Source organism: Elgaria multicarinata, chromosome 4 (assembly GCF_023053635.1).
Source record: "Elgaria multicarinata webbii isolate HBS135686 ecotype San Diego chromosome 4, rElgMul1.1.pri, whole genome shotgun sequence".
In the NCBI taxonomy this organism is placed as follows: Eukaryota; Metazoa; Chordata; class Lepidosauria; order Squamata; family Anguidae; genus Elgaria; species Elgaria multicarinata.
This window is the reverse complement of record NC_086174.1, coordinates 35,955,243-36,027,331: the sequence shown is the minus strand read 5'-3', so window position 1 is coordinate 36,027,331 and position 72,089 is coordinate 35,955,243. Positions and strand designations below refer to the sequence as shown.

The 72,089-nt window shown below is 42.9% G+C and overlaps 1 protein-coding gene across 1 annotated transcript; it reads right to left on the bottom strand.

Moving 5' to 3' along the window:
- Positions 1–22,662: 22,662 nt before the first annotated feature.
- LYPLAL1 (lysophospholipase like 1) lies at positions 22,663–55,428 on the bottom strand. Its single transcript, XM_063125581.1, has 5 exons — positions 55,328–55,428; positions 49,233–49,332; positions 34,925–35,094; positions 26,484–26,599; positions 22,663–23,050 (listed from the first exon to the last, which is right to left on the bottom strand). Exons 1-5 carry the CDS (start codon positions 55,419–55,421, stop codon positions 22,826–22,828), a joined length of 705 nt encoding a protein of 234 aa, XP_062981651.1. The 5' UTR covers positions 55,422–55,428; the 3' UTR covers positions 22,663–22,825.
- Between the last annotated feature and the right edge of the window lie 16,661 nt (positions 55,429–72,089).

Genomic DNA, 72,089 nt, shown 5'->3' with positions numbered 1-72,089 from the left:
ATGCTAGTACTTTATTGCTCAATATCATACTTTGCCAGCTTTTCCACAGGCTCCCAGAAAAGCTGGGCAACAGGCCAACCTGGAGTCTATTGGACTCCCCCCTACTAGCCACTCTAGCCTGTCCACTGACTTGCTGGACTTACCTGAGGCCTTCACGCATGCCAGCAAACCACATGGCCTCCTCTCTATGCTCCCCCTCCCAGCCACTCCCCTGCTTCCTCTCAAGTGCTCCCCCCACTCACCTGCCCACTGACCCACAGGACTTACCTGAAGCCTCTGTGAGATCTGCTTCAGCAATGATACATTTCAATACTGCCATTACCCCTGCTCCCAGCTGTGTTTATATATCCTGTTGCTTAGCAACACAATGTTCTTCTCATAGTTCAGAACCTCCAGCATTCAGAGTTCTTCTCATAGCTTGGAACCTCCAGTGTGTCATAGCTCAGAACCTCCAGCATACAAATTTTTCTCATTGCCTTAGCCATGCATTGCCTTAGCGCATATATAATGCATCAACCAATCTCTAGATTGTCTTGTTTTAAATTATATTTACTTAGGATAGCTGAAAGACTGAATCAAAAGATACATTGGCCATTAGTAATTGTTTGGCGCTAATTCATAATGCAATACAGATCTCTTCTATCTATGGCAGTGTTCACCTTTTCCATAAGCCTGTCAGGGCCCAAGATTTACAAGCTAATGAGCTTGAAATGACGATATGTAGTTGATGCCCGCTGCCCCACACTTTGCCTTTTTGGTGTATGCAATAACTCAAACCTCACAGGGATTATGCTCTCAAGCTGTCTGAAGGCAGGTTATCTGTTGAAATACTTATTCTTTTATGGGGGTGAATCCAGAGTGCATTGTGTAATGTATAATAAAATTGGGGGGGGGGGAGAAGAAAGAGGGGAAAAGATAACACAGTAAAATAAGCTCCAATGACTTCACCATTCAGTAATGGCTCCTACCAAATAACAGCCCTGTAGTTTTATCTTTCAAAACCAAGATTGTGTTAATGCTCTAAAATTAAATCTCTTGTGAAGTTATCTGGAATTTCTCAACAAGTTTAAAAGGGGGATTATTTTTTCATCCAAGGTCATGCCTCAAGAATTTGTAGGAATTCCGCCTGGAAAGTAATAATCAGTGGAAACTGGCAGTCAAAGCTAATTTATACTACTCTTCCAGATAAAAATTCCTTCCGTCTTAGACCTGCATTTAAAAAAGAAAGAAAGAAAGAAAGAGATTATTATCACTCTTGAGAGAATACATCAGTGAAGAAGAAATTTTTTTTGGAAAGGAATGACTTAAGAGAAGTCTTTGTTGCATCTGTAGCATTTTTTTTTTAAATCAGCCTTTTGGAAATGCTTGAGTAATGAACAGAAGGGGAATGGTAAGAAGTGTGTATGTGAGAGGGGCAACGAGAAGCAGATCAACCACAAGGTTACAGAGTAAGTCTCACCGACCAACTTAAGGCCATGAAGTCATGCATTTAATTGTGCGTGTCTGTGTGCTGAAAGTTGGTCTGTCTTGCTACCTAGATGTTAAAATTACCCACAGTTCAAAGCATGCATGGCTCAGTTGCTTTTCCACATGGAGCTGGTTTACAAATCAAGGTAGCATCATCATCAAGGGATGTCCATACATGACTATACTACAGTATATTTGACTGTTTATACCTGAATAGTGCTGTATGAGAAATTCATTTCAGTTTGTGGTCAATGCCCTTCAACTTATGAAAAATAAAAGCATGCCACACAGGAAATATCAAGCCATAAATGATGTACAGAGAAGAAGAAATGCAAAAGAATATCGCGTGCAGAAGTAAAATGTGAAACATGTAATGATTCTGGAGAAAATACAATTGTAATCATGAATCACAAAGCAGTATGATTGTGACATGCAAAGATTACACCATACAACAGTTTAACTTTTGCTGAGGACTATTGGAAAACAATATTATGAAAACGGTATTGGAACTTCAAATGGAATAGCTAAGGCATACAAAAATCATGGTAGGCCAAACTAGCAGCAATTTCAATTGTTACTTAGCTCCCACCCACCAGTCTAGATGAGTTAAATGCAATTCCTAAAGCTTCCAATTATATAACAGTGGAGTCCAAGCTTTTAGGGAAAAGAAAAGAGAAAAGAAAAAGGAAATTAATAGCTACCCACTCGAGGCAGAGATTTGAGAAGACATACATAGGACTGAATTGTTCGTTATAAAAATTGCCCATCTTAGTAGAAGCACGGTCCCTTCTCTCTTCTATGATTCTGCCTGCTATGACAATGGTGCTTCATAAGTGAGCTCAGAGTCTTCATATTGAGAACCTGGACCCAACATTGTCATATTTTGTTTTTGGAGCACTCACAAGTAAAGATTGCAAAAAGTGAGTGGAAAATTGAGGCACGCCCGGGGAACCCACCTCCCTCCCCATGAAATTCAGAAGTGAATGCAGAATCCAGCAACCGCAGCATCAAAGATCAGGTTCCAATGCTCAGCAGTCCTGATGTGATCACTTACAGAGTGGGGGTGGCCAGCAAGCTTGTGAGAGGTGGAGATTGCATGGAGGAACTGGCTGTATGACTCAGTCCCTTCATACTGGCCCTTAGAATCATAGAATAGTAGAGTTGGAAGGAAGGGGCCTATAAGGCCATTGAGTCCAACCCCTTGCTCAGTGCAGGAATTCACCTTAAAGCATCCCTGACAGATGGTTGTCCAGCTGCCTTTTGAATGCCTCTAGGGTGGGAGAGCCCACAAGCTCCCTAGGTAACTGGTTCCATTGTCGTACTGCTCTAACAGTCAAGAAGTTTTTCCTGATGTCCAGCCGGAATCTGGATTCCTGTAACTTGAGCCCGTTATTCCATGTACTGCACTCTGGGATGATCAAGAAGAGATCCTGGCCCTCCTCTGTGTGACAACCTTTTAAGTATTTGAAGAGTGCTATCATGTCTCCCCTCAATCTTCTCTTCTCCAGGCTAAACATGCCCAGTTCTTTCACTCTCTCTTCATAGGGTTTTGTTTCCAGACCCCTGATCATCCTGGTTGCCCTCCTCTGAACGCGCTCCAGCTTGTCTGCGACCTCCTTGAATTGTGGAGCCCAGAACTGGACACAATACTCTAGATGAGGCCTAACCAGAGCCAAATAGAGAGGAACCAGTACCTCACGAGATTTGGAAGCTATACTTCTATTAATGCAGCCCAAAATAGCATTTGCTTTTCTTGCAGCCATATCACACTGTTGGCTCATATTCAGCTTGTGATCTACAACAGTTCCAAGATCCTTTTCCATCCTTGAATGGATCGATCATGATTTACAATTACAATGGCTGAGCATCTGAACAGGGCCCTGGATAGGCTAGCCACTTGTGACTCTCCAAAAATGAGGATAGAAGAGGGTACCAGTTTGCAAAAAATTTGCACAAGCTAATTTATATGTACATAGAGGCAAACTTAGAAATAATCATTATACTTTTATTTCGCTATAAAGTGGAAGTCTGTGGCCAGCTGACCTGTGTGCCTTGCTCAGCCTGCTGTCCAGAAGTTGTTGATGGGCAACTTCAAATCCCAGTTTTCCTTCTGATCGTTCTTTATCTTTAAACGTGACATGGACTGGACAACTCTTCAAGTAGAGGGCACCTTCAAAATAGAGGAGAGTCCTCTGCGTAAGAGGACACCTTATCACCCTGGCTCAGATTTCACTTAAAATATAAGCAGGCACGCTTATACACCCATATCAGCTAGGGATCTTTTTTGAGGATGGAGTGCAGCAAGTTTTCACTGGTTCGACCCCTGCAGCCCGGACTACAACCTGACATCTGGCCTGACTTGGCTCTTGTTGGGTCGGGCCAGCTGGCAGATTTTTAGCCTTTGCCCAGTGGTGGTGGCAGTGGGGTTTGGGATGGGAGCACTATGACCCCTGGTGTTCCCCTCTTACCCTCCCGCCGCCATGGAACCACCATCCCTCTTTCTCTGCTGGGGTTGGCCCTGGCAGAGACAGAGGGATGATGGTTACATTCTGTGACAGTGGTGGCAGTGCAGGAGGGGAGCCACCGGCAGGGACAGAGGGAACGTTGTGCCACACCGCTGCCACAGTGGAAGAACAGGAGAGCAGTGTTCCCATCCTGCTCTTCTGGCACACCACTGCTGCTGCCACAGCAACATCCCTGCTAGGTACAGAGGGAATGTTGCGCTGCACCATGGTGGTGGTGGAAGAGCAGGAGAGTAGTGCTCCCCTCCCACTCTTCCATTGTACCATCACCACTGTGCACAAGTGTCTCCTTCTACGTCCTGGGCACCAGGAGGGAGAAGGAGACACTTTCACATAGTGCCCTGGCAGCTGGCAACTGCAGCACTGGTTGTTCGTGCACATGTGTCTCCTCCTGCCTAATGGGGCCCCACCAGGAAGAAGGAGACACTTGTGCACAGTGACAAGCTGGGGCCCCCAGGGAACACCAGTGAGCCCAAAGGGGGCTGGACGTTCCCACGATGGCCATCCATATAATATCAACCCGCCAAAATAGTTTATGTTACAACAAGGACCAATATATCATTCGTGGGGGAAATTCATTCCCCACCCTGCTGCACCCTGAAGCTACTGCAGGAAATAGGGAATTCTGGGAGGGGTGGCAGATGATATCACCAACTCTGCTAATAAAAAAAGTCGCAGCTCTGTGTTCTTGTGAGCCCTGGTTCCACTACACCCGTGTTTATACATGTAGTTATAGACACACAGAGACACCCTCCCCCGCACACGGTATTTCACAGTGTATTTTTTCTGCAAATCCACTTTGAATACTAGGAGCTTTCAGAGAGTAGGTAAGTTTTAGGAGTGGAAACAGAAGACAAATTTGCTTCCAATTGTGAGCTCATTCCTAGATCACCACTGAGAGCAAAGGGAGGAGCGGAGTCCAAAATAAACAAGTCCAAAGATTCTCCCCCTCCTTTTTTTTTTTTTTTTTTGTTATAGGGTTCCCCACTTTGGATGAAGTCATTTCTTTAAGCTCACATCAGCAAGTTGCAAAGCTGTATTTCCCCCCAGGGTAATTTCCAGACGGTGCCGCTGGTGGATGGCACGCTGTGGTTTCGTGATGCTCACCGAAGGACGAGGGTCACCTGAATCCAGCTCCCTCAAGTAGTTCACATCCTGTAGCTATTCTGGAAAGAAAATGCCAGTCATGATGAACAATCTGCTGTATCAACGTTGTTCACTGAAGTGAGCCAGATAAGCCACTGTTAATGCCAAGACCTATAATTTGGTTGTAATTTAGGATTCGGTGACATCGGTATTAACTAATGGATGAACTATGCGCACATTCCCTGCCCCAGGCATCTCTTTAAACAATTACGGAGAAGTAAACAAAGCAGAACAGCACAACACTCTTTCCAGACAGAGGCACTTTGCTCCTTTCCAGCATCATCATTATTAAGACCACCTAACATGGCACTGTTTCTCTTGCACCTTTATTAGTCATGGAATTGCCCAGTGCTGCCCTGTCCCCACTTGATGGGAGGGGGCAAGGCTAGATTTGCTGAACATAGGACATTTGTTGATTTCATTTTTACCCTCCACGGCCCTTAGGATGGCATTTAGAGCCTTCCCCCATTTCCATCCTTACAACAATCACAGGAGGCAAGTTAGGCTGAGAACCTGTCACTGGGCCGTGGTCATGAGTGAGTTGAGCGAAACTGAGTCACCCCCAGAGCTGGCTCCAAGTTTTTGAGGGCCCTTGGACAAGACACCTTCAATGCCCCCGCCCCCCAGTGAATCTACCATCCCACCAACATTGTCACCAGCTGGCATTACTCTTCATTCTCTTTCTCACCATTCCTACCATCTGCTTGCTTGACAGGCAGAGAGGCAGTGAACAAGTAGGCTGTGGCATCTACTGCTCTTCCTGCTCACCACCACCCTTGTCTGGGCCTAAGCAAGAGGCAGAGGAACAAGCAGGTTGCCATGGTGAAGAGGTGGTGAAACTCCAGGGGGTTCTTGCCAGTGGGCCCCTGCTGGGGTGTGGTCCCCCTGGCAGTTGCCCAATCATGCCAACCCTTGGTGCAAGCACGGTCTCCCCGATCTAGTCTAACATGCTAGCAGCCGCTTGTTCTTTTCAATCCTTTTCAATTTCCTCATTTTAACTTTATTTTATCAGATTGGTATTATACTTTTAAATTATTATTATGCTGTCATTTGCAGCTGTAAAACACTTATTTTTATGTTAATTGCAGCTTTACAGCCACAAATGGTGTGAGATACACTACTGACAGCTGTAATTTTCCTGCAATAGGTTAATGGCGCTGCCTGTCATGTCTTTTCGGAAGCTGGAGAGCCATCCTGCGGGAACTCTTGCAAACACGGGTACGAGTGCAGCCGGTCAACTGGGTCTAGAGGTTGGATTCTTTGGAGTCTGCAGCAGTCTTCTCCAGAAACCCTAATCCAAGCATGAGTAGGAGTGGATCCAACTGACTGGGTGATACATTGCTGAATCCTAGCTTCAATTCCTCAACTCTATAATCAACATAGTAGCCAACACTTTCGAAGAGCTTCAGGGAGGGGGAACAGAGAGCGTCTTCAGATGGGGGGAAATCGTGTTTCCTTACTGCCATGTGCCATCGCTCTCGCTTCCTGCTTTCTTCCGCATTGGGAATGAGTTGAAATTACACAGGGAAAGAGAGCAGAAACCACGTGGACCATACAGATCAATGGGAACAGCACCCTATAGTGTGCAGGAAATAAAGGCAGGATCTACACTACTTATTTAAAATGGTTTATAACAGTATTGACAACTGTTGGGGCCCAGGACACACTCCAGAAACAGTTTTCAAACCGTTTTCAAAGTGCCATCGTCTGCTTCATGTAGATCTGGTCACAGTCTTTTTTTTTTTTTTAAAAAAAAAAACACCCAGCTTCTCTGTGGATTAATTCACATGCTAAAACCGGGAAATAGAGCAGGAGATGTACAGGAGGATCACTGCATCATCAAAATGATCTGTGAAGATCCATGGGTGACAAGTTGCAAGCATGTGATAAAACGCTCATCTGCAAAAGCTCATAATCAAGATTGTAACACCATTTAAACAATTTAAAAGGGCTCTGTAGCAGGCTTGTAGTCACTTGACTCATCTCTTGTGGGGAATCTCCAGTTTAACACACACACCCCTCCCTATGGATTGTATTCAATGTTAGTCTTACTTAGAGTAGATCCATTGAAATTAATGGGACTTATGTTAGACTAATATTAGAGCCCTGCTGAATCAGACTAAAGGTCCATTTGGTCCAGCATTCTGTTCACACAGTGGCCAACCTGCTGCCTATTTACCTATTTATGTAGGTCTATGAAGACTATGGGGTTAGTAAAAGGGTTGTATGGGTGGGTGTGCCTGTGTGAGCATACGTGGACTAATAATCTCTATATTTGTCAAGCAACGGACAAGAAAAGTAACATTTCTTGTGATGTGTATTGAGAGACGTATTTGTAAGACTACTCTGATCTGTTCTGTTTTAATGAATCCTTTGGCAAACAGGAAATCCCTGCAAGGAGAGAAATATGGGGCAATGAAACAAGGCAGTTTTTCTTCCAAACCAGACAGATGGTTGGGAAATGCCATGTACATGTTAGCAAAAACTGACAACAGAGAGTTTGGCAAACTGTTTTTTAAATGATCGGCTACTCTTTTTTGAAGTTTCCGCTGTGCTCACCAAAACTACCCCTCTGCTGTGGCAAATTAGAACTGAGATCCTTGCTGTTCATTTGAGGCTACAAAACTCCAAGTCTCAAAAAACGAAACAAAACAAAAAACAGGTTGAGCAATTAGGAATTTGTCCATATATTTATTTAAGGGCCAGCCTTTTATAGGTTTGATGCTTTTGGAGCAGCTTCCAGAAAAATGAAATGGGCAACCGTTTGTCTTGGTCACTTCACTCCTTCAGGAAACCTATCTTCAAGAAAGAAGAGACAGATGCCAATGGAAATAGAGTGGCAATTTCAAATAAAACGAGATGGAGAGAGAGAGAGAGAGAGAGAGAGAGAGAGAGATATTTCTTTTATTACCACAATTTTCAACCCTGATTTCACATTCTGTATGAGTGCTTGGATGCTTTACAATATGCAATATTTAAGTGGATTTTTTTTAAAGTGGAACATTTAAGTACGTTCCATCAACAGGAGGACTGTAGAATAAGGGCATTGCCAAGACTGTCACAGCTGCATGAGAAGCATCCTCCCCTCTTTAACTCTGCCACAACGGCTTCAGTACACATGTCCATGAAGAACAGGTTTGCTGCAGCCAGCTGGGCTGCCAAATGCAAGCCCAGCCAAACTTGAGGGCAGCTCGCTGCGTTCGGTTGGAGAAGCTGACAGGGTGACAAACTTCCTGATTTTCTGGCGCTGAGCAAAATGACTATATGCGATTTCCAAGAAGAATGTATCGACGCGGACGGAGGCCAGAATTACTTGCTGATTTAGGCACGGGCACAGATAGTTCTAGTAATGTGATGCATTCTCTTACACCTTCATTCACTTGCTCAGTCCCTGGTCATGCAATGTGAAATTGGAACAAATCATCCCATGTAAGGCTACATGGAGGCATGCATGCATGCATAGATATTATATAATAAGGTCAAAATTAAGGCTTTGTAGGAGGTCATAACTAGAGAGCTGTCTAAACGTCGTCTTTGCCCCGGAGTGGCTCTGAATCTGTGCTGCATCGGTTATATGACGTAGCTGCTGATCCGGGGCAAAGAGCTGAAGATGTGCAGCAGAAAAGTTGGGGAGTTTTCCTGCCGAAGCAAGGTCAGTGCAGCTCTTCCGCCATCTGTCCTTGCTCCGGCACTGTGCCAGGAGCGTTCCCAGGCAGAAGGAGACCTCCCATTGGTTGCTAGAAGCTGTGGGAGGGGGATGGCCCGGCAAGCCTAATAGCCACTGGAAAGCCCGTGATGCCTTCCCCACTGGGGATTATTCACCACCACCCTGCAGCAGTGATATCGTGGGTTTGGCAGCCGAGTGGAGCCAACTCGGCACCATGCAGACAGACCCTAGAACTTTGAATCGTGCCCCCAAATTCAATCTGGACCCCTTGTAAAACTTCTGTGAATGAGGCAGCGTGATTGCACAATAAAAGCCTCATCTGGAAGCAGCCTGAATGGCAACCGTCCGAACAGGGTGTAACTAGAGCGTGTGACCAGATCAGCCACTTCCACATTAAGCACATTCATCTAAGCTAAGGGCAGACAACCTAGTGGCCTCCATATGTTTTGGACTGCAACTCCCATCATTCCTGACCGTTGGCCATGCTAACTGGGGGCTTATGGTAATTGTAGTCCAAAAAGAAAAGAAAAGTGACCAGGAAAAACCCAAGACTAACAGTGTAAGAAAGATTTTGAAAAGCACTCTTTCCAGTCGCCGGTAGATGCATACAGGAGACAATCTTTTTGCCGGAAGAAACCATGTAGACGTTTCTTTCTAGCATGTAGGAATTTGCTTGTAAAACTTCTGCAATATGCCAGATTCATAAGACTTCTAATATCAATTCATTTGCATAGGCCCTGGTGGCACTGTGTCAAAATTACAAGTTAGTTTTTTTTAAAAACAACAACAACAACCGCACACTACTATATAGGCATAGGCCCCCATGGAAATATGTTTGTTTAACCTATTTTTAAAATACGTTTTATCATATGTGTTGTCTCATTTGTATTTTTAATTTACAGCTCCCTGAAGGCCTCAGATACCTCTCAGCCACTTTTAAGCCTTGCCTCATAGATGTTTTAAAAATGTTTACCTTTTTCCAAGCAATTACTTCACTTCACCTAAAAAAAGATATTGTAGAGCTGGAAAAAGTGCAGAAAAGGGCAACTAAAATGATCGAGGGGCTGGAGCAATTCCCCTCTGAGGGAAGGTTACAATGTATGGGATTGTTTATCTTAGAAAAAAAGGTAAGTAAGGGGAAATGTTATGGAGATGTATAAAATTATGCATCGTGTGGAAAAAGTGGATAGAGAGACGTTTTTCTTCTTCTCTCATAATACTAGAACCTGGGTTCATCCAATGAAGCTGATTGGTGGGAGATTCAGGACAGATAAAAGGACAGTGCGTAGAACTATGGAATTCACTTCCACAAGATATTTGGATGTCTTTAAAGGGGGATTGGACAAACTCATGAAGGGAAAGGCTATCAATGGTTACTAGTCCTGATGGCTGTATGCTACCTCCAGTTCCAGAGGCAGTATACCTATGTACACCAGTTGCTGGGGAACATGGGTAGGAAACTGCTGTTGCACTCATGTCCTGCTTGTGAGTTTCCCATGCGCAACTTGTTGGCCACTGTATGAACAGAATGCTGGACTAGATGGACCCTTGGTCTGATCCAGTGTGGCTCTTATGTTCTTATTTAAGCATTCCGGTCACTATGTTCCCCAATATGGTGAGATGTGTTGCTACATAAATTATAGTAATTATTCCCAGACGTGCATCTATACATACAAATTAGCATATGGAAATGTTACCCAAAGCCGTGTCCTCTTTTGTTCCCTTTTTTTTCCAGTGATTTCTTGTTCTTAGGTGATGCATCAGTGGCCACCCTAGCAGATGCCCATTGATGCCAACTCCAGATGCTGGTACGAGGGAGAAAGAGGAAGCTCCTCTCCTGCCTGCAAATCCCACCATCAGCTGCCTATGCCTGATGAGATGCCTGAACGTCTCACGCAGCCCACTCTTTATGGCAGACTGAAGTTTCTAAAAGAGTTCAATTTTTACTAATAACATTTTTTAAAAAACAGGGAGAGGTAAATCGTCCTAAAGCAAGCAAGAAAGATAAGCCCAGTCCTCTTCAGAAGTACATTTGAGGCCGTCCAAATTGTGTGCCCAACAGCACTTTACTATGAACCTAAACCCGCTTGAAAACACACATAAATCAAACAGGCACTACCCTATTATATACTTCTCTTTGCTGTAAAGGGGAAAAAGTGATATCACAATGAGGCTCCTGAACATGAATGAAGGGCATTGAACTGGCCCCATGTGAAACCACTTGGGCTGGTGGGCTCCACATGACATCATCGCAAAGATACAAGACAGATTTCTTGTTGATACAACCACTATTTAGTTTCAGTTTGTGAGAAGTATCCGGCCACTTTTAAGCCTTGCCTCATGGATGTTTTAAAAATGTTTACCTTTTTCCAGGCAATTACTTCATGACTTTATGTAAGAAAGATGACTTCATATTTAAGGAGTGAACATGCATTAAGTTGATTGACGTATCGGTTATAAAAACATGGATTTTAAAAAAGCCAGGACTGAAAGACGTGACCTTTGGGGAGTGACACAAAATATTATTATTAATAATAAGCGTTTCTGTAGCATTTGTCTCTTAGGAACGCAAGAAGCTGCCTTAGGCTGAGTCAGATCACTGCTCCATCTAATTCAGCATCACCTACACCAGTCTTCCCCAACCCTCCATGCTGGCTGGGGATGATGGGAGCTGTAGTCCAACACATTGGCAGGCACTCTAGGTTTGAGACAGGGACACTCTCAACTCTGCTGGAAGATGCTGAAGATTGAATTTGGGGACCAAAACACATATCCCTTTAAATGTTTGTCTAGCAGCTTCATCCTGTTCCCATTTAAGGCCTTCTTCAGAGGGGGGTAGAAAGAAGTGCCTGCAAAATATCTCTCAGCAAAAAAATTATCTCTGGTATTAATCTACTGGCAACTAAAAGAAATTATGTAGACACTTCCTTCTACCCCTGAAGAAGGCCTTAAAATAAAGGACAGGCCGAAACCAAGTGTGTGTGACAGAAGGTGGTTCCTGTTGAGAGTGAGAAAGGCATCAGAGAAAGGGAATTCTCACTGGGAAGAGGCAGGAATGCTACAAGCACCATCCTGTGCCATTTAATCTGTGTGGTGAAATAACCACCATGGCAAGTTACCACTTGGTAAACGATCAGCTGAATTCACTCACAGTCTTGCGCAAACCTGTTGATTGAATCAAATTGTCATCTTAAAGGGAAAAAATATTCCGTGGACTGGCTTTGAGGAAACTCCAAATCCAGCAACTCCTACTGGCGGGCAACGCAGGAGTTGGTAAGGAAAGTATTGCGACTTAGCTTTATTTTAGGTTCAGAAAATGGAAAAAACTTAAAACAGCTTCTTAACATACAGCAGCGCCATTCACGTTCTGCCAGCATTTCCATTATGAACCGCAACTTTCCGGAGCTTATAACTCAAGCTGTAAAAAATGGTTTTCGGATCAAATTTGAAATAAAGCCTGTCCCCGCATATTTGTTCCTTCCCAGTTTTCTCATTCTTCATTTTTTGGGGTGGGGTGGGGAGAAATGAGAAAAATTGAATAAATAAGAGAAGAGCAGCAACAAGGACAAAAGCTAGGATTTGGTGCCTGATGAGCTGTACGCTGCTCTCCTTGCTTTGAATGGCCTCCCACTTATAATTTGCTTCTGAAAGATGTTACAATTTTATTTCTAGAGTGCCTACCTCAAGCAAAATGAAACAGGCCCTGGCCTCAGGCTGACAATCGAAAAGCCTAGACATACAAGAAATGAAGTTTGAGATGGAAGAGTACATGTTGGAAATCAGCCAGGATAGAGGTTGTCACACAGGGTTATCACACAGAGGAGGGCCAGGATCTCTTCTTGATAATCCCAGAGTTCAGGACACGGAATAATGGGCTCAAATTACAGGAAGCCCGATTCCAGCTGGACATCAGGAAAAACTTCTTGACTGTTAGAGCAGTACGACAATGGAACCAGTTACCTAGGGAAGTTGTGGGCTCTTCCACACTAGAGGCATTCAAGAGGCAGCTGGACAACCATCTGTCAGGGATGCTTTAGGGTGGATTCCTGCATTGAGCAGGGGGTTGGACTCGATGGCCTTGTGGGCCCCTTCCAACTCTGCTATTCTATGATTCTATGATTCTAGGAGGAAGACCTACAGAAGGCCCTACTGTAGGGACAAAGCTATGTGCTAGTTGACTACATACAGAAATATTGTATGTATATTGTATAGGCCCCTTCCTACTCTACTATTCTATCATTCTATGAGTCTATGAGTGAATAGTCCCTTCAGAGCTTCATGAAGGCCTAATCTGCACGAAGCAGGATATAGCACTATGAAAGTGGTATGAAAGTGGTATATGGTATGTATCAATGGGCCCCAACAGTTGTCAGTGCACTTCAATACCACTATAAAGCAGTAGCGTGGCTCCTGCCTCCATATACCACTTTCATACCACTTTCATAGTGCAATATCCTGCTTGGTGTAGATCTGGCCATGGTCATTCCATGAAGCTGATTGGTGGGAGATCCAGGACAAATAAAAGGAAGTACTTCTTCACACAGTGCATAGTTAAATTATGGAACTCACTACCACAAGATGTAGTGATGGCCACCAACCTGGATGGCTTTAAAAGGGGGTTAGATAAATTCCTGGAGGCAAAGGCTATCAATGGCTACTAGCCCTGATGGTTGTGTGCTGTCTCCAGTATTTGAGACAGTAAGCCTGTGTGCACCAGTTGCTGGGGAACATGGGTGGAAGGATGCTGTTGCACCATGTCCTGCTTGTTCATCCCTGGCCGATGGCTGGTTGGCCACTGTGTGAACAGAGTGCTGGACTAGATGGACCCTTGTCTGATCCAGCATGGCACATAATGTTCTTATGTTCTTAAGATATGAAAGGGGAGAACTGAGAAACTGCATTTTTTTCAAAATCCTGAAAGCAACATCAGAAACTCAGAGAAGATATCTGGTACCCAGAATGAGTATGGTGATGGATATCATGTCTGAAGTCAATGGCACAAGATGCAATTTCAACCTAAGAGCTGTAAAACGTTTGAAAACCTTTTTTTAAGTCAAGTGGGTGGATCTTGTTCTCTTCTACCTTGGATCTTCATATGTAATGGTTTTAGCTCTTAAAACACATCAAACGTTACGGTTAGCTCTTCATCATTTGAACAAACAACCTGAAAAATGACCAATTTCCAATGTGAAAAGTGGGAGCTGTTCATATATTTACCTACAATGACCATAACAAAGACAGTCCTGTAATCCTGAGAATATCAAACATTCTCCTCTCTCGCATGAAGAATATTAGAGATGTCAGAAGTCTGGCATTAATCAAAGACACTTTCAGAATGTTTGTTTTCACGTTAAGGAAAAACTTACCCTTCGAAGGATATCACTGGCGGCCTTCTCAACTCCTACATATTTTGCTTACAGAAGCAGTGTCCCTTAAAAGAAAGAAAAAATAAAGTGAGGAAGAGCCAAAGATGATTTCATGATGCATTTACAGAAGGTTTGCTTATTATCTTTTCTTTTCGCAATTTTGTCAGCAGAAATGTGTTTCAGGCTTTGGAAACATTCCAATATCCTCCTCCTCCTATTATCAATCCTGCTCTCTGACTAATGGAAGTAAGTCACACTAAATTATACAATACAAACAGAATACCTCTTCAAGAAATCCATACACAGTAACTGTTTGCTCTGTCTCATCATATTGCTTCATTGAAATAAACTGAAAAACTAGAGCTGTGCAACCAAGCTTTGGCTAATTAGTGGGGTTCAAGTGGGACTTGCTACAAGACATTGCAGTGTGGCGTGCTCCAGGGTTTAATGTGCCACTGGACACATTTTCTCCAGTTGGAAAAAAATAATGTGCAGTTAAAACTAGTTTTTTGTGCAATTGCATACAAAATATGGACTTTATTATTTTCTTAAATAATATAAAGGAACAGAACATTGAGATGATTACTGTTTCCTTTCAATCTTCATGACTTTATACTAATCTTAAATTATTGGGATGAATTGCTTAAGTAGACAAAACACAAAAGCATTTATTAATTCATGTACAGATCAACAGTAAATGTAGTTATACAAGAGTAACACATATCAGTACAAAGACAAAGAAGACTATATAATTGGGCCATAATTCCTGTCACTTAATTTCGCCAATCATTCTCATTTACTCTTTCCTCTTTCATATTTTTTTCCCTAGAAAAAATTTGGGAGGTGCTCACGCAGTGGGATGGGAGGCTACACTGGCTTCTTATGCAGTTGAAAATAATAATGTTTAGAATAAGCCCAGGCATGCTTAGAATAAGCCCAGGCTCTCCAGGGCTCAATGAACTGCAACCTAGCTGGATCTACACTACTGCTTTAAAGCACTTTAAAGCGCTTTATAACAGTTTTGAAAACGGTATATGGAGTGTGTCCTGGGCCCCAACAGTTGTCAAAACTATTATAAAGTGCTTTAAAGCAGTAGTGTAGATCCTGCCCTAGAGTAATAAAGGAACTGGTAGAAGAACTCTCAGAGCCACTGTCTATTCTCTTTGCAAAATCATAGAGGATAGGTGAAGTGCTTGATGACTGGAGGAGGGCTAATGTTGTCCCTATCTTCAAAAAGGAGGACCCTGGGAATTACAGACCAGTCAGTCTGACATCAATCCCTGGGAAATTTTGGGAGCAGATTATAAAGAAGTCAATCTGTAAGCACCTTGAAAACAAGGCAGTGAGTACTAGAAGCCAACATGGATTTGTCAAGAACAAATCCTGCGAGACTAATCTGATCTCATTTTTGGATCGGGTAACCTCCCTTGTGGACTGGGGGAATGCTGTGGACATAATATATTTTGTCTTCAGCAAAGCTTTTGACAAAGTGCCCCATGACATTCTGATCAGCAAACTAGCTAAAAGTGGGCTAGATCCACAGTTGGCTACAGAACTGGACTCAAAGAGTGCTTATCAATGGTACCTTCAAAACGGGGGGGGGGGGGAGGAAACGATTGGGGTACTAGTGCTCTTCGACATTTTTATTAATGACTTGGATGAGGAGGTGTAGGGAATGATCAAATTTGCAGGTAACACAAAATTTGGTGGGATAGGTAATACCCTGGAAGACAGAAACAAACTTTAAAGTGGTCTTGATAGTCTGGAGCGCTGGGCTGAAAACAAAAGAAGAAAATTTAATAGGGTAAATGCCAAGTTCTACACTAGGAAAAAGAAACCAAAGGCAGTTACAAGATGGGAGATACTTGGCTCAGCAATACGACAAGCAAGAAGGGACTTGGAATTGTTGATCACGAGCTGAATATGAGCCAACAGTGATGTGGCTGCAAAAAAGGCAAATGTTCTATCGGCTGTATTAATAGAAGTATAGCTTCTAAATCATGTGAGGTACTAGTTCCCCTCTATTGGGCACTGGTTAGGCCTCATCTTGTTCTGGGCACCACACTTCAAGACGGATGCAGACAAGCTGGAGGGGGTTGAGAAGAGGGCAACCAGGATGATCAGGAGTCTGGAAACAAAGCCCTATGAGAAGAGACTGAAAGAACTGGGCATGTTTAATCTGAAGAAGAGAAGATTGAGGGGAGACATGATAACACTCTTCAAATACTTGAGAGGTTGTCACACAGAGGGCCAGGATCTCTTCTCGATCATCCCAGAGCACAGGACACAGAATAATAGGCTAAAGTTACAGGAAGCCAGATTCCAGCTGAATATCCGGAAAAACTTCCTGACTGTTAGAGCAGTACAGCAGTGGAACCAATTACCTAGGGAGATAGTGGGCTCTCCCACACTAGAAGCTTTCAAAAGGTATGCTTTAATGTGGATTCCTACTAGGGGTGTGCACGGACCCCCCCAATCCACTTCTCTTCCAGATTTGCAACTTCTGAATCGGGTCCGCTCTGCTCCGCTCTGCCTATAGTCCGCTCCAGTTCACTGTGAACCTCCGGATCCGGATTGGAGCTCCACTTCCCCCCCCCATAGACTTGCATTGAAATCCAAAAAAGCCTACAACTTTTTTTCTGTTAATGTTAGAAACCTCAAACTTGGCACCATGATAGCTTATCCATGTATACACATGCATGCCAAGCCTCAAGCAAATCCAAGCATCCCCTGATTTTCGGGGAATTTTTGAAAATCGCACACCCCATTTTCAGACATGGGATTTACTCCAACATTTTGACAGATAAAAACTTGGAAGCATGCACCCTCACAGATGCCATCTAAATCCACATTCATGGCAAGTTTCAAGCAAATCCCTCATCCCCTGATTTTTGGAGGGGCTTTAACCTTTTAACTCACCCCAAATCAAGTCCCATGCTAGAACTCCGTCAATTTTCACATTAGAAATGTCAAATTAGGCACCATGGCACCTGATGCATGTATACACATGCATGCCAAGCCTCAAGCAAATCCAAGCCTCCCCTGATTTTTGGGGGGATTTTTGAAAATCAGACACCCCAGTATCTCAGGGTAGCTGCAGACAGCTCAATGGGCTTTATTCATGGCCATTTCAAAGGAAATCCCAACATGCCATGAATTGGGGAGTAGATAAACCTAAAGATGAATCTTCTTCCACACTTGAAAAAATTATTTGGAACTTCAAAAAGTCTAAGTGAGCGCAGGAAGGACTTATCCCCTGAGTCAAAGCAAGACACACACAAACCATCCCTGCGAGGTGGGCACAGAGGAGGAGGACAGGCAGCACTGGAAGCAAGCATGCCGGAGGCTTGTGGGGTTGAACCACAAAGCCCATCATGTAGTACAGCTCCCAGGCACCAGGCGGGCAGAGAGGCAGGCAGAGATGCCATAGATCTATGGGGGAGTCAGTCCTAGTAGATACCCCAAAACAGCACCACCAAGGCAGAGGTGGGAAGGCAGGCATGGAGCAGACATTTCTGGGGGCAGAAGGAAGTGAGCCAAGGATTGTTTCAAAGCCAGTAATGCAAACCATCCCTGTGAGGCGGGAGCAGCACAGAGAGATGCCTTTTCTTTTGCATCCCATAACTAGGAGGCTAGGCGGATAAGAGTAAAGCTTTGTGATCCTTGCTTCAGAGTTGATTGACTGCATTGTGATCACAGCCATTATTAAACAACAACAAAATAATAACGTTAATAATAGCAATACTAATCAAAATTAATAGCAATAACAACAACAACAAGGAGTTGAACCACAATGAAAGCCTGCCGGACTTCACTGAAGAGAGAGCTTGGGCTATGGGGTGTATAAATATAAAATGTAATAAATAAATAAATAAATAAATAAATAAATAAATAAATAAATAAAGGAGGGGTGGAATTAAAAGCAGCAGTGTTGCTGAATAAACAACAAGAAGAATTTTTTTAAAAAGGCTATGTCTGTCTTTTACCAGTAAGAGGAAAGTGGATGTGCCCAGGGGGAGGGGATATGCCAATTTGACTGGCCCTAAGTAATTACCAGTGTTTAAGAAGCTAGTACCTGACACTTCAACTCATGACAGGCATAGCTTCTCCACTCCAGTCTCCACTGGTTAATCTTTGGAGGGCTCTGATGACCCTCCAAGGGCAGGACAGTGTGTGCACTGGGCACGTCGACATGCCCTAGGGGACCTCATCCCCTTGCACCACATCTATTCAGTTGTTCACCAAGGTTAGGGTGGGTAGCAGTGCTGTGTTTCCTATCTGTTATTTATTTGCTTAGTATATGATTTCAGGTTGTGTTTGTGCATTTGGTGGGGCTACTGTTTAAAAAAACACTGGGAAAAGTCCGTTCAGAGACTAAGAAAGAGAAGTTTCCCAGTATCCCAAGTTACTAAGTATCCCGTTTTGCCTATTCCCCCCCTCCAACTTTGGGATTGGAGGATGCTTCATCAGGTGATCATGACTGGGAGTTGAATCTGCCTCTCAGCACTCTCAGCAAAGGTACCTCTCCCGCTTTTTTCCCCTATTTTTTAAAAAAATTATAGCAAGCAAACCACACCACGCAGAGTGCTGAAAATAGGCTCAAAATGACCCCCACCCAAGACTCTCTAAGCACACCAAGTTTCAAATAGATAGCTTGAAAAACAAAAAAGTTATCCACTAATCTTTTCCGCAATGCAATCCTATGGGCGAAAAAATCCAAAATGGCGGGCAGAGCGCTCCGCTTATGGTCGCCTCTCTTCGCCATGCTTCTCCAGCCCCCCCGATTTGCTTCTCCTCTGCCTCAGGCGGAGGATCACCCCAATTCGCTGTTGCTTCTCCGATTCTAAGCGAAGCGGATCACACCCCTAATTCCTACACTGACCAGGGAGATGGACTCAATGACCTTATAGGCCCCTTCCAACTCTACTATTTTATGATTCTTTGCTTTTGTTCAGTGTTCGAACCAGCCAGTCATAACTTCTTCCAGGATACTCCATTCCACGCACGCACGCACACACACACACACACACCATTTTTAATTCTCAACAATCAGCATTCCATATCTTAAAAACAACACTTTTTGTTTTTTTGGTATTTCTGCACACCTTGGAGTTCTCCCAGGCCTACTGAGAACTCCCTCATGTGTTTTGCCTACAGGGCTGGCATCAATGGTAGGCAGTCAGGCACCTGCCAAGTACCCACACCTTACCGGGGTGGGTGGGCACTGACAAGAACTTCCTGGAAACGCTCCTCCTTCACCAGTGCAACCTGCTTGCCTTTTGCCCTGGCTAAGACAGAAAATGCTGGTGTGAAGGAGGAGCAGTAGATGCCATCTGCCTACTTGCTCACTAGCTCTCTGTCAAGCAAGCAAGTGGTAGCAATGATGAGAAAGAGGAGGAGCAACAGCAGTTGACGTCCAAAATATCTGAGGGGGGGGCACATCAGGCTGGGGAAGGCTGGTATATAGGATAAGGAAGCCTTGATTCCCAGTCCATAATTCCCCTACATCTAGAGCAGTGGTTCCCAAAGTGGGTGGTATTGCCCCCTTGGGGGCGGTGGGATTGCATAGGGGGGCGTTAAGAGGCAAAGGGACTGCAGGGGGGCGCTGGCAGGGGGCGCTAACAGGCAAAGGGGCGGCAGGGGGGCGCTCGAGGTGGTCTCTCCAGAAGGTCCTAAAACCCAGGGACTGAGCAGGAAAGAGCGGCAAATTCAGCTGCTCTCCCTACATCGCTCCTGCTCAGGAAGGACTTCAACTCCTAGAATCCCCTCTAAATGGGAAGCACCTGCCCCAGGCTTGCCGAGGGAGGGAGGGAAAAGAGAGCGAACGCCTTTGTTTGCAGCCAGCATGGCGGGGCACACTAATTGGTGAATAAAGTATTCAATTAATTGTTAGTTTTGAATTTTATTGTTATTATCTTCCTTGGTAGGTTGTTGAAAACCACTATTCTGAATAAAGATTTTTATAGTATAGGGTAGGGGGGTGTTGGGCATGAGTTTGTGGAATCAAGGGGGCGGTGACCTGAAAAAGTTTGGGAACCACTGATCTAGAGTCTGACACTATGTCTACTTCCCCAAGCCAGCTGAACACAGCCTTTTTGCCACGGGCTTTTTACAATGTTTTCTTCAATCCACCCCTTCCTCTTTCCTTTAGCAGCCCCCTTCCTCAGCCCCACAGTCACTCTGCTTTTCTTTCTCTCACATCTTCTTCTATAGGTCTTCCTCTTCCACCATACAACATATAATTCATGGTATTCATTGCCTCAAGATGTGAGGACCGCCACCAGATGGCTTTAAAAGGAGATTAGAGGAGTTTGTGGAGGATAATGGCCCCTTTGTCACAATAGCTATATAAAACCTCCAGGTTCACCGAATTCCTGTTGCTGGGGAACAACAATAGGAGAGGGCCATTACCCTCTTATCCAGTTTGGGGCTTTCCGAGAGATACCTGGTTGGCCACTGTGAGAAGCTTAGGTGATGTTTGTTTGGATTTCAGTTTGTCAGAAGCTGGAAGGGAGGACCAGCTTTGTTCTCGGAGAGATTTCTTTGAAACTTTGGCTTGAGAAAGGATTTTTCATTTCTAGCTAAAAGAAAGAATTTTAGCAACATTAACTTTCTGTATTTATTTTCTTATATGCATGTTTTGATATTCTGAATGATCTTAAATCATTCTTTTGCAGGGCAGCTAAAGCTGATAGGTTCTTTCTTTTCCCTAAATAAATTCAATAGCTCAAAAAAGCTCCAGCATTTTTCATATGTCTCTCACATCTGCCCACAACTGCTTCATCTGGCTTCATTTTTTTTTCTGAATAGTTATTAATGGATTTGAGCATTTTTTTAAAAAATCATTTGACCGTCAGATATTTTAATAGGGGAGACTAAGTTAACTCCAGAACCTCTTCTTTAATCCCAGTTTTGTTACCAATAATTTAGACTCGATCAGCCGATTTCAGTCTCGCCAGTAATTGTTTTCTGGCTGCAGCTTCCTGTAACGACCCGTCAATTAGCCAGGCAGCATTGCAATTCAAAGCCTTAATCTATTCATGAAATGGAGCACCCCTCTTTTAAAAACACACATTTATAACAGTGTTAGATTAAAACAAACAAAACAACACCCAAACAACCAAACTCACACATTTGTTTCCAAGCAGAACAGAAACCTTTTCGGAGGCCCAGGGGAACTGAAGCCTAATTTGAAATCATTTTCATTTGCTTGCTGAATTATGTACTTTGCCAATGCCAGTGGCAGCTCCAGAAGGTATCATGAAACGGGCTGCTTAAGCCTGCTCATTTGTTTCCTTTAGATTTGCCAAACGGCCTTCAACTCTTACAGATGAAATGAATGGCTACATGATATATTGGTAAAAAAAAAAAAATGCCCCTAGAAAATGTACTTTTGAATGTTAAAAGCACATTGACTAACTACTCTTGTTATTGACGGCACTGGACTTCTGTGCTGCATTGTACTAGAGGAAATATGCCTTCAGAATTGATCACTCTGTGGCTGTAGGCAATTGGCACCCTCTCTTTCCAGTTCAGCTCATAAAGAGAAAAACTACCCAGTTAGGAAACGGTTTTCGACAACCTTCACTTACAATGAATTCACAAGTTCATTCTGGTTCTGTGCAATTTTATGTGTATTTACTTAGAAGTAAGCCCCATTGTGTTCAGTGGGGCTCCTAGTTAAGTGTGCATAGAACCACAAACGTAGAAATATAGGGTAGTATCTGTGATGTTCAGCTGCCTTATATGCTGTCAATGCAAATATCTACAAGGTTATTGTTTATATTATGCATAAAGTTCCAGGAAGTAAGTAGGCCTCAATGTACTTACAATTGGTAAAGGGGGGGGGGGGGTTGAATGCCTGAGTGCTGATTGGATGGTTGAGGGAGAGTGCTGATTGGCTGAGTGAGAGTGGGAGGAGCTGGAGAAATGTATCTATATATAGATACGTGAGAGAGAGTGAGCGCACGGTTTAGGATTCTGTGAAGAGAAGTTAGTTGAGTGAAGGTTTATGAATATATGAGAGAAGTGGGTGATTATATGAGAATAAAGATAGTTAAATACATAGACAGTAGTATTATATAGTGGAACTTATAAGAGAAGGAACTGACAGAAACCACACTTAGAACCTCGTAACCACTGAGGAACCCAATAAGCTTATGTACATGCACTTATGTACATTAATAAATTCTGATTACATTTAAGAATAACTGGTGTGGTCTGTGAAGGAGTGTTGTGTAAACCCAGCCATTGAGTTTGCGTTTCTCACAGAGCAGCCCTCTCCCTGTACTGGATCGCAAACTGCTTTTGGGAGTGAGGGTAGTTTCAAAATCAATTTGCAATACTGCAGTGTGTGTGTGTGTGTGTGTGTGTTGTGTATTCTCCATTCTCCGGGGGCTTGATAATCCTATTTTATACCATTTAGTATTGCATGATACACACAAAGGCGGCCTAAACAATCAAAGGAATACACCACATAAGATTTACAGCAATGTATATTTTCAAGAGTGTTTAATATTCTCATTTGATTATTTTTTTGGGGAAATGTGTTTCTATTAATAGGAAATGCTCATATTACAAGAGTGAAAGTAATGGAACACAGAAACTTCCCCGTGAAGTGGTATTTTTTACAGATCAAATCCATTATTAGTCATTAGTCAGGGCTCTTCTGGCAGTTTCTTCAAAATCCAAGCTTGCAGTTTTTCTAGCTCACTTTTGTTCAGTTCGTGATAAAGGTTTGGCAAACTCAGAAATGTAGTTGTTACTCCCAGGGATTTTAAGATCTTGTTGGTTTCCTCACCCCAAGAATACAAAACTAGCTCATCAGCAGTTCCGTGACACTGAAATAACTCAGGGAGTCCTCTTTCATCCTTCTTCAGTGCCTGTTGGCAGAGGAGACATATGCTGTGTTAGCAATCTTAAAACAAGTGAAAACAGAACTAGAAGAAAGCAGAAGGCCGATGTTTTACACTGGGTTCCCAATGAGATGCCTAGATTGGTGTGTGCATGTAATATCTAGCACATTTCGAAAGGAAGCCACATTTTTTAAAAAATATATATGAAATAAGCAATTACCTATTGCTTCTGACTATGCTCCAGACTTCCCCAACTTGCTGCCCTCCAGATTCCTTGGACTGCAACTCCCATAATTCCCAGCTGCTGGCTGGGAACTGTGGGAGTTGCATTCCAGTACATCTGGAGTGCACCATGGTGGGGAAAGATGGTCTATGATAATTGGCAGTACCTTTATGCAGGCACTCAAAGTCTCACACAATTAGAATTGCATGAGGGGAGAGTGGGGATGTGCTAGCTGGCTTTGCCCGCCTCCCTCTGGAAACCCCATCACCCTCCATTCATTGGAGGGTGCAAGTCTGCACTGGCTATGTATGCTCCCCCATATGATCTAGAACCTTGTACGATCAGGGTTCCAGATTGCACAGAGCAGCGGCTACATGAGTAAGCAGAGGTCTATGCTGCAGGCCTTCATCATGTGGACAGCACTGGAGCTGGGCAATGAGGACATGACAGAAGGGACAGGGGTGGCTAGCATGTCCCCCCCTCCCCTTTATTATGTGAGGCCATGGACTGAATAGGGATAATGACTCTCCAAGATCTAGGCAGATATCATTTCTAGCTCTGCCACTTCCAGATCTCTCAAGATGCCAGAAAATAACTCTGGGATTTTATGCATGCACAGCATGTGCTCTACCACTGAGCTAAGACCTTTCCCCATGTTTCTGCTGAACAAACAGGTATTCAGAAAGAATCTGGACTAAGTGGCTTTTATGAATGGAAAGACATTTTTATCCCTCTCTCATAATACCAGAATCTGGGTTCATCTGATGAAGCTGAATGGTATGGCATTCAGAACAGACCAAAGGAAGTAATTCACCACACACCACATAGTTAAAATATGAAACTCATTTCCACAGGATGTGGTGATGAACACCAACCTAGATGGCTTTAAAGGGTGGTTAGACAAATTCATGGAGGCTACACAGTGTCTACTAGTGATGATGGCCATATGCCACCTCCAGGATCAGAGGCAGCTTGCATCTGAATACCAGTTGCTAGGAAGCCCTTGTGTCCTGCTTGTCCCCAAGCAACTGGTTGGCCACTGTGGGAAACCAGGTGCTAGACTTGATAGGCCTTTGGTGTGATTCAGGACATCCTTATGTTGGCCAGTCAAGAATTATGGGACAGAATGAGGAATGGTGACAAAAGAACTAAACAGTAGATGAACTTGTGGGGTGGACCCAGGGTGGAAAACATGAGACTAGATGATATTAGATTAGAAACTTGATCTATCTTAAAGAAACGAGTCACGTAACCACAGGAGATTTTTAGAGTCATTTTGTATGTGTGCAACAAGTTGCATAATGGAACAGGATCTTTTGGTTTTTGCAAGGACACACAACACTGGATAAACCATATTTTGAAGTTTGGTGCAACCCCTGTTGTCCAAGGAGCGAAATGGTTTGCAAGAACCAGGTCCCACAGGGTAATCTCAACACACAGGGTGGAGGCTCAATTGCAGGTGCTCTTGGATGAAGCTGATTATCTGGATCCATTCATGTCTGGATTCAGGTCCGGTTTGGGGACAGAATCGGCCTTGGTCACCCTGATGGATGACAGGGGGAGTGCAACCCTATTACTTCTTCTTGATCTCTCAGTGGCTTTCGATACAGTTGACCACGGTAACCTCCTGGACCACCTTTGTGAGTTGGGAGTTGGAGGCATTGTTCTACAGTGGATTGACTCCTACTTGCGGGGTTGGTTTCAGAGAATAGCACTGGGTGACTGCAGTTCAGCCTCATGGCTGCTGAACTGCGGCGTACCAGAGGGCACCATCTTGTCCCCAAAGTTATTCACTATCTATATGAAGCTGTTGGGAGTGGTCATCAGAAGATTTGGGGCAAGGTGTCACCAGTATGCTGATGACACCCATCTCTATTTCTGTGAAACATCTGAATCGGGAGAGGCAGTGCATATCCTGAACCGGTGCCTGGATACAGTTATGGCTTGTATGAGGGCTAATAAACTGAAGCTGAGTCCTGATAAGACAAGAGACCCAGTGGGTTGGTGGTTCCCAGGTCCGGGAACTGGGGTGTTTGTGTGTTCTGGATGGGGTTGCACTTCCTCTGAAGGAGCAGATCCGTAGTTTGGGAGTGCTCTTGGAACCATCTTTGTCACTGGAGACCCAGGTGGCCTCGGTGGCCTGGAGTGCCCATTACCAACTTTGGTTGGTACATCAGGTATGTCTGTTCCTGGATAGGGATAGCCTAGCCATGGTGATTCATGCACTGGTTGCCTCACAATTAGAGTACTGTAACATGCTCTATGTGGGGCTACCATGTGTGTGGTTTGGAAGCTGCAGTTTGTGCAGAACGCAGCAACCAGGGTACTCACCGGGACACCTAACTCTTCCCATATTAAACCTGTGTTAAAAGAATTGCACAGGCTGCCTATTAACTACTGAGCCACGTATAAGGTTATGTTACTATCCTATAAAACCCTAAACAGCTTGGGACCAGGATACCTAGCAGACCACCTTCACTTATATACACCCAGACAATATTTACAATCATGAGAGGAGGACCTGCTTGTCATTCCAAAATGAACAAAATGTCGTCATGAAGAACCTCGATGGCGGGCCTTCTCTGTAGTGGCACCCACCCTCCCTCATGTGGTTTGGTAGGTAGAAAATGTAACATCCTTTAAACGCTTCCTGAAAACATATCTTCTTAGACAAACTCGTCCTGAACTATAACTTATTCTGGTTCTATACGATATTTTTTTGATATAAAGTTTTGATATAAAGTTTTGATATAAAGTTGCTATTTACTGTTTTACTCTGTACAGCCCCATGTACATTGATGGTGCTATATAAATAAATAAATAAATAAATAATAATAATAATAATAATAAAACTTGACTTTTTGTATATTATGGTTTTAATTGTAAATTGCCCTGAGAGCCTCAGCTATTGGGTAGATAAAAATATAATAAATAAATAAATAAAAATACAGCAAATAAATAAATAAAAATACAGCAAGTTTCTTTTTAATGAAACAAAATAAAATTGTGTAGAGAAAAAGTAGTGCAGCCCAAATCTACCTTAATTTAATTGAATATTGCAATTTGGTTGTCTAACATAACATCGAATTTGCTAAACTAGATTAGCTAACTAACTAACATGGCAGCTCGAGGAATAAATGATCAAATTAAAGTTCACTCGACATCAATCATGGATGCTGAACCTTGCGGGATTTTTAGAGATCAAAACACAGGGGGAAACAGGTAGCAAAACCATACCTGGTAAACAACTGAGTTCTTATTGAGGAAGCTTGACAGAGCAAACACTCCAGCCACGTCTTGGTGATACCTATAGGCTAGGTGCATCGCCATACATCCACCCATTGAAAAACCACCTATGGATATTTTTTAGAGGGAAACAAATGACAAAAGCATAGTAAGTGGAAACATTTAGACCCTTGGATGGCTTTCAGAATGGCTTAATACTTTCCAAACAAACATGGGTATGCAAGCAACACCTTTGAGAAAGCTAAAGTTTTAATCAACCTGCACAGGCTACAACCATGAACTTCCCAAATATGAACTTCCCAAATGTCAGTAGAGCCCACTCCATGCAGATTCATACCTAGGAAAAGCCAATCAATTAAAAAAAAAAAAAAGCATTCCCATCATCTTAACCCGCTTTCCTCCACTAGCTCACTAGATATTCATAACCCTTTGTTTTGCTGGAGCTCAGAGTCATAAGAATAAGCCGAACAAGTTTACTCCCTCTAGGGTTGCAATCTTATACACACTTACCTCGGAGTAAGTCCCACTGAAGTCAATGGGACTTACTTCTGAGTAGACATGTACAAAGTTGTGCTGTAAGCTTGTTTAGACCTTGGTCAAGCTTGACGCTCTTCATAGTCTAAAATGGGTAAGCTGTAGTTCCTCCTTGGGTCAAACATCTAGTGTCTTTCGCCTTCCTCTTATCTGGGGAGAGACCATAGCTCAACTGAAGAGTGCTTGCTTTGCGTACAGATTGTCCCTGGTCAAATTTGTGGAGCCTCCAGTTCAAAAATAAAAAGGAGATGAAAGGAAAGACCTCTTCCTGAGACCCCGGAGAACTGCTACCAATCAGAGCAGACAGTTTGGAAGCACAGGATGGACAATATGGACAAACAATATGGACAAACAGTATTGGCAGCTTCCTAAGTTCCTATCAGAGTTGTGATGCAGCAAAATCAATGGGACTTTAGCATACAACGAAGTGCTCCAAGAAGGCCTGCTTCAGACGTCCAACTGAAAACAGAGTTTAGGAACTGAGGTAAATCCCCATTAATTCACCCGGCCCCATCTACCCAGACTCATGTTTATTAAGGGACTGTTTGCCAACCTAGGTTAAAAATCGTGGTGGATACACTCCTAAACTTACTTCACATTCTCCGAATGGGTTTAAGAGTGAACTTGGTATCATTTTAGTTGGTGATGGTCACACATAACAGAGAAGATCTGGTGGTGGTGGTGGTCATGTTTGAGAGGGAATAGGGTCAGAGCAATTAATCAGACTTTCACTTCAAGTCTGAGACAGGTCAAAGACTTGTTTATTTTATGAAAGTATCTAGCTTTTTCTAGACTGAGCATTTTGATTGTAGGATGATGCATACTAAGATTCAGATTTTCTTTTTCCAGTCCAAGTCTTAACTTGTTTTGACTGTTCAACCCTTCCCTGTCACATCAAACTGAATTAGTAGCAGTGGTGGCAGAGCAATTTTACTTTTCCATAGTTGTTATTAATTTGAGAAGAAAGCTATTAATTATATGTGAATACTGTTAAGTAGAATGTTATGACCACTTTTATTACTACTAAAGAAGGGCAGTACAGATTGAATAGCACTGGGATTGTGAGCGACTGTTCTAGATGGAGAGAAATACATTTCAGGCCCATGCATTGTCTTCTTTTCTTCTGGGAGGATGCCACATGGGCTAGACAGTCATTATATAGGCTCAGAAAATCCTCAAACTAGAGACTGAAGGAATAGCTGAACTGTAGAAACACAGAAAGATAAGCAATTGAGCTGTTGCTTTATATATAAACCACAGTCAGCCATGGGCTGAAAGCACACTTCGTTTTTGTTTAAAGAAATGTCTTAACTGCTCACGAGCCCTCTGCTCATTTCCTTGTGCCAGTCATCAAATGATGCCATCGCCCCAAAGCTCATAAAAATACAGTGGAAAAGATTTGCCCTGTATAAATATGCATATATTCACTCCTAGTCTTTGGCATATTGCGCGTACATAAAATTAAGTACATTTTGATATTTCAGAATACAGAAGCAAAATGAGGCACATGGAAATCTCATTAATTTGCAAATCATTTAATCTCTCTTCTCTCTCTCTCTCTCTCTCTTCTTTCTGCATACACTTAGTCACTAATTGGCAAAGCAGCTTGCAATTACTCACCAGCAGTGCCTGATAATGCAGCCACCTTCTGTGAGGAGCACATTAAGCAATGTGGCTTTCAGGAGGCTCCTGCAGTTCAGGGGAAAGCCGAATGCCAAAGGCTGGTTCATTGAAAACTGGGGCAGTATCTAATGGTGTCATTTTGCAAACTCAAATTGTGCTGTCAGACCCCTGCGGAATCTTTCTTTTGTGCAAGGGCTTGTGGATTACGCTTGTGCAACCAGCTGTGCAACCGCACTTGGGCAAACTTAACTTTGGTTAGATCCTCCTACACATAGTTTGGGACCTAGTTTCCGCTAGTGCAATGTCATTTGCGTGAGTGGAGTGACACATTTGGATACTGTCCCTGGTTTTCTAGGGGGAAACCTGCAGCGTCTCCTTCAGTATGTTTACAGTCTCTAGGTCAGGGTTCCCGAGGGGACTTCCAAAACCTCTCACAAAGCTCTCCTCTCCCTGGCCTCTTCAAATTAAATTAAATTAAATTATAAACTTTGGGAAAATGTTAGGGCACTCTTCTTTCTCTTTCTAGCCTTGCTCTTTCTCTTCCCGTTAAGCCTTTGCCTTGCTATGTTCCTCTCCCTCCCAGACTTTAGCCTCGCTATTACTCTCCACCCCACTTCTTTGATTGGTCAGGCCCCCATGGCAACCATTATGTGACTAGCTATATCCTACACGGGAGCCATTTTCTGCTGATGGCCACAGCAGTTTCTCAATTCACAAATGTGCCCACAGGTCAAAAATGGTTGTGGGATCCCATGCTCTAGGTAAATATCCTAGACCAGGGGTGGAGAATGGGCTCATCTACACCAAGCAGGATATTTCACTATGAAAGTGGTATATAAAAGGCAGGAGCCACACCAAGCAGCATATAGCAGTATGAAAGCGGTATGTCTCAATGGGCCCCAACAGTTGTCACTACACTTCAATACCGCTATAAAGCAGTAGTGCGGCTCCTGCTTTTTATATACCACTTTCATAGTGGAATATCCTGTTTGGCGTAGATGAGCCCAATGTGTGGCCATCCAGATGTTGGTGCACCACAATTCCCATTAGCTGTAGCCAACACAGCCAATGGTGAGGAATGATAGGATTTATAGTCCACCAACCTCTAGAGGACCACATATTCCCCATCCCTGTTCTGGAGTGAAAGCGTTTCAAATTCCTAGACACAAAGGATTTAATTGCAGGCCAAATGTTGTGATTGCAAAGCAGCACTGTTACCACGTAAGCCTACCCTAGTCCTGTATAAGCTTGTGTTGAACATAATACGTAAAACACACAGAGTGAAGTGAGATTTTAGCCAGCTTTCAATATCTAAAGTGAAATCTAAAAAATGAAATATATATTACAATAACTTAGACCTGTGAAACACTTCACTAGATTGACAAAGAATACAATATGCAATGGTTAGACCAATGACATCATTTTAATAGCATACAGATTGATATATTCAAGGTTTTCAGATTTATCCCTTTGCCGTGGGTATAAATAGGTGCCTAGGGCAAAAACAACATGAAACGTGATGTCTTAAACTCAGCTGTGGCTGCTGAAATCCTACTGAAGTAACTAGGAATTAAGCAGCCTAATTGCATCTATAACTACAGACAGAATAGTGGCTACCATTTAAAGCAAATCAGAAGCAGTCAACACAGACTGTGTGGACCAGCTAAGCACTACAATTGTCCAAGCATCAATCATCTCAATGGGTTTAGTGCAGGAATTGATTCATCCTCGGGAAACCTTGGGCCATGTAACATTAAGGTTCATCCTGCTTTTCAATTAAATGATCCTCAAGGAGTCTGCAATAATAGACAACTCTCCCACAAACTCAAAAGCCCTCTTTCCCGTGGTCGACAGATGGGGCCAAAGTGTGCTTCCCTTCAGCTGTGTTGTCCCAGGGCAACTGCCAGATGGAGCCAAATATTCTTTCTGACAGGGGTAAGGCAATCCTGCAATTGTCCATTCTCTGCTGGATCGATGGGGCCAGGTTGGTCTCCCCATCACCAGGATGTTATTACTTAGAGGCAGAGGGTGCAACCTCCGAGTGGCCTCTTTACTCTGTCCTCATCCATCAAACAGAGAGAGGTCTGCTTCCCTTCTGCTCTCCAGTTCCCAGGGCAACTCTGAGCCTGCACTTTGTGGGCAAGTTTTTGAACAGTTATGCAACAGTGAAAATAGTCTTACTATGAATAATGGGCTGCAAGGAGGGAGAGGGAGAAGCACCCACCCACGCAACAGAGCTCCTCAAAATCTGTGAGATTAACAGTCTCTAGGAATGGTGCTCTTGCACTCATGTCCTCCCTCTGTGCTTCCTATATGCATCTGTTGGGCAACTGTGTGAACAGAATGCTGGCTGGGGAATGCTGGGAGTTGTAGGACTTATTTTCTGTCTGAACATGCATAGGATTGCACCCTTAATTGTGCACCTTTTCATCCATTTTAAAGTTGTACTTTTCTTTTCTTGTTTTTTGTATTTGTTTTATGTTGGAAAGTTACCGTGTAATCTGGTATGATCAAGGGCAGTATAAAAGTGTTTGAAAGAAAGAAGTGCCAGTAGGGGAAAAAGTGATGCAACTTTCAAAGATATTCTGTTAAACACCCAAACTGAGAAATTTCTTGCTAAAGCAGAAAAGATACAAATGGGAAAGAGGCAACAGTACTGGGGCATGTGATGCCATTGTTTTCATTAAGCTCCTTTTGTCCCTCTTTTGTTATTGACTGCTCTCTTTCTCCAAAATACACGGTATTGTACTTCTTCACCATCTTGTTCATACACAGAAGAGACTAAATACACCATTATTTCTAAGAAACACGGCAACTTTCATGTTCCTTCTCCCGTGGTCCAGTAGCTATGGAAGAAGTCTAGCAATAAACAACAGAGTGGCGGCATGTCTCATGTTATTGTAATGAAACAAGGGGTCAAAAAGCATGCATGTATTCTTTGGCATACTGTCGAGTCTACGGCTCTGTCACAGGGAGTTTATTTTCACTGGCGGCTTATAAAAGTGACTACAGGTGGCAGGAACCCATTGGCTTGGATCAGCATTTCTGTGGCATACCAAACTCGTAGAAAGAAGGAAAAAAGGGAAAATTGACCGGTAAAACTAGGAAAGAGGAAATGAGGACTTTGCTAGAGGTAGCTAAGAAAAACAAGTACTACACTGTGGGTTGTATCCAATGTTAGTGTAACTTAAGCCCCATTTGTCTCAATGGGTCTACTCTAAGTTGGATTAAAGTTGGATCATTGTGAGTTCAGCAAAGAGACAAACGCCACTTACACCTACAAGAGAGATTTATATTATTTATTTATTTGTTAGGTATTTATACTGCCCAACAGCCTAAGCTCTCTGGGCAGTTTACAATATCCAAAAGCAGTCTTCCATGTGTGCTGCTGATGTACATCTTTATGAGCTAGCTGGATGCGTCTTTTGATAGGAATACATTTCCGGGGGCCCCAGTTGTTATGAGTGATTAGCTGTTCATGATGCCATCTGGAATGCAGCCTTTAAATCGAAGGCTTGATATGAACAGGGAAGCTATTTCTCACTTTTTATGAGTAGTTGTCCATCAAGACAAGTATTGTCTGTTTTGATTGGTGTCTCAGACAGAGGTCTTTCACATCACCTGATTTATTTTAGAAAAATGATGTCATGCATTGAACCTAGGACCTTCCACATGCAACCCATATAGTTTGCCACTGAGCTATGAAATTGTTTAAAGGAAGAGAGAGATCAAGGAGAGAAAGGACCGATGTTCAGAATCTGTCAGGTGGATACGAATATGAAAAAAATGCTAATAGTTAAGCATAAGAGAAAACTTGGATGGAATGAATATTTTCAATAATACTGTGATTAAACTACTACATTGTTGGAATGATGCTTATGGACCAAGCTGAATTACAGAACATTTCTTTTTAATTATGTAAAACACACTATGTTTTAACCCAAAATGTACTAACTGCATTACTTTATTATTATTGTTTAAACTGTGCTAAATTCACCTGCACTACTTAAATAACTAAAAAGAAAGTTTTCTTTGGGCAGTCCACAGTCAGTTTGGGCATCTTCATAGAGCAAAACTGTTCCAAGCAGAAACATATTCCCCAAAAGTGACTTTCCAGACAGAAAATGTCTCTCCAGAAAAGCCTACCCCAAGATTTTGTTTTTCTAGAACACATTGCAAGGCAGATGCCTTCTTAGCTAGTCCTGTGGAAGACACCTGCTCTACTCCTTATGCCACAGGGATAGCAGGTAAAAAAGGAAAATTAGATCAAACAAACTCCGTAATTCAAACAAACTCCATCCAAGACAATGTATCCTGTAACCAAGACTACAAAGCACTAAGGAAAAGAAAACAGGGACCTTCAAAGAGTGGGGTGGGGGTGGGGATGGGGGCTAGATCCAGAAAGAAAACAGGCAAAGAGGATCCTGGCTCCATCACTGAGAATCTTGGTGGCATCTGGATATGATTTAGAAGTTCCCACATTAAACACCAATTTTCACCACCTTAGATGGTTCATTGGCATGACTGCAGCACTTCTTTCATTCCGATGTGATGAAGGTTTAGGGCTGGTTCACAGAGAACATTTTCCCCATATAGAATATGGGAGGGAGGAAACACAAAACCCAGCATACATCATCATATATGATAGTTCCACAAGTTAAGAAGCAGCTGTAGCTTCCAAGCAACAAGTATGTATAGCAAACAATGTATACATTAAACAATGTATGTATAAACAAAATGGCCAACGCAACAGGGCTTTCCTCCTATCCACGCGTCGAACATGTGGATAGGAGCGACAGCCCACGCTACTTCTAGCGCGGGCTGGCCCCTCCTTACGCCCGGATTGTCAGGTAGGTCTAGCAAGGCCCATAGTGTGTTGTGTAAAGCATGACTTAGCATGTTGTGTGATCTATTTATAACCATGGTGGCTACATAACAATGGTTTAAACATGCTCACTAAACATTTGTTGTATAAAGTTTAGCGTCCTAATCATGGTTTAGTGTGTTGTCTGAACAAGCCCAGTGAGAGAGAGAGAAAAAGGCTCATCTATAGAGCATTTGAACAGGCATAGTGTTCGTTGAAAAGCTAAACAATATTGGCCATTGTCAACTAGGATGTTTTCCTGTTCAACTCTCATCAAAATGACTGGGAGCTGTGGAAAAGGATGGCTATGGTCTTATGCCTAGCTGCAGCATAAGAAGATGACACTCCGTCACCTCAGAAAGAACTAATGGGCATTTGGTTGCTCTCTGCCCAGGCCTGTCTCCCACAATGGCCATTCCACATAGTTATTCTTTCCCAATCCGGTGACCTCCAGATGTGTTGGACTATTATGATTCCCACCATCCCCAGCTGGTGGGATTTGTAGGCCAACATCTGGAGGGCAGCAGGTTGGAGAAGCCTGCAACATTAGCATAACTATGGAATCTTAGTGGCTGAATTTGCAGGTTTTCTTGTTTGCACCCTGTTGCCTTTTTCATTTGTAACTTGCTTATTAGACTATTCTCACCGGCAGGGAATGTGTTGTTTTCTTAATCTTTGTACAGTGCCCAGGAAACTCTATGGCAGTATAGTGCAGTGAGGAGCTAGTGGTTCTTAAAGCAACTGGAAATGAGAGGGAATGCTCATTTCAGGGACAAGCCACGTCAGCAGTGCTCTCAGAAGAGAGCTCTGCTGACCTGTCCCAATCTGGAAAAGAGCATTTCTGCTCATTTCCGGGTTGCTTTAAGAACTGCTAGTTCTGGTTGTGCTAATCTTGCTGGTGCAACAGAACTAGCAGAGGAGCAAAGATAGTATAGGATACTGCCCCTGAAATACATCGTTTATAGTTTTTCAATAGCTTTCCTAGCTATTTCAATGCAGCCTTGGATAGTAGAACTAGTTTTCAAATGATAGAAAATATTGTTCCAATTATTACTCAGCTCCTTAGCCCAACAAAGATGCAAATAAAAACTATGTTAGGCAGTGTCAAGAAAGAGCTTATGCGTGCCCTGGACTGTTACCTCTGACTACTTACAAAGGCCCAAGTAGACAATTGCCTCCTCTTTACAACAGAATCCTAACGTTACAAACTCTGTTAGAATACACATTGCTACTAATTATAACAGCTGGGGGATAGCACCTAAAAGGCATTAACAGAAATGCTACCTAAGCATGAACGAGTTCTTTGGATGTTCAAAACCTCCATATCCACTCACCACATTTTCAGGCTTGGCTCAGATCACAGGATGAGCACTCTGACCAAAGTTAAATATTTTCTTCTCTTAAATCTTACCCAAGAGTATCCTGTTCTTTCTGATGCCATTTTTAACTTCGTCATCAATCAAACCCGTAAGTGCTTGACACATCGAGTCAATTGTTTCAATATGTTCTGGGCAATCGTTAGAGATCTTATATCTGTCAAACCACACATTGGACAAGGATCCTCTCATAGGTGTATACGGTCTGGAAGAGAGGTTGATGAAAAATGTGTGAGAACAAAATCATAATCATGGAAATCCCCAAGTAATTCTGTGTCTTAGGGTCTTCTGTCCACATACACGAGGGCAGTGGCACATGGTCATTGTTCAACCATGCTTAAACTACATGTGACAACAGCAGAGCTGTTTGCTTAAGCCAAAGGTGCACAACCATTTCAGTCCTGATGACTGCATCAGGTAACTGCAGAGGTGATAAGGACAGCACATGTGTCCCTGAAACCTCAGTTCTTAAACCAGCGAGGAATCCAGGCCCCTAGCCCTTCTCCCTTCCCTAATTGTCTTGCTGAAGGATCCTGACACCCCACATTCTTGTTACCTAAAACTTTACAGGGAAAAAAAAACGTTAAAAAAGGGGGTGTACTCTACGAATATGCTCTATGGTACCTGCTATAGAGGCCCCGTTCCTAGAGAATACTAAGAAGTATGCAGGAGACTTCAAGCACTGTTTCCTAGGACAGTCTGCAAACAGAGCTACAGAGCCCGTTTTAGAGTGTTTTTGCATTTTTCAGCCTGGGCTTTTTCTGGGGTGGCTGCCTGGCTGCCAGAAAGGGCTTGGGAGGCCTCCTGCAGTCTGAAGGCTGCACCCTCTGCACTCCTGGTTTATACCTGGGTCTGAGCCAGTCATTTCAAAAAGAGAGAAGACCTATTCAGGTGTTCTAACATTTAATAAAGTAAATGCGCAGAAAGGGGAGCATTCTCTCCTCTCCATATAGTTACCATCCACATATAGAGGATAATTGAACTGCTGATGTGGTGGTGGTGGGGACAGGGATAACATGCTCCCCCTTGCACATTTACTTTATTCAGTTTGAGAACACCTGAATAGGGCTTATGTGTGTGTACACACACAGCACATTTAAGATCAAAACCATACGTATATTACACTACCATGGGCATTTCCCAGGAGTAGAGTCTAGCTGCATGTACTCTGGGCACCTAGAGCGTAGAACTGTGTGTATCTCCAGCTTTTATGAAGGGTCGAGCTTTAGTTCTGGTCAGTTTGGAAGGAAGCCCACTTCATCTCAGGAAGCACCAGAAAAGTTCTAAAGGAGCCCAACTTGGCTTGGGCTTCAAACTAATCTGAGGCACATCCTCAGTCACTGTTATTACTGACATGGCAGTAATAGTGACCATTTTACTAGCATGGGCTGAACAGGGCTAACTTTAAGATCACTTAGTAAATTTGTGACAATGGGGAGATCTGAATTTGGTTCTTCTGGTTTCTACCAATACACCAGGGGTGGGCAGAAAGTATATCTCCAGATGTTTTCAAATTCAACTCCCGGCAATTCTATTGGCCATGCTAGCAGCGGCTTTTGGAAGTTGAAGTCCAAAAGGTCTGGTGATTTACCTATGGCCCATCCCTGGTCTACACTGTACAAACTGCATAAAGGAACATACTATGCAGAGGGCCACCATCACTTGGAGCATTTCCACATCCCCACCAGTGGCTCTTCATCCAATAGCAGCTAGCTGCATGGTGAACAATTTTAAATATCGCAGGTGGGGGCTGAGAACCTCAACACAGGGAAACTATTTTCAGCAACATCCCTTTGGCAACCAGAATACATGTTCCAGCTCAGTGATTTTAACAAGTCGTATTTCCCAGTGAGTGTGCTTAGGGATGTAGCTATGGGCTTATAAATTAGCACTAAGTTCCTGTCAGACCTGGGCCATGGATCACAGTTTGTGGTGACTGAGCAGCCAGGAACTAGAGGTCATGGGTCAAGCCAGAAGTCAGGACTGGAGAACAAGTGAGAACTGAAAGATGAAGCTCAGTGAGTTTTCACTGCCTTGGCTCCCTGGATTCCGTCTTGATCATCCACGAGTTGGTGCGACTTGGGGCGCAACAAGTCTGGCCAAATTGTGAATTTTTTGGGGTCCCCCCCCAAAAAAATCATTTTGTGGCAGCCACCACAAAAATGGTGGAGAAAATTCTGTAAAAGTAGCCTTTTTCAAAGCGGGTGAGAAGAAACAAACAAATCAAAAATCCTCTCAGGAAAATGTCTTCTGAGAAACTCTGGCTTAGTTCTACCTCATACACTTGAAAACAGACCTTTCTTTCTATGCAACTGAAGCTATTCCATTCTGGAACTGTCACCACCATGTGGAATTTGGCCTTAATTGCCCATTAATGGCCCCGACGTACATACTGAGCTACCCTGTTCATACAGACTGTTTCTTTTTAAAAAACTGAAGCAGCACATGCACAACCATTTTGAATCTGCTGCCTCTGTTAAAATAGACAGCACCAACTTTTTGTACATCTATTTTTCTGAATCAAAATGTAAGAAAATGTACAGGAAATGTGTATTTTGAAAGAGGTTGCCATTATCTTTCTTTTTAAAATAATAATAATAATGATAATAATAATGTCACAGAAGGAGGAATGTGTAATCCATTCCTTCCAAGATGAAGCTCTGGAATCCAGTTCTGGTACCAGGACTGTCAATCCAGTTTAGCAGCAATATAAAACATTGGTCACAAAAGGGACAATACAGTCTGAAGTATAATTGTAATGGGCAATTAGGTTGTCAGACAATACAGAGTAGAATACACTCCATTTAAAAAATAGGTAGCAGGGTCTTTCTTCTAAATTGGCATGCACTAAATCTGGGTAGACGGGGCTATAGTACGGATGCCATTCCTTCTACAATAGAACAAAGAGGTTTGTTTTCTTTTCTTGACATCCAGTTTTGTGTAGATTAATCCATTGGTACTAGCTCCTGATGTCTCTTGGCTCCCATCCCATTGGCAACAGAAGCGTTCACCATCAGCATGGATGCCAGAGTTTTCAACTACCACTCTGAAGAACAGCTGTATGTGTGCGCACTAAAAAAAGGTCTAAATATGTCAGCTCAGCTTCTTCACTGTAATAAATTCTGTCTGCTGAAACCTCTTTTACTTCCGTCAGCCATGGGCACGATCCAAACAAAGTTAAATCATATGTTTTAAGAATCTTTGATTTCAATGTGGGGAGATTTAACCACTTGGCTAGATCTTACCCATTTTTGTTTCGCCCACTGAAGGTGGATGCATATGCTTAATTGCTTTCCTGAATCTGAGCCTAGAGTTTTGAGTAAGGTTCCATCTTTGTATATCATAAATCAGCTTTACTCCCACAACCTCAAAATGTAATTAAAAAGCGAATTAAAATAATTGCTGAACATATATCTCCCTACCCAAAAAACCCAATGTTTTTAAAGTTTTGCTTTGTCTTTTCTTCGCTTCTAAACCTTTAACAAGTTTAGGATGTCAGCCCAAACCAGAGTTGGGCAATTTGTGGCTCTCATAAGAACATAAGATGAGCTATGTTGGATCAGACCAAGGATCCATCTAGTCCAGCATTCTGTTTACACAGTGGCTGACCAGCTGTCAATGGGAAACACACAAGCAGGACATGAGAGTAACAGCATAATTATATTGTCTTATAATTTTGTTGTGTATTTTAAACGTTTATGTCCTCCCCCCCCTCAATGTATATTTTAAACTTTGTAAGGCCACCTTGAGGCCCAGCATTGGGCAAAAGGCGGGATACTACTACTACTACTACTAATAATAATAATAATAATAATAGCACCATCCCGACCATATTCCCCAGAAACTGGTATACAAAGGCTTACTGCCTGTGATACTGGAGGTATTAGATGTTTTGGCCTACAACTCCCCTCATAGCCCTAGCTGTGCTAGCTAGGGCTGATCGAAGTTGCAGGCCTAAATACCTGGAAGGCCACAAAATGCCCACTCTGGACTAAGGATTTGGTTTTAAAGCACAAACAAGGCTATATTTCAGCCATGTATTTATGTAGGGTTTTATATTTATGAAATATGTGTGCATCCAAAATGTTTAACATACCTGTCTGTCTATCCATCCATCCATCCATGATGGAGGAGAGAAAATATCAGCAAAATGCGAGCTCACCACAGTTCTCCAAATTCCATCTTGAAGGTCATTCTGACTCGAGTCCATATCAGATTGTAAGCTTTGTTTTATTGTTTTGCACAAAAATCCATGCATATTTCCCCAAATGTATGCATTAATCCTGCACATTTTTTAAATGTATGGATTCTTCTCCCATTTATTCTAGCGTATTTGTGCACATTTTTTCAAAAGTGTTTTTAGAATGTTTTGAGGATGTTTTAACAATGTATATTATGTTTTAATTCAGTTTTATGTATTTTATATTTGCTGTTGTTCCCCGCCTCGATCAGAATGGAGAGGTGGGTAAAAATAAAATTATTATTATTATTAAAAGTACGCATTTTGGGTGTGTGTGTGTGTCTGCAAATCATACTGTAAGATTGGAAATACATGGACTTCAACCGCAGTTTGCATCTATGTTCAGTCTGGGAGGTGCAAGCTAGGTAAAATTCTGATCCAAACCAAACTGAAATGAATTTCTCATACATCCCTAGCAACAATCACTTACACCTTTCTCCTACCAGTCTTCAACAGTTGCCGATGCTTCCTTTCTTCCCCTTCCTCTAGAAAAGAGAATTCAAACATCTGGGCTCAAGACCCTGGTTTCAGGTATGCTTATGCACATCGGATTGCTTTGCTACTATGCATGCTTGCTTTTACCTGGAGCGATGGATTCACATATGAATGTACATCTCTTCTTTTGTCTGTACTTGCTTAAATGTACTCAAAACTCGAGGCTCAGATTCAGGGAAGCAATTAAGCATATGCATCCATCTTCAGTGGGCGAAACAAAAAGGGGTAAGATCTAGCCAAGTGGTTAAATCTCCCCAGATTCAAATCAAAGTTACTTAAAACATATGCGGCTGACAGTGTCAACTGATTCCACTGAAAAGCATTGTGCTTGTTTGAAGTGACAGAGCTTTCCTACCCGTATGGCCCCGTCACATGTGGAAATTGATGCTTGGTGTTGGATGTAGTGTTGGATCAAGTGCTGGATATAAGAACATAAGAAGAGCCCTGCTGGATCAGACCAAGAGTCCATCTAGTCCAGCACTCTGTTCACACAGTGGCCAACCAGCTGTCAACCAGGGACCCACAAGCAGGAGATGGTGCAACCGCACCCTCCCACCCATGTTCCCCAGCAACTGGTGTACATAGGCTTATTGCGTCTGGTACTGGAGATAGCACATTGCCATCAGGACTAGTAGCAATATAGTCATGTATGAATGGAGGCTCAAGAAGAGATGCAAAGAAATGAAGAACACAGCTCTTGCCTTCTGGAATTACCTCAATGCAGCAACTAAGAAATAATGCATCTCTGGCTAAGAACGAGGCAAACTGTGTATTTGGGGGCACATTTTGGACAAAATGTACCCCAATATACGGTTCCAAAATCTCCTGAAAAATCTCGCACCCTTTTCTGACAGTCAGCGTTGCTTATGCATTTGTCATGATTTCTGGTCACACTACCATTTTGACTTCACCTGGTATCACCAGGGCTCAGGCGTTGCCTATATAAGCTGCATATTGTGCAGAGGGCCAGGCTTAACAACTGTTAGCTTCTCTAAACCAGGAGTAGGGAACTTCGTTTCCTTCAGATGTTTTGGACTCCAACTCCTGTAAGCCCAGACAGAAAAGCCAATGGTCAGGGATTATAGGAGTTGACATCCAGTGCAATGGGAGGATGCCATATTACCTGCCCCTGTACTAAACCATAAAGCAGTTGCAAGAGAAACATTTCCACCTGGAGTCTAAAAGAAATAAAATGTATTCGCAGACCAGGCCCCTGTCTTGATGGTGGTGCTTTGGTGTCGCAAGGCCTCCGACTCCCGCACTTGCGTTCCTTCCCGCCATCTGCACGGGAAGGAACACAAGTGCGGACTTTCTGCCACAGCTGCCACTGCGCTGAGCACTGGGAAGGATGGGGGAGGAACGAGGCAGCCAGAGGAGGACGAGGAGAGGGACGCAGGGCACCTGAACCACCTCTCCTCCCTTTGGCCTCCCTCTGGCTGCCCGTTCCTTCCCCCTCCCCATTTTTGTATTCTTATTATCTGTATCTGCGCAGCTTCGCAGATACACATAATAAAGCTTTAAAAATTAAAAAATTGGGGGAGGGGAGGAACGGGCTTTGTACCTGTCCTCCCACCCCTTTTTATTTTTTTATTTACCACGGGGCACTCCTGAGCTCCTGAAGGTCCACCTCCTTTGCTGTCCAGCTGATGGCAACCAATCAGGGGGTCCACAGCCAAAAAAGTTGGGGTAAGTGCCCGACTTTTTTTCAGCGGAGTTTCTGGGTTTGCCCCTGGATGGCTTCGCAATGGCGGCTGCGTCATGTAGATAACCTGTCACTACTGCAAATTCACCCTGGGGCAAACCCATCGTTTAGACAAGCCCCAGCGCACTGCAGTATCCAACCCTGCCCATATGCTAGCGGGACCCAACTGTAACCCATTGCTTAAGGTTGGAGGAAAAGGATAGGAATCAGAAGGACAGGAATGCTGTAAGCACCCGACTGAGTTCGGGAGTCTGATGGGCTGCCCCAAGCCCCACAGACCCAGTCAGGCACATTTCATGTGAATGTGGACCTGCGCTCGAGCACTCGCAAGGCCCCTACAAGCGAGGGGAGAGTGCGCAATTTCACAGATACTGAACACTTGCCAGGACAAGCCAAGCCTCAAAAGGTCACGCGGCCCAATGTGCAGGGTTGGACAGCAGGGGCGATGGGGCAAGCATCCACCGAATTGGACGCAAGTGAGTTTGCCCACCCTTACAGAAGGATTAATAAAATATTTCCTTGAGAGTCTGGGTGGGTACTGTCCAGAGCAAGTCTCAACACAATTTTACTGACTCATCTCAGTTATGATCAGCAAGACTCCCGTGGATCAAGTAGCTGCCAATCTATTTAAAATAGTGCCAAGCTGACTGGTGGTTTTGTATTGTGGCCAAAAAGAGAGACCTACTCTGAGAAGCTCAGGAAAAAAGCCTGAGCCACTGCAGGCTCAGGAAAAAAAATTGCACTACGAAGAAACCATTTCCGAGGGCTCCACAAATATTTACTTAAATGGGAGTTCAAAATTCTTTACAAAATGTATAATAAAAAGTGCATATGTTATCTGCCTGTAGAATTCATTTATTCATTGGTTAACTCTGGATTTACAATGGGAAGAATTGTGAGAAAGTAATGCTACATAACACAAAGATTCTTTGACCTAAATCTGTTGAAGGGGAGCATAACAAGGTACAGTATATTTATTTCAAAAAGTTGAGACGACATAATTTTAACCTGACCACGTTAGCTTCTTTAATGCCAATTTAAGCTATCACTTTCTATTTAAGAGAAAAGCAAAAGGGAGGGAGGGGAGGAGGGGAAAATCAGTATTCTGTCCCAATTTAGAAATTCAACAGAAAACAAATATTTAATTCACACTGTTAGCAGCTGAAACAGTATTTAAGGCTGCAGCCATGCCCACTCAAAGGAGGGAGAAAAAACACCCATTTGCTTGAACCCCCCCCCCCCACAAACCCTCCACTTGGGCAGACGTGGCAGTGGATGCTATTTTTAAAGCCCCAACTTAAGTTACAGCACATTTAATCACAATAATTGAGGGGGTGGAGGAGCAGAGAAAAAAGAAGTTATATTTAACCACAGTAAGTTGATTCAGTTGTTATTTCTACATTGTATGTAATTCAGTGGCTCATTCAAATACAAACCATGATTCCTACCCAATTCCTTACCGAATGTAAGGATATCTAATCTTTGCAAATGTATTATTAACTGAACTTTCTAGAACTCTGCCTTTGAAAAATACACTCCTCAAAGTTACTTCTTGCTTGCATGTAAACAATGAGCACTAGTTAACACATTGCCCCCTTGAGGTCTTTTGGGCCCAATGACAACATTAAATGCAATCATTTTATTACCGTATTTCTTCAATTCTAAGACACACTTTTCCTCCCATATAAACATCTCTAAAAATGGGGTGCGTCTTAGAATCGCAGGTGCGATTATTATTCTTAGAATCAAAGCTTTTTTTTCTGTTGGTGGTACTGAAATTAGTGTGCGTCTTACAATCGATGGTGTCTTAGAATCGATAAAATACGGTATTATCACAAGCTAATCACTAGCCACAATACACCCCAAACTACCAATATTTAGACCAAAAGTGACCTTGGCTCCTATGTGCTTCAATTCCTTAATCATGGTTAAGAGTTGAAAAATGTTACATCTGCACTGGGACTAAAAGAAACATAGCATAGGGTGACCATATGACCGAATTTGCCCGGATTTGTCCGGGTTTTTGATGGCAAATCCGGGAGGGGGAGGGGAAATACGGATATTTCCCCCCCCCCAAAGAGCAGCTCTAATGGGAATTAACAAAAATGCTTATAACTCCGTCATTTTTTAAGATAAAGACATGAATCTTGGCACAATGGTAGCTCTTAGGAAGGGCTTTAGTCATAACTAATTTGAAACAGATCCGTTCATCCATTGATTTTTTAGAATTTTTTTAAAAATTGAGATTTTAAAATTATTATTTTTAAAATCGTCATTTTTAACGTTAAAGAGATGAAACTTTGTACCATGATAGGATCTGAGTAGAGCTTTAGCCACACCAAATTTGAAACAGATCTGTTCATCCATTGATTTTTTAGGATTTTTTTAAAAATTGAGGTTTTAAAATTATTATTTTTAAAATCATCATTTTTAAAGATAAAGAGCTGAAAGTTGGCACCATGAAAGCTTTTAGGTAGAGCTTTAGCCATACCAAATTTGAAACAGATCTGGGGGCAGTAGCAAACCCTGTTAACAACAACAGCAGCTTGCAATGAGTGAAGATACAGTCAGAAAAGATATTTGAGGGAAGGGGAGAATGTAACACACAGAGTATAGCAAAAGCTTCAAAGTACAGCAAAACCTACAAAAGTAGGAGTGAGTGAAGTTAATTTCAGATACATTGAATCTCTCACTTGTTCTTTACTTCAGTGATTTTAACATTAAGATGTTATGTAGAACAGATTTGTCTTAAATGTGTGCTGTAAAATCAGACATGTGACCAAGGCTATGTTCGGGTGGGCACGCCCCCTTGGTACTGGACACGTCCCCTTGGGGGTGACCATGTTGTCCTCCTTTTTGGTTTCCAAAATATGGTCACCCTAACATAGGAAGCAAATCACTGCTGGATCAGATCGTGGCCCAGCTGGCCCAGGACTTTCTATTCTGACTGGCAGCAGAGATTTTGCATCACTAGCTATGTTAGCTACCTGATCCTGTTTTAACTGGAGATGCTAGGGCCTTTTTGACATAAAGTACATACTCTAAAACTGAGCTATTGGTTACTGATCCAGAAAGATCCACTACAGGTGAATTTAAAAGTGGCTGCAATGATGATCCACCAGTCAAGCTATTGCATCATCATGCAAAATTGCTATAGCCCTAACAAGTCAGCAAATTGCTGCAAATAAAACGTTTTGCACAGGCGAAGTGAAAACAGAATGTAGCAAGCAAAAGAGACAGCAAGAACCAGAGTTCGGCGAGACCCAAGAGATCACGTAGATCAGCTTTTCTTAAACTTTAACTATTTAGGGCACAGCTCTTTTTTCTGTATTAAAATTGGGAAGTTTAGTTTATTCTCACACTGAGAAAAAGGTGCATCATATTGATCAGATCCCAAAAACAATGAAGAGGCATCATCATTACAGCTGATGAACTGCTCACCTAATCACACCCTCCTGCATTTCAACCTTCCAATTTCTCCAGTCACTCAGGGGCAGGATACAGGCAAAGACTTTTTTGTTCTGGCAGGTCTCTGGTGAATGATCTGGACCGCCATCTGTGCCTAGTACTTTTAAAATTGTCATTTTAAATGTTTTAATATTGGAATATGTTTAATACACTTTTAACTTTTGTATATCTCTATAGGTTTTTAATGTATATGTTTTAAATTTTGTAATGCCACCTTGAGGCCCAGCATTGGGCAAAAGGCGGGATATAAATAAATATAATAATAACAAGGTGGATTTGATTTAAATCATGATTTAAATCACGATTTAAATTACTACTCAGAAAGACTCGATTTAATCATATGACTCCCCCCACCCAAAAAAAGTGCACTCTTCCTCACTATATTTTATTTAACAGAGTTACCTAAGACTCATTCTTGCTGGTATAATCTTAATATTTACAACCAGATGAGGGTTTCATTTTTAGAATAACAACTTTCAGATTAGTTTTAATCTTAGCTTCTTGTTCAGATCTATTCCACTCCCAACAATCTATTCATTGATTTTTTTTGAAACTTAGCAATTAAGAGGTAAGGGGTTGATTCTGTGTACAAAGGTTTGCAAAGGAACAATGGGATTGTGATTTATGCAGACACAAATTCAGTTTTGAGAACTGTAAAACCAAGCATCTGTGATAATATCTTCTAGATAGAAAAAATGCCCAATAATCTTACAGAAACCTCTGGAAGAGCATGACATTGTGAATGGATTAATGGAATTCATTTACCAAAAATTGTAAACATTGCATGAATATACAGCCTCATGCTACATAATTAAGAACTATTTTTTATTATTTATTTATTTATTGCATTTTTATACCGCTCAACAGCCAAAGCTCCCTGGGCAGTTCACAAAATATTTTATTTATTTTATTTTATTTAAAAACTAATCCTTATTTCATGATGAATAACCTTTGGACTATAATGTATCTTAAATAGAAAACTATCTTTAGACAGATTTCTCCTCAAAAAGCATTTTATTAAAAAAAATCCGATTTAAATAAAAAATATCTGGGGTTTTTTAAATCATTGATTTTTATCCACCCTGAATAATAATAATAATAATAATAATAATAATAATAATAATAATATACTTCCTTGGCCATGGCACTGCCTCTGGGATTCCATCATACCTGTCAGCTTGCAGCACAAACTGTATCAGAGAATCCTGGTGTGCCCTTACTCCCTCCCTTTGGATGATGTCATTGACCATATATGGAGAAAAGGAAGGGGAAACTATGCTCCAACAGACCTAGAATGCAGCCAACATCACGGCTTAGTCTTCAGCCCTTCTCCCAACATGCTTTTATGCCTGACACAGAATTTAGAAATCACCAGTGTATATCAACTTCCAGCCCTGAGAAAATATATCCTATACCAGGACCAATCCTAACAAATGTCCATCCAACCATGGTTGACTGAGGATGTTTCCAGCCAAACGCCACCAAGCCGTCCTTGGTTGCTGTTGAAAGTATCCCAGGGCCAGATTGTTTTTTATAGGGCTCTGCCCACTTTTCACACAGGATGTCACGACGCCAAATAGATTTCCTAGCATAAATTGACACTTGTGCTAAAGTTGGTATGTTCTCCGCTGCACATTGATTTGGTGGGGCGGCAAATTTCAGGACTGGATGGTTGCCCTGGTTGGCAGCAGGGATCCTGAATCAGGATAATTTCAGAAATTCAGATTAATTGGGCTGCAGATCAGACCTGAGGCTTTTGAGAGCAAATGAACATAGCACAGACTGCCATGGAAGCTGCATTGCTGTTTCTGCTGTCCATCGTCCGCTTAGATGGGCCTTCTCTGACACCTTACTACGGGTGCAATCCTATGCAAGTTGAGACACTGTTAAAGTCCAATTTGCTAAAGAGCTGATGCTAAAGACCTTAACAAAACAGGCAATTTAAAAACAAACATAGGATCTGAGCATTTGTCTTGAACTGGTGTGCACGTAAGTGCATGTGCATAAATAATATCCATTGGTACGTGAACAAAACTACTTTATACTTTCAAGTCCTAACATAATTATAATTGTACTAATCACTGCCATACATGGCACTTGTAATGATGTGCCAAATGTCTTACAATCCTTATTTCATTCATTCTCATTACCACCCCTGAAGACTAATACATTTATTGCTTTTCGTAGGCAAGAGCTCATTTCTTCAGATTCCAGAGCCCTGTTTATCCACCTATTTAACAAATGAAGAACGAGTCCAAAAAAAAAAAGGATTTGACCATTACCAGGCTGTGGTATCAGATCTTCCAGGTGTAGATCCAAATTAAAGGATTCTCTGCAAATGTCTGTTCTTTCTACATTTCGCCAGATACTTCCAATTGTAAATAATTAGCTTACGTCTGCTCTATTTCACTGTGTTAGTTCATGGTGCTTCTCAGGAAGGTGGATGCTCTGTAGCATTCTGTGATTTACTGCCCAGTTGACAAAGTCAAATGCAAAGCAGGTTTTTTAAAATTTGCCCACAACAATTTTTAAAAGGGATTTGGGGGGTAGAGAGGGAATAACTTGCAGAAGGCCTATTGCTGTCTTGGATTGAATTATGCACAGTCAGTTTGCTGTCAAGAACAAGAAATGAATGCGACCCCTCCCCCCCAGCCCCAAACTTTACTGCCAACATTTAACTCTTCAAATATTTTAAATTTTGAAAGGGCTTTAAAACCTATAACCTCTCTACAGTGTAACACTCACTAGAAAACACTGTGTTTTATATTATATTAGCTCACCTAGTCATAACTTAAATCAGTCATCACCAAACTTTTCAGGTGGGATCCATATTTAAACTAAACCAGTGACAAGGGCAACACTTTTTACATTTTTTTAAACCTTATTAGTATATTCTTCCTTCCTGCCAATGTCTGTTATCCCTTGTGTGATGCACTTGTGGCCTTTATCCACAAGCACAAGTCCAATGACTCCAGTCATTCTAAATGTGGCATCATTCCTAGAAAACCCAGGCCATGTTCCATCTCTCAGCTAGCAACAAGCTTCATGAACCAACAAGCAGCTGCTCTGCGCCTCCCTTTGCACAAGCAGGAAACAAGCCAGGAAGACACAGTTAGGCCACAGCTAGACCTAAGGTTTATCCTGGGATCATCCAGGGTTCGCCCCTGCCTGAGCACTGCATCCCCTGTGTGTCACCTAGATGAACGGGTTTGACCCCTGGACGATCCAGGGATAAACCTTAGGTCTAGCTATGGTCTATATCACAGCTTCCCGTTACATCTGAACTGGGAAATTATGCTTCACAACTTCCAAACAAGCCAGCATATTAAGACCACTTTAAACCATGGTTTCCTATCCTGGCTTATTTGGAAGCCATTAGCTATCCCAGATGCAAGAAGGAAACTACGAAGTGCGTTAACTGCAGCTTCCTGGCTTGTTTCCTCACTTGCATGAAGGGAGGAACAAAATGGCCACATGCGAGCCCATGCAACTTATCCAAGTGCAGCCCAGTGTCCATTAGACTTGACTTGTGACATTTTATAAGCATAGATTCGAGAAACGTGGCCCTTGAACAACAGGGAATTCAAAGTCAGCAACTGGATTAAAATATTATGGAAAGCTTTACTATCCCGCAGTGGGCCTATTCAGACGACACTCAGGGACTGTGGTTACTGTGAAACTGTGGTTCTCTGGGGTTAGCACTAACCACAAGCTGTGCTGTCGCACACAACACTTTTAAGCCATGGTTAGAGCCGCTAACCCTGCTGCACATGGTCCGACTAGAATTAGTGAGTCAGCAGGGTTTAGCAAAACGCATTGCACAAGACACCCTAAACCCAGCTGCTTAACCAAAAGCTTTAACCAACAAGGGTTTAAAGTGTCTTCTGAACAAGCCATTTGAAAAACAAAACAAAACACTGAGTTAAGCCGTCCATAGAACTTGCCATCTCACCAAGGGTGACTGCGGATATCAATATACAGCTGGAGAAAAGCACTTCCACAAATTCAGCTTAGAATGCAACTTCATTAGATGCATATCCAGCTCTGCTGCCTGTACTGCATTCTCCTCTAGACTTGTCTGGTTTGTTCTTGTCTCCAGGGTTAATATTTCTTATGCTCCTTCTTCTAGTGAGGAACAGAGAGGAGAATCAGAAGGAAGCTGATTCCTGCTGATTTCCTAACCATTTACAAGGAATCAAATCCTTGTGACAACTAGTTATAATCTTAACATAAGAACGTATGAAGAGCCATGCTGGATCAGACCAAGGGTCCAGCTAGTCCAGCATCCTGTACACATAGTGGCCAACCAGCTGTTGACGAGGAACCCACAAGCCAAGCAGGACACGAGTCCACCCGCCCATTTTCCTCAGCACTCTTAATAAACAATTTTTTAAAAAAGAGTAATTTAATACAATCATGGAAATGCTTTGAAGTGTACCTGGTAGGAGCTGTTGGATAAATGACTTTTATATGTTGGAAAGACAAATCCTGATTCAAAACTTGCTTGATCCAGTCTTTTACTCCTTGGCCGGTATCACCTGAATAATACAGAAAGATACCATCTGCATTAGATATCTATGCAATGCCAAACACTAGGCCTAGATAAATTACATGTCCAAGACAGACAGAAACTGAGCAACATCTGGAAATACAAGCTCAACCAAGCAGGATTTAGCAGATTTCAGGACAACCAAGTAGCACTTAATATCTCTCCGTTAAGCACAAAATGATTATGGTCTACCATTTTGTTAAATGATCTAAAAGTCATGCAACTAATTCCATAAACTTGTAAAACCAATGCTCCTCTTCTATAAATAACTTTACTAACCACATTGAGTACATTGGAAAAGAACATAAACAAAAAAGAGTAAGTTAGAAAGCCTAAAAATTGCTCAGATACTTGAAACTTCTCATTTTACAATCTGCCATTTAAGAACAGATGTGAAAGGAGAAAGGCTGGCCCACAGCAACCTGGTAGAGGACACAATTTGTATGCAAAAGGACCCAGGTTCAATTCCGGTTCTGTCCAGGTAGAGGTGAGAAAGACTCCAGTCTGAAACTCAATCAGTGTAGACCATCCTTCCCCAACCTGATGCCCTTCAGGTCCAGCCAGAAAGGCTAATGGTCAGGAATGCTGGGAGTTGTAGTTTAAAGCATCTGGAGGGTAACAGGTTGGGAAATGCTGGTGAAGACAATGCTGACCTAGATGGACAAATGGTCCAACAGTATAATGGCCTGCCGGAGGAGATTTGTCAACTTAACACTCCTTCTGAGTGTTAAAAACTCAGTGTTAAAGACTAGCTATAAAGACTAGTCTTTTCTGGCAGGCCTACCCAGATGAATTCTAAACCTAAGAATTTTAAGATGCCCCAATTATTATTTAAATATTGTTTTGGTTTTATATGCTCTTTTAATTAGTTTTATGTGTTTGCTTTATATTGTATTGTTGTATTAATGTTGTTCCCCACCTCAATCCAAAGGGAGAGGCAGGTAAGAAATAAGTAAATAAATGTAATAAATAAATAAATAAATAAATAAATAAATAAATCTTTTTCTTCCATTTCTTATGTGTGAGGCAGGCCAAGCCTCAAAGCACATAGACGAAAACTTCCAAATGCAGATCCCCTAGCATATAGTATGAGGTCCTCCTATCAGGCTTGCCTATCCACTAATTATTATCCTTTATTTATTATTTATTTAGAATATTTATATACCGCTCCCCATTGAAAAATTTCGGAGCGGTGTACAAGGTAAAATGAAAATAAAAACAGAATAAAACAGTTAAAACAAAATTTAAAAAGAAGCAAAAACAGAAATCCAAGGCTGCATGTTAAAGAAAGGCTTCTTGGAATAAAGATGTTTTCAGGAGGCGCCGAAAGGAGTACAAGGTTGGCGCCTGCCTGACCTCCAGAGGCAGGGAATTCCACAGGAGGGGCGCCACCACGCTGAAGGCTCTTCCCCTGGTGGATTCCAATCGGAGGATGGGTCTAGGTGGAACCACCAGGAGCAGGCCCTCGGATGACCTCAGTGACCGGGCAGGTTGGTAAGGGAGAAGGCGCTCTCTCAGGTATCCCGGTCCCAAGTTGTTTAGGGCTTTATGCAAGTTAGGCTGCCATCCTAAAACACAGTAAAGCCCACCGGACCAAGTGAGACTTGCTTCCAAATAAGCATACAAAACATTGATGATTCTTTTTCCCCCTTTATAGTAAAGGGTGACATACTCCTTAGTTGATATAAGCTGGTGAGAGCAATCATGATTCGGTTGGCCAGATCCTGCCGAGATTCTGTGGCCATACATTCTCTTGCCCTCTCTCCTCACTTGCTGTAGCACCCAGGGCACTGGGAGAGACAATGGCCTGTAGCCACCACACTTTGTGAATATGGCAAGGGTCTCCCATCTTTTGGACCCATGGGCACATTTGGGAATTTGAGATACTGCTGTAGGCTCCACCACAACATGCCTAATCAGTGGATCACAGCTTTGGTGTCTAACTTTCATATCTATGTGTCAGGGATAGTTGCAGGGTCTTATAGATTTTAGCTAAGATTTAGTTGGAAGGGCTTGGACCTATTCAGCCTCTGGGATCTTAGAATCTGTGTGAGTTTATCTCTGTTGGTGTTCTCAGAGCACAGCCAGGGGGAGTTACACTATTCTTTATAACACTTTCAACATTTGAACGAGTGGCATATTGGTGCCACCTCCAAATGGATACTTACGTATTTGGATATTTGGTCCACTTTTGTTGAAGCCATGTATAATTGCTAGAAAGGTGTATCCATTTCATAAAAATCCATGCATATATATTTAAAAAATGGGGAAGAAAAAAAATCAGTGCCTGCACGCATCACAGGAGCCATTGGAGATACCCATGGATGCTATGGTGCCTGGAGGTGCCCCATTGGGAACCTTTGAAATAAGGTCTCGCACTCCTGGAGCTCAGCAGCAGCAGCAGCTGTTGTCTCTGGATCAGGAACTGGCAACTATAGCCATTTCATGAAAAATGATCCCTTGTAAACACGAGTTTACAGTAGGGTGGTAAAACCATTTTAAACAACCTTACAGTCCAATAACTCCAATGAGTTTCACACATAAAAGAAAAAAAAGTTATTTAAAACCACATAAAAACTGGCTTTGATCTAGCTCACCTAGTCAAAAACCACAAATTAAATAGCTGTACGAGAATAGCACCTGCCGAGAAATAACAATCTCAGCATGCCTGTGGTCAGATAAACAAGCTAGCCCTAAGGTAATTAAAATGGGATAGGCATTAAAGTACCCGAAGGCTGTGAACATATACCTGTCCATGCTACAACTAAAAGTCCATGGAAACTGGGCCTAATGTGCTACTGCTCTTTGGTATTGCCTCTCATCATCACTATCATCATTTAGGCAGTGGACACTAAGGCAAAACAACATACCAGTCCACATTAAGGAACCCCCTCTGATCTTCCATTAAAACCTAACTTCCAGAACTAGTAAATTTTTGTGAACCACCCAGAGAACTTCGGCTATTGGGCGGTATAAAAAGTAATAAATAAATAAATAAATAAGATATAAAAATACCCTTATACTTCAAATGAAAACGTATCAAAAATGAAAGGCTGCATAGTACTCAAACCACTAGCAGAATCCTGACTTTTCCCCTCTCCTGCAGGATATATTATTTGTCTATACTTAGAGTAGACCTATTGAAATAAATGGAACTTAAATTAGTACTGGATCTACTCTACAGAAGAAGTGCCATGTGGATCAGACCAAGGGTCCATCTAGTCCAGCACTCTGTTCACACAGTGGCCAACCAGCCATCGGCCAGGGATGAACAAGCAGGACATGGTGCAACAGCACCCTCCCACCCATGTTCCCTAGCATCTGGTACACATAGGCTTACTGCCTCGAATGCTGGAGATAGCACACAACCATCAGGGCTAGTAGCCATTGATAGCCTTTGCCTCCAGGAATTTATCCAACCCCCTTTTAAAGCCATCCAAATTGGTGGCCATCGCTACATCTTGTGGTAGTGAGTTCCATAATTTAACTATGCGCTGTGTGAAGAAGTACTTCCTTTTATTTGTTCTGGATCTCCCACCAATAAGCTTCATGGGATAACCCCGGGTTCTACTATTTTGAGAGAGAGAGAAAAAGGTCTTCCTTTCCACATTCTCCATACCATGCATAATTTTGTACACCTCTATCATATCTCTCCTTAGCCTCCTTTTTTCAAAGCTAAACAATCCTCTAACTAGTATTAATATTAGATACAATCCAGTAATTAGGTAAAAAAGATTGCATTCCATTCATACAAATGTGTCTGGTAGTCCCGAATGATTTTCTAAGGTTACAGATGTATATGGGAGTATTTCCCAGATTCTGCAATTAGCAACCCATCACAAGTTGCTGTATGATGAGGACTTGAATAAATAAATGTCTAGCCTCTGACAAACTAATTGAATAAGTTCTCAAAATTTAAAAATTTTCAAAATTGGCACATGGATGGTGGTGCACAGATACATCAACTGCATAAATTATCACCAGTGAAGCCTCAGGCACTATCCGATAGGTGCTTATGACATTCAAACAGCTGTATATTGCTCAGCACTAATAAAGGGCTAGTTGAAGAGAGTCAGATTTTTCCAGCCACAAAACATTGCAGGTTTACACAAGCAGAGCTTATTTCAATATACTCTAGTACAATATCATGTGCAGAAATGCTTAATGTGAGTTACCACTGTCTACACAGTACAGCCATTCCCATGATCCTGGAAGCTTGTAAAAGGTCAGCTGCAAATGTGGAAATGACTGCAGAGTTCCCTTCACAGATAGGAGGCTCACATTTATGCTCCCCCCCCCCCCAATACACCCATCTATCGGGTGGAGGAATATATAAGACAAAGTGAACAGGGCTCATTTGTGTGAACTGGCCCAGATATGAGGGGAGTGTTTAGAAAAGTCATTATCCCTGCTGCTTGTCATAGGTGGATGAACAAACCTTCCACCGATAAAATTCCATTCTTTAAACAAACTATTAAAGGCAGAGAGAGCCTATCTGTCTGTCCTTTTTTTAAAAACAAACTTTTTTTTGCATCTGGTCCTCCTATAGACAATACACAATGGTAGGACTTAATCTTTGTTAAGGCTCAGGCCTAAAACCAGTCAGTGGTGTAGCTGGGGTTGGACCATTGTAAGGCCAGTAGCACAAAGGGCCCTCAAATGACCATGTAGAGAGTGACAGGTGATGAACGTAGCAAAAGCAAATTCCATTTTATTCCTGTAGTCATTATGATACTATGATTTAAGTGAATTTAAAAAGCAATACTGTTCGTGATCAGAGTATTGTTGTTCTTTAATCAGCAACAGGCAACGATAACATATCAGGAATATTAGCTGTAATGCATGAAATGGCAGCTGTGTGGGGAGCAGAGAAATGTTAGTTGTGTATTTCACAACTGAAACCACACAGTAGAGAACCAGTGTACTGTAGTCTAGAGGTTAGTGTTGGACTGGGGCTCTGGAGATCCAATTTCAAGTCCCATTGGCCATGAAGTTCATCAGGTGACTTTGGGCCAGTCTTTGATTCTCAGACTAACTACCTTACATGGGTGTTGTGAGGGTAAAATAGATAGGAGAAGGACCATATAAGACACCTTGGGTTCCTTTCAAGAGAAAAAAAAAGCAGGGGAAATGAAATAACAAATACATGTGGCAGTCTAAACCCCACCCCCATAAGATCATTATGTCCAGGGTCTAAAATGACCAAGCTGCACCACTGAACAAAGTTTTTAAATGGGTACAAACCAATTAAATTGGTTCGACAGCTTTAAAAGGGCACAATTTAACCATAAGGGGCTAAGCTAGCCTTCCCCAACCTGGTGCCTTCCTGATATGTTTGACTACAGCCCCCACAGGGGAATTGTAGTCAAACACAATGACGTGCAATGAATTGTATTTGATTCAGCAATGAGTAACCAGTGAGTGTGACCAGCAATACACCTGGGATTAGGACATCTAGGATTATAAAGTTATTTGGAATTATGAGGCAGGCTGAAGCCAGAACTACTACTACTACGATACTACTACTACCTCCTCCTCCTCCTCCTCCTCCTTCTTCTTCTATCAACTCCCTGCATGAAGAACAATCCCCCCACGCCCAGGAAGTCTCCCCTTTTGTGGATAACTCTTGTTCGGGGAAATGTCACTGTTAGCGGCAGTGGAGGCTGCTGGCTCCGATTTCATTGCGAATCCATTCTGTGGTTCAGTCAGAACCAGCCAGAACTCCAAAGTTGCTATCCAAGTTGCTGAAACCCACCCACAAACAGGTTCAGCATCTTGGATAGCTCCTTCAGAGTTGCCCGCTGGCTTTGACAGAGTGAATTCACAGCCGTTAGTTACACAACTAACTAACTTTTTTGCCAAATAGCAAAAAAGTCGGAGCCACCAGCCTCCACTGACTCGCAGCCCTTTCTCTCCCGGACAAGCCAGCCCAGGTTGGCGCGCTGGAGCCCCCGGCAGACGGGTGTGGGGTTGGAAGCATCCACCTGAGCCGTGGAGAAAGAGGACAGACGCCGTGTGTCTCCCTGCCGGGGCCGCCACCCTGCTCCTCTGCAGCGCCGCTTGGCCCGCCGCCGCCATGCCGGCTGCTTCCTCCGGGGGAAAAGCAAAAGAGGCGGCCGCAACCCACAGCGCAGCCGCACCGATGGGAGCGCAGGCGCGGTCTGCGCGCGTTGCTCTACGACCGGGCGGGAGCAGATAGAAGGAGGCCGCGAGGCGGAGTACAAGCCGCGCAAAGCTGTGGGTTTGAAGGCGCTTCGGTCTGCGGGGGATGGCACCCTCGGAGGCCAAGGAAAGCAAGAGGGGGAAGCGCTTCAGTTCTGGTCAAGAAGATGCCTCCCGACAGCCTTCTCCCAAACGGGTGCGCTCCGGAGGCGTTGGACTGCAGCACCCAGCCAGGACGCCCCAAATTCGTTTGCATTACAATCGGGAGCAATATCTTGTGTTGGGAAAATTCATCCTTCTCCCGGCCCCCAGCTACTGTGAGGTTAGCAACTAAGGTCAGCGTGAGCAGGGGCCTCTGTGAGGAGGGGGGGCTGGCAGATGACGTGTTAGCATCCCTGCTACTAAAAAAATATATGCCGCTGCTGCATCCCTCTGAGCCCTGGGCCCACTACACCAACGTGCATAAGAACAGCTCTGCTAGATCAGACCAAAAGCCGACCTTGTCCAGCGTTCTGTTCCCACAGTGGCCCACCAGGTGCAGTAATAGACAGCTCTCATGCAAACCCAAAAGCCCTCTTTCCCCTAGCCTATGGATGGAGCCAAATATATTTTTATGGCAGGGGTAAGCCAGCTGCCTGCAAGTTCCCGTTCTCTGCTGGATAGAAGTTCCCATTCTCTACATTGGTCTCCCCATTGTCAGGATGTTCTTCCTGGGACACAGATAGTGCAACCTCCCAGTGCCCTGTTTACTCTGTCCTCATCCGTCAAACAGAAGTCTCCCTTCTGCTCTCCGGTTCCCAGGGCAACTCTGGGCCTGCATTTTGTGGGAGCGTTTTTGAACAGTTATGCAACGGTGAAAACAATCTTACTATGAATAACAGGCAGTAAGAACGAAGAGGGAGAAGCCGCCACCCAGCCACCCTCCCACCACCTCAAAATCTGTGGGATTTAGCCATATATAAGATGATCTCTAGGAGTGATACTATGACACTCATGTCCTGCTTGCAGGCTTCCCATGGGCCTCTGGCTGGACACTGGAAACAGAATACTGGACCGGGCAGGCTTTTGGTTGGAACCAGCGGGTCTCTCCTTATGTTTTTAAGGGTCTACTCAAACGTTTGCTACCTTCCAAAAAGAATAGCTCAAACTAAGGCGGTAGTCCTAAGCACACTGACTAGAGAGTACATCTTATTGAACCAGGCCTGGTGTCCTTACCAGCAAGGTGGGGCAAATGCTATCGCCTATGGACTCCAAAGGGTTCCCGGCACCTGGCACTGGTCTTTTTTAGTTTTTTAAACCATGTTTTTACAGGCTGGCATTTAAAGAGAAGCACAGATGCTACAGATGCCATCACTGGTCCCTGTCCACCTCACTGCCCAACACTCTGTACTCTGGCAAGCCTCCCACCCCCCAAAGGAAGGGCACCTGGGTGGTACAACAGCTGGCACTATCCCTGCACTGAATTCATTGGGGCTTACTTCTGATTAAGGGCACAATCCTATGCAAGTTTAGACAGAAAAAATGTCCTACAATTCCCAGCATTACCCAGCCAGCAGTTCAGAAATACTCTGAACACGCACAGTTTTGCATTTTAAGCTCACTTAAGTCATAGCACCATCAGGACTACAGGAGTAAAATGGATTTTGCTTCTGCTGTCCTGATGCGCTGGCCATCACCTGCTGCTTTCTGGGCGGTTAATCCCCAGGGCTACAGGGCCCTGACCTTAGCCCCAAGGTCCAACCCCAGCTGCACCACTGTGCCTTCTTGACAGTGTTGCCAATTGCCAGATCTCAGACTCATTGGTTGCACTGGACACTGTTGGCTCCAGTGTCTGTGGGGTGGTGAATCCACTCCAGGTTTCAGTCAGAACTCCAAAGGAGCTATCCAATGTGAAAAGGACCTTGGATAGCTCCTTCAGAGTTCTAATTGAAACCCGGAGTGAATTTACCACCCCACAGACATCGGAGCCAACAACCTGCACTTTAGGTTTCTCTACGTGTAACGGTGAGAGCCGTGGAGCGGGATGGATACCATCTTGCCTTTGAATCGGGCAATGATACATCTTGGATGGATCCTGTGCTGCACGGGTGTTTTCACATGCCATGTCCCCAGATCCTATCCATACATCTTCCTCCTGTTTTCTACCTTGATTTTCTTAGTTTTGCTAACACCTTCCTTGGCAACTAACAGAGCCTCCTGCACGAAGGCCACTGCTCACTTTGGGATCACTACTGCAGTTTGTAGGAGGCATTTTAATTCCCTACATATGTGGATTGGTTCAGAAAGCGCATGTGAAGTAAGCAATTGTCCAGCATATCCCCCTCCCATTTTATACTGCTGTGGTCTCATGTTTATGGCTTCCACATTTTGCCATTTATTTGTCCAAAGTGGGGGTGGGGATGTATTTTCCTTCACAGTTTTATGTTCTGCCATAATAGCAGTCCCCCCCCCGACCCACCCTCCACCCTTCATTTTTCATCACTTATTAGCTCAGCTCCCCAGCTGCAAAGCACCACTCCCCTAGCATGAACTACAGAGGCATAATTCTGACAAGTTTACATTGGCCCCAATTGACGGCATTTCGTATGGGTGAACGGGTATCTTGTTCGCATTTCCCGTGCAATATGCTTATTTTGTGTGACAGCGTCTGTCTGCACAGTGCCGGGAATACTGCAAATGTGGCATTTTTTGGAAGGTAAAAATGATGTGTGGGACAGCTTACGTAGAGTTAAAAAAAGATGGTTGAAAAGAAAAGAGGGAAATAAAACATGTTAGCTGAAGCATCACGTTCCTAGCCAACACCAGGAGTGACGTACTTTACATAGAGAAATACTTCACATGAACTTTTCGATGGTGAGTTTAATTACTTTTATATCCCTCGGTTGGAAAACTCAGAGTGCTATACGCCAGGGCTGTCCCATTTTATGCTTACAACATCCCTGAGAGGTAGTTTAAGTTGAGAGGAGATGACTTGCCCACAACCAGGAATGGATAGGTGGGCTTACATGCATGGATGTGTATGTGAAAAGGGCTCCACCGTGCAAGTGGGACCCCTGCTTGTCCTAGGTTCCCAATTGCACGAAGAAACTAAATCAGGGTTGTTGAACCACTTTCAGCCCAAGGGCCAAATTCCAGTTTAGAGAAGCTCTTGAGTGCTGCATTGCAGTGGTGGGTGAAGCCAAAGGCAGAAAGGGCGGGGCTAAAATAGCAAAAAACAAAAACAAAACATGTCCCAGCATTTTTTAGTTTAAAACCCCGACTGCCAATTAGGAGGGACGTGTCAACCTTTCAAAATGGAGGGGGAAATGAACAAAAGATGGGAGATCTCAAAACAACTAATGGCTGGGAAAAAGGAGATGGGGTTACGAAAAGGGCGTGTGGCCTTCTGGGCAAACACGGGGTTGGATCTGGTCCCCGGGACTAAGGTCCTTCACCCCTGATGTAAAATCTACTAGGAGCGGGATTTGGGTTGATACAAAGACTAGTTATTTCATTGCCTAGTCATTTCCACTTTAAACCCATATATAGTTTTTGAAAATGTAATAATCAAGATAGACTGATGGAAAAAACAAATCCTGTCCAATCACTGCCATTTTAGCAATGTGGTCAATGGGGCAGGTTTTTTGAAAATCATTAAAAAAAGTCATTATTTATTTATTTATTTATTTATTACATTTTTATACCGCCCAATAGCCGAAGCTCTCTGGGCGGTTCACAAAAATTAAAACCACAGTAAAACACCCAACAGTTTAAAACACAATTACGAAATACAGTATAAAAAGCGCAACCAGGATAAAACCACACAGCAAAGTTGATATAGGATTAAAATATATATATTTCATTATATAGCGTAAGAACATAAGAAGAGCCAGGCTGGATCAGACCAAGGGTCTGTCTAGTCCAGCACTCTGTTCAGACAGTGGCCAACCTGCTGCCCATGGGAAACCCACATGTAGGACATGAGTGCAACAGAACCCTCCCACCCATGCTCCCCAGCAGCTGGTGCACACAGGCTTACTGCCTCAGATACTGGAGGTAGCACATAGCCATCAGGGCATTATAATACTTTTTCCTTTTAAGTGGTGTTTTCATAATACTTGAAGATATTTAAAAGATCAATTAAAAATTAAACCGGCAAATTGATACAGTGCCAACCACCTCAAAGGTGATAGTGAATGTCAGCTGAGTATAGAATAGCTGCTTAGGTGAATTGGGCCTTCTCTTTGCCAACTCACAATACTTCTGCCATGTCCACTGGTGAATATTGCATGGGAAGTCAATTGCAATTCTGTTTGTAGCTTACAGCAGAAGAGTAATGATTATTAGCACTAAGAGACATCCATTTGGAAGCAGCCTCAGTCGAGAAAATTATACCTCACACACACTATAAAGAAAGATTATTTATGTGGTCTATTTATATGATCTGTATTATTATTTATTCAATTTATAGCCTACCTATATACAGAAGACCCAAGGCAGCATTTATTGTATAGTGCATTTATAGTGATGCTATACCAGGGAAGGGCAACCTCCGGCCCATGCTGGGGCCCAATTTGGCCCATGAAGGGTTGAGTTGTAGGGTGCAGCATGTCAGGGGCCATGCCTAGGGGTGCCAGCGAGTATAGGTTCACATGGACAGGATAGGCACAATGTGCCCATCTCTGACAGCTTTGTTAATTTGCTTGAGGGTTTTGCTGTATCAAACTAAGAACTATTCCAACCCGTGCAAAGCTGGGTCCGTTTGCAAGTTCATTAATAAAGTGCCATGCAAATGAATCCATCGTACTCACAATTAGGTGATTTAGGCTGCAGTCCTGTGCCCACTTGGGAGCAAATCCCTCTGATCTCAATGTCACTAACTTCCAATAAGTACACATAATAGTGCACAGGTGGTACGATTGTATCCTTAGAGAAACCTTCCCCAACCTGGTGCCTTCCAGAAGTTTTGTACTGCAACACCCATCAGCCCCAGTCTGCATGGACAATGGTTGGGGATGATGGGAGTTGTAATAAAAAATACCTGGAGGGTCCCAGGTTAGGGAAGAATGCCTTGCTTGCTGGCTGGAGAATGCTGGGAGTTGTAGGACTCTTTTCTGTCTAAACACACATAGAATTGCATCCTTCAAGTTTGCAGTACTACAAGGAGAAACTGGGGTCAGTCAATTCTGACTGCCTCCATTCCTGCAGCTTAAGTTGAGAAGGGACCATCTCTTGGGTAAGATTTAGAGTCTGCCTTCACGGCACCGCTTTAGTCCCGCTCTGCCGCTAAACCCCACGGTTTCGCAGGTGCGGTGTGGCGGTGTGTTATCCAGATTGCTGGAGAGAGCACAGGGTTTTCAGGCGGTCATCCGGGTAACGCCCACTCCCCCACCCTCTTCAGCTTCCAGTGACCAATCAGCTGTTGCCATCTGCCCCATTCTGTCCCCGGCTCCATGTTGGAGCGAGGTCAGATGGTGGAAGGGTCGTGGTGACCTTGCTCTGAAGAAAAAGCCAGGGTAAATCCCAGATTTCTCTACTGCTCATTTTCGTCTTATTTGCTGCAAATCGGTGGCTGCATCATATAACAGACAATCCCCTAGAGCCATGAGTTGTTATGCACAACTAGTTGCCCGGTTAGAGTTGGACTGGGGCCGCTGTGTGTGTGTGTGGGGTGGTGGTGGATGGGTTCTCTGTGTGTGATTTCCTGTGAGTTACAGTATTTTAGAATGGGAATATAAACAAAGCACCCTAGCCGAGAAAATTCATAGAATACGTTTAAATGGCTTGTCTGGAGACTTCTCACATTCCATCCTTTTGTTCCAGGAACAAGCATCCATTCTCCTATGAGTGACCACAGAAAATCTGGCTTTGACAAGGTTCTCACACTTTTATTAACTTAATGGACCCAGGAAAATTCCTCAAGAAGTCTTTATAAAAAACAACAACCAGATACTATTTTTATTAACTCTAGTTAGCAAAAGCCTGTCGTAACGTTCATAAATCAAACCAAAGTCTCTCAAAGGCCACATTTTAATCCAGTTATTCGGGAATAAGGTCCACTGACTTTTACTGGCGATCTTGTGAAACAGGCAGGGTGAGGATTATATGGCAACACATCCATTAACAAGTAATTCCCCAATATCAGAACATTTCCCCCACTTCTGCAATAATTCTTATGATGAGATATCCATTAAAAAGTCATGGTGTGCAGGCGTCTTCAAGGAACACTCAAACCAATGAACCAGTTCCATATCTGATGTACTGTCCTTAAGCATGTCTCTTACCTCCCTACTTCCTTCCCACTCATTGTCTCAGTTGGGGGATGGGTGAGAAATTATTTATTATTTTATTTATGTACTGCATTTCTATACCCAAAGCTCTCTGAGCAGTTCAAAATACAACATAAACCACAATTTAAAATTACAACCAGAATAAAACCGAGCAGCAATGCAGAGATTTAAAATACCGATTTAAAACAGCAAGTTAAATGGCTAAGATGGTAAAATGTTAAAATACTAGGAAAATAAAAAAAAGTCTTCACCTGTTGTCAGAAAGACTATAATGCAGGTAGAACTTCTCTGGGGAGCTCATTCCACAGCTGGGCTGCCACAGCAGAAAAGTACCTCCTCCTGGTAGCCACCTGCCTCACTTTGAGAATTTGGTTTGGTTATATAAAACTGTTTTGGTTATAAAAATGTACCAGGATTCTCAGATTCCTCGATAAGGATGGAAAGAATTTGATTTTGAAAAAAAAACCATTGTGGGAGAAAGCAAAACATAGATTCACCAAGGCAGGGGGGTTTGAGTGCCTTGCTCTTAAAAATCTGGAATTGAATCCCTGTCTATACATGTTAGTTCTGAATTTGTGTTGCTGCCGCTTTCTTTCTGACAGGATTCACATCTTTAACATCTGCTTGGCAGTTAGGGACAATATGGGATGGATGGGTGAGGATTCCGTTCTCAGTACAGATGGGTGAGGATTCCGTTCACAGTATGGATGGGTGAGGATTCCGTTTACAGTATGGATGGGTGAGGATTCCATTCACAGTATGGATGGGTGAGGATTCCATTCACAGTATGGATGGGTGAGGATTCTGTTCACAGTTTTGATGGGTGAGGATTCCGTTCACAGTATGGATGGGTGAGGATTCCATTCACAGTATGGATGGGTGAGGATTCCGTTCACAGTACGGATGGGTGAGAATTCCATTCACAGTACAGATGGGTAAGGATTCCGTTCACAGTATGGATGGGTGAGGATTCCATTCACAGTATGGATGGGTGAGGATTCTGTTCACAGTACGGATGGGTGAGGATTCCGTTCACAGTACAGATGGGTGAGGATTCCGTTCACAGTATGGATGGGTGAGGATTCCATTCACAGTACGGATGGGTGAGGATTCCGTTCACAGTACGGATGGGTAAGGATTCCGTTCACAGTATGGATGGGTGAGGATTCCATTCACAGTATGGATGGGTGAGGATTCTGTTCACAGTTTTGATGGGTGAGGATTCCGTTCACAGTATGGATGGGTGAGGATTCCACTCACAGTTTGGATGGGTGAGGATTCCATTCACAGTATGGATGGATGAGGATTCCGTTCACAGTACAGATGGGTGAGGATTCCATTCACAGTATGGATGGGTGAGGATTCCGTTCACAGTATGGATGGGTGAGGATTCCGTTCACAGTATCGATGGGTGAGGATTCTGTTCACAGTTTGAATGGGTAAGGATTCCATTCACAGTATGGATGGGTAAGGATTCCGTTCACAGTACAGATGGGTGAGGATTCCGTTCATAGTTTGGATGGGTGAGGATTCTGTTCACAGTACAGATGGGTGAGGATTCCATTCACAGTATGGATGGTGAGGATTCCGTTCACAGTGGGTGAGGATTCCATTCACAGTATGGATGGGTGAAGATTCTGTTCACAGTTTGGATGGATGAGGATTCCGTTCACAGTACGGATAGTTGAGGATTCCATTCACAGTACAGATGGGTGAGGATTCCGTTCACAGTATAGATGGGTGAGGATTCAGTTCACAGCATGGATGGGTGAGGATTCCATTCATGGTACAGATGGGCAAAGATTCCGTTCAACCAGTGTTGTTGTTTTTACAAAAACATAATGAAATTCACAAATATCTTCATATACGAGGCAGAAAGAACTTGAGATTTTAAACAACTGACTGTTGGTGAAAGCACAACTTCCAGTCCTACCCCACATTACACTGGTTTTGTTACCTGTGGAAGTGCTGCTCCACAGGGACATGTGTAACCCTGCCACTTCCATGTCATCACCTGCAGAGGGCAAAGAGAATATGTCATTCAGGCCAGCCAACAGAAGAAGAAACTCCACATAAGGGAGACGTTCTGTGGCCTGGGATATATTGGCTCCGATTTGTCCATCTCCATGAGAGGAACATTGGTTCCTCCAATTGATTACACTGGAAAGAAGAAAAGTCTTTTCTTATAAAGGTAGGGTGGCCAGGTGGCCTCCATTTGAAGGGCTGTCAGGGGACAGTCCTCTCTTGATGGCATTCTCTTTTTGAAGGATTGTCCACTCCAAGTCCAATTTAAAGATAACAACATTGGAAGTGTTGCCCATCAAGATTTAGCAACACGACATCAATTTAAGCAGGCACACAAGTCACGGTCTTCCCCTCTATGTATTTCTGTTTAAATTATAGCAATTATTTCTGCGTGTGCACCTATACATATAAATTAGCAGATTCAACTGTCATACAAATTGGTGGCCTCTTTTTAGTGATGCATTTCCTCATTTCGGGGATGCATAAGTGGCCACCCTACATAAAAGCGTAGAATGCCTCTGGGAAATGTGAAATCTTTGCTGCTGCAATCTTTTAATAGGAAAAACATGTGGCTGGATTAGTTTAGGGCTCAACTAGATGAGAGGGTTAGTAGGGCGACGATCTCACAATTTTATGATCGCGAGATCGTCGCCCTGGTTTACACGCGGTGCGTGACATCACGGCCACCATTTTTTTTGTTTTTAAAGGAAACGGAGCACTGGTGCGCAAAACGGTGAGTTTTATTTAAAAAATAATAATTTTCCCACTCCCTCCACCCCACCCTCAATATTCCATGCCCGGAATATATTTTATATATCCCTCGGCCTCCTCATAAGAACATAAGAAGAGCCATGCTGGATCAGACCAAGGATCACTCTAGTCCAGCACTCTGTTCAAACAATGACCAACCACCTTGCTCCCAGGGACCAACAAAACAGGACATGACGCAACAGCACCCTCCCACCCATGTTCCCCAGCAACTAGTGCATACAGGATACTGGCTTGGATACTGGAGGTTGCACATAGTCATCAGGGCTAGTAACCATTGATAGCCTTCTCCTGGACCATTTCTAGGTTAACAGCTCCTTGCTCCAGTTAACGGACAGTGTAAGACCACTGTACTTTATGTCAGCATTTTGTGTCTCAAGACATTCAGGAACAACTAAAGTTGTACAGTGATGATCACTTGATGCAGATGAATAACCTCTTTGCTTTCTTCAATTAGCCTATACTATTTATAAGTCAAGAGGTTAATGGATGGTAGAACAACACATTTTCCATACTGCGATGTATATGTATAAATGAAGGAAGGATTGTAGACAATTGTGTTAATGTGTGTGGAACCTGGTCCCAGGTATAGTTTTCATTCCAGATTGACTCAAGCAAAATACAAGCATTGTCATTCTGTATACAGGGCATATGGGAAGGATTAAGAGGTACATGAATATTCTTCATTTTCCTCTTCCTCTGTTTCTTATTTTCTCATGTTTACAGGAGACCATGATTCTATTTTGCCTTCTGTTCAACATGTATGCCTATTATAGAGCGCTCATTGTTGCACTGAAATATTTTTGCAGCTCAGCATTTGCTAATCCTGTTTGTTCCTTTAATTTGATCCTTCCACTTAATGTCTGCTTATTTTTACATAGAATCTCTGAGCCCTCTGTACCAGATTTGTACATGTGTGCGTGCACACACTTTTTTTTAAAGCTTTCAGTTTAATGCTTGTAAAACTCTTCACATCTCATTCCTTACTTCTAACCACAACGGCCTATGTTGCAGTTTTCCTTGTTTAGATTGATCTGGGAAGGGTTTCAGTTGCATGTTCTCCAAGAGTTCTCCAAGAGTTTCTTAAATTTGTCCCACTTTCTTTTAGTACCTTTCCCACAGTTACTATTTTAAATCTTGGAACGTATTTAATATATGTTTAACTTTTATATATTTCTGTTCATTGGTTTTAAATGTATATGTTTTAAATTCTGTAATGCCCAGCATTGGGCAAAAGGCAGGATACAAATACATATAATAAATAAATATAATAATACTAGAAATACAATCAAAAGAACTTCCCACATTAGCTCAAAGTCTACTTTATTTTGCTTACTCCTTTATGTAACGTTCTGCACTTAGAGGATTGTAATCAGGCAATAGTTCTACACTCCTTCTGTTGAAATAGAAACACCTTAATTTACAAAATTTTCCAGGACTCACAGGGCTGCAGCATTGGAACTTAAAAAAATAAATTAGTAGGGGCACTGACATAATCTACCATGCTCCCCCCCCCTCAGAATTCCCTGTTCCTGCTGAGCTTATCTGCAATCTACACAGTATGGATGAATGAAAAGAGTTTATTGAATTAGTGCAAAGACCATATCCAAAATGTTTTTTTTCCAGCAACAATATATTGTACCCTCTTCTGTGTGAAGCATTTTGGGTAGGGATGGTCACACTCATCCGCGTCCAGCTCCATCGGGGGACTGCCAAGCCCCCGCTTGTCCCTGCTCCTGGGGCCGTGTGAGCTTCTTCGCAGCCTGACAAGCACGGTGTTGCGAGCAAGGGTGGGCTGCAGCTGTAAAGGCCCTATTTATGCAACTTTGGAAATAAGCAATTTCTGGAGCTGCTATCATTGCGCACCATGGCAGATCTGGACCAGGGCGCGGGTGGCTACTGGGTGGGCAGCAAGCCGTGGGGCAACTCGAAGAGGGGACCAGCAAAGTCCTATTGCTCAGTGAGCTAGGTCTAGAGGTGGGGTGCATGCGGGGGAGTCCTCTGGATCCCTGAATCCAATTGGGTTCCCTTGACATCCTTAATTCTGAGGTGGTTTAGTCTTGAATGGATTATTCACACCTGTTAGATTACAAAAGTCCTGCTCTGGGTGAAGATGAAAACTGCTAGAATGGGTTTGTTGATATCAAGAGCCAGTGTGGTGTAGTGGCTAGAGTGTTGGACTGGGAGCCGGGAAATCTGGGTTCTAGTCCCCACTCAGCCATGGAAACCCACTGGGTGACTTTGGGCCAGTCACAGACTCTCAGCCCAACCTACCTCACAGGGTTGTTGTTGTGAAGATAAAATGGAGAGGAGGAAGATTATGTATGCCACCTTGGGTTCTTTGGAAGAAAAAAGGTGGGATATAAATGCAATAATAAATAAATAAATAAATAAATTGCCTAACGACTCTGACTGGATTTTTGGACTCTTCTTAGGGGACATGGCTATGGAGACTGTCCTGATGTGCACCTGCACTTCAACATTTACCCGTGAGCTACTGCATACCTTGTTCTGAGGCATCTTTGAGTATGATACATTCAATAGATCATTTTAAAGATTTTTTTTAAAGTCCTTACACTCTGAACTACTCTTGTTGTATATATGATCCTTTCATATGAACCTAGCTGCATCTTCAGATCCTTGGGTGAGGACTTGTTCCATGGCCTAGAACTGTCTGAAATACAGTAAGAGGTTTCATGAGAGGGTGTACAATCACGTCTTTGGCTTTCTACACTACCATTAAGGTACTGAGGAAGGCATCATGAGGTGATTCCTCCCATAGGACTTTTTCAAGCCAGAACATGCAAGAAGCCTGAAAGGCTGGGAAGCAAGATAGAAATGTAGAATAGGAAGAAAAAGCACACTTAGCCCTCTTGATCACCACCCAGTTTTGTCCTCCCACCCCCATAATGCTCTTGAATTAACTAGGGATGGGGCATGGTGAAGGATGTAAAATGGTGACCAAGCTGCCAACACATTTGCTGTTGTTGCCACTAGCAGTGGTGGCACAAAACCAAAAAACCTGAGGAAAATAGAAAGCTGTGCTGCACAACCACTGCTAATAGTGAGCTCCACATCCAAGAAACTGAGAATCCCTCCTTCCTCTGGAGAAATTCGGTGTAATGGTCACCCCACTCTCCAATTACTCTGCCCACAATTTCAATTTTAAGGGGCCATCTGGGCACAGCTATTTCAACCCACCTCTCCCTCCCATCTCCCTGTTCTCTTGGCCTCCTCTCCTCACTCTCTCTCATCTCCTACCACCAAAGAGGCAGGGCCTAGCTGAGCAGCCACCCCACCAGTCCCTGTGGCTCTCTGGACTCCTGATGCATTTCTTGCAGCATCATAAGCAGGTATTGAAACAACATTAAGGGCATGGCTAGCTGGAGGTGGAGGGGGATGATGATCGTGAGATCCTCCCCCTCAGTCTACATGAGTGCGCAACGTCCCAGGTGGAAGACGACATCGCACCTGCCATTTTGTGTGTTTTTTTTAATCGAAAAAAAGCGCAGGAGCGCTCCAATGAAAAAGGTCAGTTTTTTTATTTTTTAAAAAGACCCCACTCCCACTCCTGATGGGTATGGAGCTCATGAGGAACTCCATGCCCAGTTCCCATCTCACAGTTACTCATGAGGAGCCGGATGAAAACGAGATGCCCGGCCATATGTCCCGTGGTCTCAGGATCATCCCAGGACCATGGGAAAAGTTGGGATTAAAGGGTAGGGTGATATCCTGGGAAAAGGGAGGGATCATCTGTGGACGCACAGGGACGATCCCGGGATGGTCCCCAGGATATTGCCCCATCTAGACATCTGTGTGTTCCTCTCCTTTTAAAAAAGAAACAGGTCTAATATGTTTCTTCGTCATTAGAGAGCAATAACACCACAAGGCAATATACAGTGTGTGTATGAGAAAAACCAACTGCCATCACTGTAGGTTGCCTCAGAACATCTGCTCAGAGAAGTTATTTGAAACAGTATGACTCGGTAGCATGGTAAGTAAACATCTGGAAAGCATGTAGCAATGGGAGGAATATTATCAGTGGGAAGGGGAGTGGGAGGATGCACCAAGATTGGCAGCCGATCGGGGAGAGGCAACGCGTTTGAGTGCCAATGGCACGACCCCTATTATTCCTTTCACGCTCACACCCACATTCAAAGCCAAAGCTGTGATGGAAGAGGTGGGGCAAGAGGAGATGGGAGCATTAAACAAGGAAGAGCTACAATTTACGGTGCAAGGAACGATTAAATGATAGAATGCTTCACAAAGCATCCTGGATTCTGCATGTGAAGTGTAATGCCCACTTAGAACAGCCAGGAAATGAAGGTTGAAAGGAGGGTAGCCCATTGCCAGTTAAGTACGGGCTGTATGAATCCCATGGCTTTATTGAGGCAGTAAACATTATTCTGATTAAAATCATAAATAAACAGTACCCCTGTCCTCATGCGTATATCTGTAGATTTATGTATTTTAGTATTAAGAGTTGTGAATTTGATTTCAGGGCAATTTGAAAGCATTCTTTCTTTTGCCGGTTACTGGGCACACGACACAAGGGAGTCATCTGGCCATTCTGTCTACATTTGGTTTTAATTGATTTGCCCTCACTTATAAGCATGCTGACATTGTTTATACAGTTGCAACCAAAACATAAGTTACTCAGCAACTGAGCAAAGAACTAATCTTTTTACACAATTTCAGTGCTGTTTGGAGAGCAATAGAATAAATAATATTCAAGACTTATGCTTTTGTAAGAATTCAAAACAAAAGCCACATGTACAGTAGGAGACAACATAAGTAGTGAATCTAGGTGGAAACAGGCAGCTGCATTTTCTGTCATCTGCCATCTTTCCATTTTAAAGAAATAATTTCGTCTTTTTCATTTCAACTTAGTCAGCTATTAGGCTTGAGAATTTATCTACACACACATTGTGGTACAATGTGGATTTGGTGGCATGGAGCACGTTTTATCAGCTTAGGTATTAACATTCAAAGCCCTAAGTAGTTTGAGGCCAGGTTATCTGAAGTATCGCCTCCTCCCATATGTACTTGCCCAGACCCTAAGATCATCTTCAGGGGTCGTTCTCCATGAGCATCTACCAAAAGAAGTGAGGCAGGGGGCTCCCAGAAAGAGGGGCTTTTCTGCTGTGGCACCCCGGCTTTGAGCTCCCTAGAGAGGTTTGCTTCGCATCTACATTGGACTTTTTTATTTTCTAAATATTTTAGTCTTTTCACTCTACTGTTTTAAATCTGTTGTTTAAATCTCTGCATTGCTGCTAGGTTTTATCCTGGTTGTACTTTTATATCATGGTTTTAAGCTTCTATATTTTATATTTTATGCTGTACTTTGGGTTTTTAATTTTTGTGAAGTGCCCAGAGAGCTTCAGCTATTGGAGGGTATAGAAATTAATTAATTAATTAAATAAATAATCTCATGTATCTAAATGGCTTACATAATACCCCAAACATCTGTCAGAACAAAAATTCATATACTGTGCATCAGAGTTCTGATTTGTCGTGTGCTGCCCCTGGTATGGGTCATTGAGGTCCAGGGAAAAGGGAGGCATAAGGACAACATGATCATGGACTTTATTAAGGGAACACTGCCAGCTCCCTATTCCCCTTGTGTACTCAAGTAGCTCCAACTTTAAGAGACTTCAGCTAAAGTGTTGTTGGGTTTTTTTTAGCCTCTCTTATTATCTGCTTGCATCGCCTTTGTGCCAGCTTGTGCTCCCTTTTATTTTCCTCACTTGTGCAAGATTTCCATTTTCTGAAGGAATCCCTCTTTTTATAATAAATCCCTTGACACTAACAATATCAAGGCCAACAATAAAGAATTCTTTAAATGTATCAGAAGCAGGAAAGGAGCTAAAGAAGCAGTTGGACTGCTGGATGACAATAGTGTTAAGAGAATACTAAAGGAGGACAGGGAGATTGCAGATAAGCTGAATGAATTCTTTGCATCAGTGTTCACTGCAGAAGATATAAGAGAGATACCTGTGCCTGAACTGATGTTTTCAGGAAGGAGTCTGAGGAACTGAGGCAAATAGTGGTGACAAAAGATGTTCTCAACCTTATTGACAAATTAAAAACAAATAAATCACCAGGTCCAGATGGTTTCCATCCTAGAATTCTCAAAGAACTCAAATATGAAATTGCTATTCTAACCCTAAGCCCAGCTTCTGTACCAGAGGACTCAAGGATGGCCAATGTAACACTAATTTTTAAAAGGGACCCAGGGGGGATCCAGGAAATTATAGGCCAGTTAGTTTAACATCTGTTCCAGGAAAATTGGTTGAAATCATTAATAAACACAAAATTAGTAAGCGTATAAAAGGACAAATCCTTCTGAAAAAGAATCAACATGGCTTCGCAAAGGTAAGTCCTGTCTCACTAATCTTTTAGAGTTCTTTGATAATGTCAATAGACATGTAGACAGGGGAGATGTGATGGACATTGCTTACTTGGACTTCCAAGAGGCTTCTGATAAAAGGCTCATCAAAGACTCCTCAGCAAACTTAGCAGTCATGGAATAAGAGGAGAGGTCCTCTTGTGGATCAGCAACTGGCTAAAGAACAGAAAGCAGAAAGTAAGAATAAATGGTAAATTCTCCCAATGGAGAGAAATAAATAGTGGGGTCCCACGGGGATCTGCATTGGGACCAATTCTTTTCAACTTCTCCATAAATGATCTAGAATTAGGAGTGAGCAGTGAAGTGGCCAAATTTGCTGACGACACCAAATTATTTAAGGTGGTTGAAACAAAAAGGGATTGTGAGGGGCTCTAAAAGGATCTCTCCAAACTGGGAGACTGGGCATCCAAATGCCAGATGAGGTTCAATGTAAGCAAGTGTAAAGTGATGCACGTTGGAGCAAAAAAACCCAACTTCAAGTATAACCTAAAGGAATTTGAGTTGGTGGTGACCGATCAAGAAACAGATCTTGGGACTGTGGTGGACAGCTGAGTGTGCGGCTGCTATAAAGAAGGCAAACTCCATGTTAGGCACAATTAGAAAAGGGATTGAGAATAAAATTGCAAGTATCACACTGCCTTTATACACATATATGGTGTGACCACAAGAATACTGTGTACAGTTCTGGTAACCACACCTAAAAAAAGATTTCATAGAGCTGTAAAAAGTACAGAAAAGGGCAACTAAAATGGTCAGGGAACTGGATCATCTCCCCTATGAGAGAAGGTTACAATAGCTGGGATTGTTCAGCTTGGAAAAAAGGAGGCTGACGGGAGCCATGATAGAGGTGTACAAAATTATGCATGGTGTGGAGAATGTGGACAGGGAGACAGTTTTCTCCCTTTCCCACAATACTAGAACCCAGGGTCATCCCATGAAGCTGATTGGTTGGAGATTCAGGACAGGTAAAAGGAAGTACTTCTTCACATAGTGCATAATTAAACTACAGAATTCACTACCATAAGATGTGGTGATGTCAGAGGCGAAGGTTATCAATGGCTGCTAGTCCTGATGGCTAAGTGCAACCTCCAGTATCAGAGGCAGTAAGCCTAT

Bases quoted from the DNA above. Each gene is read 5' to 3' on its own strand.
- LYPLAL1 (XM_063125581.1), bottom strand. From the start codon at position 55,421: ATGGCGGCGGCGGGCCAAGCGGCGCTGCAGAGGAGCAGGGTGGCGGCC. The intron at 26,600-34,924 runs GTAAGATTTAAG...AAATATCCATAG, and splicing joins AAAGAACAGGATACTCTTGG to GTGGTTTTTCAATGGGTGGA. The intron at 23,051-26,483 runs GTATGGTTTTGC...CTCTGCCAACAG, and splicing joins AGAACTCAGTTGTTTACCAG to GCACTGAAGAAGGATGAAAG.